Source organism: Carettochelys insculpta, chromosome 3, assembly GCF_033958435.1.
Source record: "Carettochelys insculpta isolate YL-2023 chromosome 3, ASM3395843v1, whole genome shotgun sequence".
NCBI lineage: Eukaryota > Metazoa > Chordata > Testudines > Carettochelyidae > Carettochelys > Carettochelys insculpta.
This window is the reverse complement of record NC_134139.1, coordinates 80,880,748-80,952,836: the sequence shown is the minus strand read 5'-3', so window position 1 is coordinate 80,952,836 and position 72,089 is coordinate 80,880,748. Positions and strand designations below refer to the sequence as shown.

Here is a 72,089-nt window from a genome sequence, read left to right as displayed (position 1 = left end):
AATACTACAACTTTTGGCAGTTAGACAGGCACTATGAAGAGATTTGCTCAAGGAGAAATGGAAAAGATCACAATGGCTGTGGCCACACTGGGCAGTAATTTTGAAAGTGTTTTCGGAAGGAGGGGTGATTTCGAAACGAGCAGCAGAGTGACCACATGCAAAATGCTTGTTTTGAAATGAACTTCAATATAAAAAGGCGGCCATTTCGAAGGCATTGTTCCACTCCTGGCTTGGGAACAACGCTGCATCTCGACGTCTATTTTGAAAGGAAACTTGTGTAGCCCCTCCCCTGGTCGCCATTTTGAAATCACAAGTCCTCCATGGTGCTGGACCCTCCCGGGAGCACAGAGACACCCTGGCCAGCACCAAGGACTCTATGGCTGTTAGCTCCAGCTGCCTTAAAGCTGCAGGGACAAAGAAACCCCTCACAGCAAGATGGGAGTGTGCTGGCAGCCATAGGAATACATACTCACAGCTGCAAACTCTCCAGCACCCCTCAAGTGGCAGGAATCCAGCCAGCCAGAGCCATGGCCAGCAGCCAGGAGCCCCAGGGAACCCAAGGCACCAGGATGCGGTGCTCCCAGGACCCCTGGCAGCCGGGGGTGGGGGAGGGGAACCCTGTGGCTGAAGGCCAAGGTCTAGGATGTCCTGGTCATCTGTGGGGATGAGGACGCCCTGCTGAGAATGGAGGGGCAGAAGCAGACCGCTGCTGCTTTCGGCTGGCTGGCCAACAACCTGGCTGCACATCCCCCACCCCCCAAAGCCTCCACCCAGGTTCACTCTAAAGTAAAGGAGATGCACCAGAGGCATGCAAGGGCAAAGGACTTGGCCAGGAGGTCGGGGGTAGCTCCTGCCAGCTGCCCCTACTTCGCAGAGCTGGACCAGCTGCTTGGCTTCAGGGAGGCAGGACCCCCAGAATGGGCCCTGGACGCAGCTGAGCTGGAAGGGAAGGGTGAGGAGCCACATCCAGGACCCTCCGCAACATTGCCGATCCCACACCGGGAGCCTCAGGGCGACGATGGGAACAGCAACAGAGAGCACGGGAGCGAGGGCAGGCTCTACATCGTCATGCCCTCAGAGGACACGAGCCAGGCCACCTCCACCTCTGAGCCTTCTGAGGCACCCTCAGGTAGGACCAGGCCTGTGGGGGGAGGTGGTCCCCACTGCTGCTGCCACAGGCCTGGGCACACGGCCAGCAGCCGTGGGCCCCTGGAACAGCCATGGTCACAGTCAGGAAGGGGCCCATGTGTGGGGATCCCTGCACGTGGCCATGGGCAGCCACGCAGGGCACATGGCAGCCGTGGCGGAGGCGAACCAACCCTGCAAACAGCCCAGCGTGGATGGACCCCTCAGTGGCTGGGATGCCCTGGGCCCTGCCACCATGGGCAGGGAGGGACAGCGATGGGGACGTGGCAACTGGCCCACAGTACCTGGTTGTGTGACCTGAGCAGACTCATTTGCTTGGGGGCGTGGATGCTGACATGGCCTGGCTCCAGTAGCTGGGGTTCCCCAACTGTTTCGGCACTTTGGACAGCACCACTCTGCCATCAGGGCCCCACCACACAGCCATAGACAGTGCATCAACCGCAAGGGCTACCATTCCGTCATCCTCCAGGCCCTTGTGGACACAAGTGGATGTTTTGCTGACATTTGCATGGGCTGGGTGGGCAGGGCCCACAATGCCCAAATCCTGTGGAACTTGTGACTCGGGTGCAGATGGCCAAGGGCACCTAAGTCCCCCTACCAGTTGATGGTGTCGACGACCTGCATGGGGTGGAGGGCACAAGTGCCTGTGACCATGCGGCAGGATGAATGGGGGCCCCCTCCCCAGAAGCCCTCCTTGGCCACCTTCCTCAGGACCCCTCCCCAGGCCCCGTCATGGGTCCATGACCCTGGCTGACTTATTTCTAGAAGGATGACCCCATTGGTGCCCTTCCCCACCTTGAATTTGTGGCCAACTGTGCAGTTGCTGTCTGGGGTGGCCAGCTTCCACACGGCGATGGACACCCTTTTCTCCAGGGGGGAGCGCAGGCCACATGTGGGTGTCCTGGTGGTGTGGTGCTGATGTCAGCCACTGGCACAGCTCCAAGAAGGTGGCTCGGGACATCCAAAAATTTTGGAGCCGCCACTCATCGTCCCACTCCTCCAGAATGATGTGGTCCCACCATTCCCCACTTGTGGGGTACCACCAGAGGCAATGGAAGGCCTGGGGAAGGGAGTGCTCCAGACGTACCATGGGGAGGGCCTGCAGGATGCCGGCCATGTGGCGGGCAGCGCAGAGCCTCAGGGGAACTGCTGCCAGGAAAACCATCAGGCTGGCCATGATGTGCAGGATGTCCTCATCCTGGAGGTGCTGCAGGTCCATGGAGTGCTACAGTGCTGGGGCTGATTCAAGGCTCTGCTGGTGCTGAGCTGGAGGATGCATGCTGCAAGCAGCCTGAGCCCTCAGCATTTGTACGTAGTGGAGGGTGTTTGGGAGGAGCCCCTTAATGGGGCAGCTGGCCCGTGCTCCAGGAAGGGCTTGTTGGCCATTTGACACTTCCCTCACCACTTCCTGCCCCGTTCTTTCAAAAGGAGCCTCTGTGCTGTGTAGCTGCCCCCTTTTGAAAGGACAGCGGGGTGGGGTGGTCTTGGTTGTAGCTGCTTCGTATTGAAATGACTCTCCTTGAAATTATGGATTGGGATTACGCCTGTCGATGTCCCTTGCTAGCGTGGCCACAGCCTGTGTGTGTAGGGCATGCAGACAGCTATGGAACACCTGTAATATTTACATTGTAATGGTGGTAGCAGATGAAAGTTTGGCTTGAGATCTTACTACTACTTTCTGGGCTAGAGTTCCCAACCCTCCAAGGTAATCCCAGAGTTTCTTTTATTAATTAAAAAATGTGTCTTAATTAAGCTTTAATTAAGAGTATGCCTTAATTATGTTTTAATTAGTCTTTAATTAACGGTTATATCTCAATTTAATCGTTAATTACAGATTACGTCAAATGATGAAACGTCCAGGAATAAATCCAACCAAAATTGGCAACCCTAACTTTCCCTCGATAGCTCTGAACTCAGATTCAACCATTTCTGTACAGCTGTTACCTTCCCCCCTCACTCCCCGCCATCTCTTCAAATAGGTCAAGCTGTAACCTTAGAGCTTGACACCCCAATGTCAACACAGGCACATTTCTCTGATGATGATTGTTAGTGATCATTTGTACAGATCAGCTGTTTTAGGTCATGCCTATAATACCTATACCTCTAACAATTTGTGAGTACAAAATTATGGGTCCATTTTACAGCTGGTGCCAAATTACTCTGCAAAAAGGGAGGCTGGCACTGAAAAAGTGACTCTATGTACCCATCCTGGGTCCTACTAGCCCTCCTGAGTCTCTCTCACACACACACACAAACTCCGGAGTTAACCAGCTGGAGCACACACTGTCAAGGTCGGGGTCGGCAACCAGAATAGCAAGAAGAAGCATTTTTTCCAATTTGGTAAGAAACTCAACAATTCAAGAGCAGCAATGCATATGAATATGAAACAGTCCTTAATAAATAACATCAACTCATACTTTTTGTAACCCTTATTTTAAGAACAGCCCACTCACAATGATTTGTGATGTGATACATGTGCACAACTTTTTACATATTCTATTTCCTCATACTTTACATATGTGTGTTTGTACCACTGTCTTCCTGACTTCCACTCCTGAAACTTCTCTCTCTCTGGAGGACATTAAGGGAAGTTATCCAGCATTCTGAGATAACATATCATTTGCTATTGAGGTATGAGTTGTTCATTTTGGGGTTTTTAGGTGTTCACTATTTATCTAAAATAATGGGAAGGGGTTTGTTGTTTTTTTTTTAATTTTGCCTCTAATGGGGAGCTATTAGCACCCAGAGCAGTGGCTCGCAGTTTACAAAGGCAGTATCTCTGCTCTGGGTGCTAATAGCTCCCACTTAGACTCTGACAAAGGCTCACAGCCCCCTGTCTGATCTGACTTGTTTCTTCCTGTTTTGATAAGTGCTGTTGATACCGGGCCATTTCCACCTTGCTGAATAGACCTTGTCAGCTCTGGCCCTCCCTCTTACTGGGACCCCACTCTTTAAATACCCCTCTGAAACCACCACCCCCCCAACTCATGCATCTGATGAAGCGGGTCTTTGCCCACGAAAGCTGATGCTCCAAAATATCTGTTAGTCTATAAGGTGCCACAAGACTTCTTATTCTCGAAGCTACAGACTAACACGGCTACCTCTCTGATACTACAACATTTGAGCTGTGTCTACACGTGCACGCTACTTCGAAGTAGCGGCACTAACTTCGAAATAGCGCCCGTCGCGGCTACACGCGTCGGGCACTATTTCGAAGTTAACTTCGACGTTAGGCAGCGAGACGTCGAAGTCGCTAACCTCATGAGGGGATCGGAATAGCGCCCTACTTCGACGTTCAACGTCGAAGTAGGGACCGTGTAGACGATCCGCGTCCCGCAACGTCGAAATTGTGGGGTCCTCCATGGCAGCCATCAGCTGGGGGGTTGAGAGACGCTGCCTCTCCAGCCTGTGCGGGGCTCTATGGTCACCGTGTGCAGCAGCCCTTAGCCCAGGGCTTCTGGCTGCTGCTGCTGCAGCGGGGGATTCATGCTGCATGCACAGGGTCTGCAACTCATTGTCGGCTCTGTGTATCTTGTGCTGTTTAGTGCAAGTGTGTCTGGGAGGGGCCCTTTAAGGGAGCGGCTGGCTGTTGAGTCCGCCCTGTGACCCTGTCTGCAGCTGTTCCTGGCACCCTTATTTCGATGTGTGCTACTGTGGCATGTAGACGTTCCCTCGCTGCGCCTATTTCGATGTGGCGCTGCGCAACGTCGATGTTGAACATCGACGTTGCCAGCCCTGGAGGACGTGTAGACGTTATTCATCGAAATAGCCTATTTCGATGTCGCCACATCGAAATAGGCTACTTCGATGTAGGCTTCACGTGTAGACGTAGCCATACTTGCACAAACAAATGCTGGGTGTTTATAGTAACAGAGAGTAAGCCATGCTAGTCTATACACTATCTTATTTTTATGGATTTTGCAATTGCTAAAACTCAGAGAGACTCCATCCGAGCATTGGCAGAACCATCTGGCTTTCAGGAGTCTGCACATTCTGTTTCCATAGATTTACTGAAGCATACATTTTTTCCTCAAGTCGCAAGATGAGCCGATTTATACTGGAAGATTAAAAAGTTTGAGGAAATTTTGATGCATTCAGGAAACCATGATAGGATAACTAGCATACCTTTAATACATCATGTAACCTAATTCATATATTTGGTGGAAAACAAGTAGTTCCATAAAGCATTAAGGAAATTTGTAGGACATCGAGTCATAGTTGCAAACTTAATGGAAAGACACAAGCTTACCAAGAAACTTAGAGGTGACTGGGGGATTTCCAGTCCTAAGATAGGCAACATTCTGTGCCAGCAGCCTGACCTCCTCACAGCTGTGAACTGGAATGTATCTTATAGAAGGACTCTTTCCCGGAGGGATGGAAGAGGTCAGGAGCCAGATTGCTGCCAAACACATGGTGGGATGGTGGGGCAGGGAAAGAGTAAGTAGGTCCGCTGCCTTTTCCCCACAGGATGCAGCAATAAGGCATCTGTCCTCCACAATCTCCAGAAGGTTGGAAATGTCTGGGAATATGTCTTCAGCAAAATTTCTCATTTCCCGCCCAACTTTTACAAGTAGAGTGTTCTTGTGGTGAGGTGACAAAGGTGGAAGGAATGCACTTGGTGGGAATAAGGGTGTGTAGGAAATGAACTGGCGTGTTGAGATAAGGGAGGGAGCTGGTTGTTATACAAGTGGAAAGCGGAGCAAAAAATGTACTGTCTTTGTTTGTCTTGCCTTGTCTTTAGCTTTAAGCTCTTCTGGGCAGTGGCTATTATTGTACCTACCACAATGGGGCCTTGGCCCTGACTGAGGCATTGAGGATGTCAACATTGGTATATTGCTATCAGACTACAAATGTCAATTTTTAATAAAAATGTCATAACTTTAGGGACACTTCCTTCACCTCCAGGAAGAAAGCAGGGACATCAAATTGTCAGGCTCTGACCCAGGCAGCAAGGAGGAATGGAGATATTCACCATCTTGCTATACAAGATGCTTTACAATTTTAAAGATTGTATTAAAACAAGCACTCCTTCCCCTTTTTTTTCCCCACCAAGCTAAAGAAAGCTGTGTTTCCAACTCACCGCACACTGGACCAGAAAGGAGAAATATAAAGTGCACAAGTTGATGTGCCTCAAAATGGCAGTGTTTTGTGCCTTTTTTTTTTTTTTTTTTTTTTAAATATAGAGACCCGTGAAACTAAGCTGTATATTTCTGGAAAGTTTGGACTTATTTGGAGTCCTATTTTTAGAATGGATCTACCTAAAAATATTAAAAGGTGACAAGGGGTACGTTCTGTCTACTTGCTACATATCTGTTGCTCATACTCAAGCCTTTAAATACATAGAATTAAATCGCAGAGCAATACTTGCTAATATTGGGTAAAAGGTTAGTTGTGCCACAAATTAGCACTTGTTATGGCTGAAAGGCATAATGGAATTTCTCAGATATTGACATACAGGTGGCTAAAGTGTAAACATGCCTCCTTTTCATCTCATAACATTATTGCTAAGCAGCCATTGGTGCATTCCCCAATCGCATTTTATAGAATTGTTTTCACTTTCCATGGTAGTTTGTCTTCAACTGTAATTAAGGGTTGGGTTTGAACAGGCGCCCTGGAGTCGAACATTCCATTGTTAAACACATTCAGATATACTCATGCTCATCTTGTTAGTGCCAACATTTTAGCTGGGATACTTGTTATTGATAGGGAAGCCAAATCAGAGATGTGGTTTGTAAAAGTTGGGAAGGACTGAGTTTTGTAAACTTGCCAGAAGTATATTTTACAGAAGAGATTCAGAGGCATGGTGGCCAGGATTGAAGACATGGTCCCACATGCAGAAGACTCCATGGAAAAAGGCACTGATACAGGAGAGGGAAAAGGTCCTGAAGGTGTCAGAGAATCAGATTGTTTGGGCAAAATGATGTGGGCTACCAAGGGAGCACAGATAAGCAAAAGAGAAGGAGGTGATACAACATTATACAGGACCAAGAGGTGAAGACAAAGGTCTTCAATCAGATGTGGTAATTGTAAGGAGACTAATAAAGGGATTCTGAGTGAGACGGTCAATTCAATTTTAATATAATAGAGTAAAAATGAAATAACAGTCTCATCATTTTATAAACAGTAGTTGTTCACCAGAGATCTCTCTGTGGGGCATGATGAACCTCACCTTGTACCTCTGAGCCCCTTTTTAACTTAATCAAGCTCTGTACTACTGATGAAATATGGTCAAAGTGATATTTTTAGGGGGAAAAATGGGATTTGTATTCACTAAATGAATCTGAGGCATCGGGTTCTAGAAGTACTATTAAATGACTTGTTTTAATGTGGCAACCCTCAGAAATGTATTTCTCATGGACTGAAATGACATGGGGTAGGGATGGCTTCAGGAAGCTAATGCCCAAAAATACATAGTCCATGCTACAGAGAGAAATGTTGCAGGATCTGAGAAATCCCATCACTTCACATAATTTTTTTTCAGGATTCACACTCCCTAACATTAGTGAGAATCAAAGCTTCTTATTTATGAGTTTTCAACTTGTAGGCAATATTTGAAATGTTTAATAGTCCTTGGGCCTAACCACGAGGTGATGAGCATGGCTGGCAAGGCACTAAGTGCTCTCAACTCCCACCGTAATCAACAGGCATGGAGAGAGCTTCACACCTTGTAGCCTTGTGGTTCTACATTGGCCACCTCCCTATTTTGTGCTTAAATTTCAAGTCAAGCACAACTGGTGTCATGAAGCAAATGGTAATAATACATCCACTGAGTCGGAGATCCAGCTATGTTAGAGATAACACTGTGGATTCCGCAGCTGGGTATCTGATAAATCTATTCCTGATTATGAGTGAAAAATCAGTGTGTTTGATCTGTGATTATGGAGCCCTTTGCCCTCTTCCACTGACCTCCTATTCTTTTCAAATCTTGTTCAATTTCATCTTCCACTGGCGGTATATAGACTATGTCGATGCTGACGCCGTCAGTAAAAGGACTTTACTGAGCAGGCGAGGCGTCACTGAAGTACAGTGATTCCGAAGAGAAACTTTCTGGAGCAAAGCATAGAACTAGCACTGTCTGCCAACCTCAGAGGGAAAAATTCTGCTCTTAAACTCACCCGAGTGGCAGCGGCAGCCTGTCCATCTTTTCATCAAATCAATCACACACCAAGAAACGGTTCCAGCAAAATGACCCAAAGTAAACATTAGGATTTTAAGAGGGATAAATGACACAAGAAGCCAAAGGAATCCTTGAAGAAACAGATCAGCTGTACAGACCACCTACTGTACCGATTAAACAGCTGCGTTATGTGCAAGCTGAAGTGATGATGTCACAAGGAGTAGGAGAGCCCAGTAGGAAGAAAGAGTTGCCATATTCTTAAATCTGACTTCAAAAAGAAATGAAGAGGGTTTTCAGAAATTTTGGCCTATTTAGCACAAAAATAATGCTTCGACAAACTTACTCAGACTAGGATTTTTTTTGACGCTTTTCTTGATGCAGAGCCATGTAGATCTCTGGAGATCTGCAGAGTCTCTCTTTTTTAAGATTCTGTGTTAATTTCTAAAGAAAAACGTAAGCAGCAGCAGCCAAAATACAAGACAATGAATGAGACAATTAATGAATGCAATTGTTAGTACTGACAGCTGGAGTGAGGACTAGTCTTGCAATTGCTAGGCAAGCCTCTGCTTTCCCTTTGACCACGGCTGCCCCTGGGTCCAAGCAAAGGAAAGTGCAGTAAGGAAGAGGAAGTAAAGGTGAAGCCACAAAGAGAAAGGCTGGGGGCATTACTGTCCTCCATCCTCTCCTCACATTACTATAGAGCTATCCCAGAGTCTGGCCTAGACCATACTACCCACAGATAGCACCAACTCATTCTAGGCACCCCAGCATTCTCAGATACCCACCAGTATCTCCTCGCCTGCTATTCCAAGAAGCCAGGCACAGACACCCATCTACTTACCCCAGATATCCCCTTACCCATATATCGCAGCAACCCTGGGACTGTTCCCCACCCCAACATTATTCCCTGCGGAGACCGGTGGCCTGGCAAGCTCAATAGCACAGGCTCTTCTTACAGGTTCCTCTGACTCCACAGTTCTGTGCTTCATTTTCTGCATCCTGGGGTCCAAGAGGTTGATAGAGTTCACTCTATTCCATCTGATGTGCAAGGTAAAGTTTGAAGAGTATATCTATGAGAAAGGAAGAGCTCGATCTCCCAGACTAGACACCAGAGATTCAACTGGACAGGGAGACTCTCAGCCTACGGAGCTCCAAATGTGGGATGCAGCGTGTGACAAAAACCCACAGTAGAGAAGCAAAATAAATAATGTTAATAATAATTAGAATTGGTAATACAGGAAACTTAGAATGCGGTGGGAATCATTTTTGTGGTATAAATGCCCCTTCTGTAGCTTCACTTTGGTGAGTCTTTATGTCTAATGTCACTCATTTTCAGCACTAGAAGATTTTCTCATTTTGTGTGGAACGTAGATAATTTTGCACTAAGTTAAATGATGTCCTCTAAAATAAGGGACATCTGAGTGCTGCAGGAGGAACTCAGCGTAGTCCCACTGGAGTTAGTTTAACTGCACATATATCCCAGGTGAGGTGTGACCCTGTAATGGTATTATCCAGCAATGGATTGCAAAAGATATCTCACATAACTGCTATCCACCCTGAGACATTCATTTATGAATCACCATGTAATGATATTTTTATAAGCAACTTTTTAAAAATGCACATTAAAGCAGTAGTTCCACTTCCCGAATTACTTAGTAGACATGACCCACAGGTTTCCCAAGCAACCTTTCTTTGATAAACAATGCTAGAATATTGCAAATAAAAGGGGGACAGAAGTGTATATGGATAAAATCTTTTCCATGCCCATCTGGAAGTATCAACATGAATCCTAAATATTGAATATTAATGGTAAAACTTGGATCAAAAATGGAAAAAGGTGGAATTTCCTGTTTATAAGAAAACCATATGTGCAATGGAACTTTCATGTATTTTGAAGCTATGAAAAGAAAATATAATATTTCTCCAAAGGACTTTATATTTCTGAAAATAAAACATTACTACAGTGACTCTTAAAAGTTTGTGTTTTACAAATCAGATAAATCCAAAAACACTAATAAAATGAGTAAAAATGTCCAGTTTATAATTATCCAAAGAAGATGTTTTGCATATAGTTAGGTACAAAGAAAATGGGGGAGAATTTAGACTATGAAAAATAGACCAGGGTTTATCAGTGGTATCTGCAGAAATTCAGTTTAACTGTCTGTCAAATGTCTGCATTGCACACTGGAAAATTGACAAGCTGTATGCAAGAGGAATAAGTATGCACAACTTGGAGCTGAGTATCGTGAATCGTAAGGAAACTGTAATCTCTGCATTACAAATAATTTATGAGATAGGATTACCACATCTATAATACTAATTGTCATGAACTTTCCATCTAGATCTCACAAGATTTTCCACACATTAATAATCATAAAAAATAACACCTCACTCTTAAATAGTGCTTTTGATCCAAACACCTTAAAGCACCTTATAAAAGAAGTCAGTATCATTATAATCATTTTAAAGGTGGAGAAAGCAATCTATGGAGACACAATTCATTCATTCATACTGTGAGATGTTCATATATTATTAGCTCCACTTAAGACATAAGGAAAAACAAGGGCATGGATGATGAAATTCATGATTGATGTAAGCTGGTGCAACTCCATTGGCCCTGCCTGCCATTAAATGCAAAGCTAGTGTTTTCTATTTACCATCAAGATGCAAATTCTAAATCCACATTCAGATGGCATAACTGGGCTAGACAGTAAGCAGATGACTGGCATGAGGACAGAAGGAAGAATCCTGCCCATAGGCCACAGAATAGCACGGAGTCAATCAGCAGAGGCTACTATAGCTCAACTTTTGAAGTAGCTCTCTGTGGTCTCCCCACACTGTTACCTCTTCATGGCAACAAGCTCTGACCTATCCTTATGATGACAGATGGCTCTGCCTAATTCCAGCAGCTAGCTGCACTGGGATCCCTAGTGAAACCAGTCTCTACACCATGTAAGAGAAGCCACCATACCTGACTTTTCACCACACCTCCTTCTCTTCTACTGCCAGGGGACCCAAGAGGCCCATGAAGGAAAGGACAGGATTTTTGTCTGAAAGAAAACAGGTTCAATTTAGCACTTTCACTCACAAGCTACACGACTATAATAAAAACACGACAATGCTTTAGATCCTCCATCCAATTTAGAATAATTCCAGCTGTTAACTTAGAGAATTTATTACCAGAAAAGGAAATCAAGCAAAAATGTACAGAAAGTGATTTTATATGGAATATTATGAAGTCAATGGCACAGACAGAGTGGGGAGATTATTAACAGAAACATTGATAAATTAACCTGTGGAGGTGGATGAATATTATTGGCCAGATCATTTGACATATTTGCGAATCTGTGTCAAGTTAGTCTGCAAGTAGTTTCTTCCACTGTTCACTTATCTTTAACTGTAATATAGCAAATGTAATGTACTGCCCCCACTTTAGCAAAATATGGTAAAAATGAGAGTATTTTCCTAAGTGATAATGACACACAATTTAGTATGTATGCAGGCAGATTTTTAAAAAAATAATCTTTAATTTGAGGTTGCTTCTAATTCAGAGTGACAGGATTAGACACTGATTTTGAATGTCTGGGCCATACAAATAGTATTGGGTACAGTCTTGCTCTTTTTGAAGTTAATGGAAGCTTTGGCATTAACTTAAATCACTGCACTGTTAGGAGATGGGGTCAGTGCGATTCCTGACCGGGAAGCACTCTGAAGACAAATATTTGAATAATTATCAGCCCTCAGTTCAGGAAAACGTTTCATTTGTTTTCTTTGAATATTTTGAAAAAGACATTTGGTCAAAATATCCATGCAAAGAACTGATGGAACTGCTAACTTCTGCCTCCCACTTCTTTATGTCAGTATGATTTAAAGAGCAGAAACTGACTCACAAAGGAGGGCTGGGAATATATCTGTTAGAAATTAGTCAGTGAGTACGTAACCTAAATTAATATAAACAATTTCCAAGATGCCCGGTTACAGCCCTTCTGAAGATTTTGAGAGTGATTTGTAGAGTGTGACTGTACAATATCCAGTTCTGACCTGGATGGGTTCAGCAAAGATGAAGAAAACTCAGGGATACGTTACAGATCTTTAACAGAGACTAACTTGCTTCCATAGAGGAGATTTTTTTTTCATAGATTGTACAGTGACAAATAAAAGTACATAGATAATGAGTGGTAATAGGTTGTCTGCAAAGTGTTCTGTAGATTAAGCTATAAATGTTTCTAACTACTCAGTTCGTCTTGTTGACCACAGCTGGGAATATGATTAGGAATATTGTTTGGGGTTTAGAGAAATTTACTGGCTTGATAATTGCTTTCAAACAGTGTTTAAATTGTTTCAAAATGACTTTTTTTTAAAAAAAAATTAAAGTTAAATTATGCTTAAAATAATTAAACATAAGGTCAAAATTAAAATGAAACATTTGAAAATTGTCCAAATGAAAACTTTCTTTCTTTCTTTAGATGTGTCTAACCTGCAGGCTTCTGTCGGGAGACCAGAGGTCTCTCAGCAGAAGTCTACCACATCAAGACCATTCTACCCAGAGCCGTCTTCCTTGATCCACAAGAAAGAAGAAGTGAAGTCTCAGCAGAGGGGTTTTCCCCAACATCTGGCCCTGTGCGGACAGGCCAAATGTCAGAAAAGCCTCTCCTGGCAGAACTGTTGGCAAGAGATATGCAAATACAGTGCGCAATTTGCTAATCTTTTGCTGACAGTTCTCAGCAACTTAGACACAGCTAAATTTCTTTCTTTCTTTCTGTCTTTGCCTCTCCCCTGCCCAGGTCTTTTTATTCGTGCAGTTTTTGAGGTTTCAACTTTTTGTTCTGATTTCAGACAGGATTTTTTTTAATTGTCTTTTTTGGGGTGGGGTGGAAGGTGGAACCACTTTCTGCCCAGTGATACTTGTGATTTCAACACAGTGATTTGGCAAATATGAGTCGTTCTCCCTGGTACACTATCACACATGCACACACATACCATTTAATACAATAGCAGAGGCTGTCTGGATAGGCACAGAGAAGCATCCCTGACAAGCAAGGCAGACACAGAGAAAAGACAGACAGCTGTGGTGGGCATGAACCTCTCTTTTTTCTTCACTGAAAAAGAATAGGCATTAAAGAAGCCACATGACACCTGCAAATTGCCTGCATACTGCTCCACCATACACCATGTGCCAGCATGTCTGGTTTGAGTTTATAATTAGTTGCGGTGCTATGGCTGTCATCTGAGTCCATTAAAATCTGTGGAGCTGCTTTGGATTTCATGGCACTTATTGAGACAGAATCTGGCCCATAAGTTCTGGAGGGTTTCTGGGTTTATACTCTTTCCGTATGGATGCATTGCTGCATATAATTTTTCCCTAACTATGAACGATATAAATACAAAAATTATGAGACTGGAGGAGGAAAAAATGACAACTAAGCAAAATGGCATTCATTTAACTATCTTTTTTTTTGGAAGAGGGGGCAGGGGGACTTTACAAAAATGTATTTCTGTCTCCATCTGCCTTAAGTTTCACAGCCTTTATTTATTTAATTCCATCTGCCAACCCTACCCAATTTCAAGGGAAAAGCTGTACAGATGTTTAGTTTTACACCTCATTTAAGCTAGCCTGTGTTGTCACCCACATTGGGAGTTTGGCTGTGTAGTGCTAGTCTTGGGGATGGGGAAGAGTGGCTAGGAACTGCCAGGGTTTTGGAGAGCGATTGTGCAGAAGGGTACACAGACATTACCCCGTCTTCCTAGGACAATGCAGCCTGCTTTGCATTGTGCATGCCAGGCACTCTGCAGGCCAGTGTAATGCAAACAAGACAAGAGTGGACTATGGTCCTACCTTCCATCTCCGCCCGCCAACCTGCCTTCTGAGCTATACAACCTTTAGCTTCCCAGGCTTCCGTGAGAGTAGAGACTGCCATTGTTGCAGGTCATTGAGCAGGCTGCTTAGCAACAGGGAAGATTCCATTTCTATTGGCCTGATGCATCCTTACAGAGATAATATCACCCTGATTGGTGGGACTCAAGCATTCCAGCCTTTGATGTCTCTTATTTAATTGCCAGGAGTGGTGGTGGATATTTCTCTAAAACAAAAAAATCCCATTCATCACAGGTTTACATTGACAATACTTTCCATTGGTGTGTGAAATTTTTGGAGACGTTTGATAGTTTTTCCCCCCATAGGGTAAAATGGCAAAATGTTATAACAATAATTCATGGCTGGAAAGGAAAAGAAGATGTCACAAACAGCAGCCAGGGGAAGAATGGTCATATTAGGACAGCTGTCTGGCTCTGCCAAATTTAAAGGGCCAGCTAAAGAAAGGCTTGCGGTGGGGAGGAGCAAAGTTTGTGTGAGATGAAAACTTTGCACTAAGGAGGTGTAGCAGAGATCATTCAAACTCAAAGAAAAATGTTCCTGAGAAGTGGTTGTTTCTGCCTGTTAAATATCACCACTCTAATACGGGGAAATTGGAGCATTCGTCTCTTCCTGCCGTCCCTTTCCCATTATTATTTATCATTTACTACTTATCTCGCTCATTTTCTTGGGTAGCTACCCTTGAAATGTTTCTGGCTTCACAGAATCACAAAATACCAGAACTAGAGCAGTCATCAAGTCCAGTCCCCTGCCCTCATGGCAGGACCAAGTACCATTTAGATCACCCATGATAGATGGTTATTTAACCTGCTCTCCAATGACGGATAACATGTGCACCTACTGGGTCTCAATTTCTGGATAAGAAGCTGGTGTACGAGAGTGATGCAAATTTATGATGCTCTGGGGAATACTTTGGGGAAGATACTTTACAGGAAGAGCATACACCATTTGAAAGCAGATGGCTGGTGTGACAAATTTGGGAATATTTCGGAATTTTTAAACTAGGTGGTAAGGGACATTTAGGTCAGACAGTGATCTCTATCAGAAATGTCAGTAACGCAAGAGAAACTATGTAACTGGTGGTAATGGAAAGCATTGCAGGAAGCAGAGATGGAAGTCATTGAAATACAATCCAAAACAATAGCAATGTGGATCAGGTTGTTATATTAAGAATGTGTACCCAGGAATAAAGTCTAACAATGTCTGTTGTGCTAATATGAAACCTGAGCTTGTTTTCCCAACAATGGAAAATGACATAGCTAGAACAGATATTTCAAGGGTGAAGTAAGGCAATCCAGTTCCTTCTGCATACTGTGACATGTGACTCTCCCTCCCATGGTCCCACCCCAGCACCATGACCCTACTCCCACATGCAATACGCATTGGAACGAAACATCTGTATTACTCATACACCTTACAGGATTCTAAATTAACTGTATGAACTCAGGGAAAAGCATAATTACGCATGGCTGAGCAAAGGTGTCTGCTCAATGTGCAGCTGCAATCTGGAAAGGAAATAAGTTACAATGGTTACAGGACAGAATGGAAAATAATACAGCAAATATTATAATACAGTTATGTAAATCAATAATATCTTCTCTAGAATATTAGGTACTCCAACCCCCCCTCAACAGACTATTGGAGGCAAAAAAGGGCTCAGATGGGTAATAAAATAACTAGGGGGCATAGAAATTTTTCTGTAAGATGAAAGTTAAAAATAAGGAAGGCTGTGATTAAATCTTACAGTAGACTGAGTGGGATAGCAAAGGTAGATTGGAAGCTTCTGTTCGCTATGTCGCGCGTACAAAAACAAATGGGCACTCAATTAAATTAAAAGGTGGCGAATACAAAAGTGATCTGAAATCATTTTTCCATATAATGTATAATTAGACTGTCGAACTCATGAACACCAAATGTCATTGACGTGAGAAATTTGGCACAATTCAAGGGTCTGGACACTTATCTGAATAATAAGAATGTCTATCCCTGTTATCGTTAATGCCAATAAACTGTGAAAGGGATATTAAAACTCATGTTTCAAGGGGTTTAAGCAATCAAAAATTTGGAGGCACCAACGTTGGGGACAAATGAAACATTTTTTCAGTCCAGAAGATTTAGAAAGAAGAAATTAGTTTTGCTGGGGAATCAATATAGACCTGCTATGAAAGAGGTATATAGTATTTACCTCTCTCTCGTAAGGCAAGAAAAAAAGGCAATGCAATGACAGGAGACGCCAATACCTTTATAACTGATACGAAATATATATATCTTATGTCATTCATGATCCAACTGTGGGACCCACGGTTAGAGTTTACTGAAGCCAAGAAGTGGCATTCAAAAAATTAGGATCAGGAATAGTCAAACTATCTGCAATCATCGTAGCTTGATAAGGATGCAGTACTGATGCTTCTGGACATAAACCAACCACTAGCTATTAATGCATGGGGCTAGTGAGCACATCTCCCCATAGGCAGGACTGCATTAACTTTTCTTGGGGCCCGGGGTTCTGTGTGCAGAAAGAGGCAGGCGAATGGGTGCTGAAGCGGGAGGTGAGAGTTCCAACTGGGGCTGTAGGCTCCAAGGTTAGGCTAGGCTCAAGGCATTTGAAGTGCAGGAGAGGGCTCTAGGCTGGGGCCAAGGGATCTGGAGTGTGGGAGCAGCTCAGGGCCGGAGGCTGGGGTGGGATGCAGGTCTGGGCAGGAGTTAGGGTACAGGAAAGGGCTGAGGGCCTGGTGAGAGGTCTGAGAGGGAGTTAAGATGCAGGACAGAGCTGAGGGCTGGGGCAGGGGGTGGGGAAGCAGGTGACTCTGTGCTGCCCTGCACTCGCCTGCTGGCAGTGCCCCTCCCACAGCTCCCATTGGCCACAACTCCAGGTCAATGGGAGCTGCAGGGGTGGAGCCTGCAGGCAAGGGCAGTGCAATGACAGAGTGTCCTGCCACTTGTGAAAATGTGGCTCCAGCCCCAGTCAGGGGAACAGTAACACACAGAGCCACCTCTTTCCACCCCTACCAGGAAGGGCTTCCCCAGAACTCAAGGGCTTTAGCGGCTGCAGGCCAGGGTCCCAGGCTAAGAAGCCCTCTTAGCCCAGGGCCTTGAGCTGCATTTCTGAGAGCCCCTTTATTAATCCTGCTCAGCCCATAGGCATGTTACTGCATAATTTTTAATTATATGGGTTTTACACTTTCCCCTGAAGCATTTGGTTTTGGTCACCGTTAAGAGACCAAACACTGGATCAATCAGCACTTTGGTTTGAGTGGGCCTGTGTTCTTTTTGTTTCAATGTCTCCCTTCCTGCTCTACAGGGGTGGTCCCCGCCATGATGTGAACAAATCTCTGCCAAGCTCTGACATCATTATTTATTTTTCGAATGGTTTTATAAAGCAGAGATTCCCAAGTGAGCTTGGGATCTTTCACTGAATTTTGCTGTGCAAACAGAATAATGAACCTAACCCAGAGCCCATTGAACTCAAAGGCAAAACTCCCACTGACTTACTCTTCAACTCTTAGTCACAGAGTGAAACTAGCAAGGAGTTGATACCCAGGGCTGCTGGAACAATTTTTATTGTAGGGATGCTAAGACCCATTGAGCCAAAATGGAAACCCTGTATTTGATGCAGCTGCCTGAAGCCAGGAGGTACAGCAGCACTCCTAGGACCACTAGCTCCAGCCACTGGGATAGAGAGAGATGTTCACATTACTGATGCTTCTTTTCAGGCTTTGTAAAGCAAGAGTTCACAGGTATGATGGCAGCTTTCATCATTCTCATCCATGAAAACCCTTCCGATATTTTAACATGGTGGTGGACAAACCTTTAAAGGTTCAGCTGCTCAGTTCAGCTAAACACTCTAAACTCGGAGACCTAGCTGAAGTGGATCTTAAACTGCTAACCCAATCCCAAATTGGACCGGAAACCTTCTCACAACTTGGTGTCAGTTTAATTTGTTTTGGTTGGTTCAGAAATAACACCACATGGCTCTTTTCATCCACAGATCACAAAGCACTTTGCAATGGAGGGCACTTTTTTTTTCATTCCTGCTTTATAAACACGGAAACTGAGGCTCAATGTCCTTAAGAGATGTGTGACATTAGACAAATCAAATCAGAGTCAGAAGCAAAAGTCAGGTCTATTGATGGCCCACTGCTGTCTACACTTGAGATGTAATGTGATTTTTAGTCTCTTTCCATGCTGGTCCTACGCGCTCCTGCTTGAAAAAAGAAGTACAGAGGCTTCAAAATTAATTGCTGTCATCTAGACATAGCCTGCCACTGCTTACTGGGCTCTTAGAAGACATTTAGGGGCAAATTACACCTAAATCACAGCACAGAACACTGAGAGCCAGGACTGGTGGCTGGAAACAAACTTTATAGGACCATGGGAAACTTGGCCACACCCGCGATAAGTGGTCATCTGACTAACTAAAATCATGCTGGATTATGGATTTTGCTGGATGAGAGATTTCTGGATTAGAGAGGTTCAACCTGGACTGACTTTTCAGACATTTTCATCCCTGTTTTCTTCAGAGATGCTGTGTGTGTCATGCTCTTTTTCAACCTTTTCTTTCTTGGAAGAGATGTATCACAGTATATCAAAACAGCCTTTGCTACCTTTGCCTTTGCAGCACAATTGGCAGGCAAAGCTAGTGGTGGATACCTCTCAGCAAACCTGGAATTGGAATCAGTTCAGATATGCTTTTGAAAGGTTTTTGGGTCTTATCAAAAAACACTTTATGGCTTCCTTGTGCCATTTTTCTGATACTTGCAATGCTGTCCAGAGGTGTCACCTGAGCAACATTCTGTTTCCCTCCTGGAACACCGAGTGAGAAAGGGGGGAGGGATAGCTCAGTGGTTAGAGCGTTGGCCTTGTAAACCTGAGCTTGTGAGCTCAGCTCAATCCTTGAAGGGGACTTTCAAGAGTCTTGAACCGGCTAGATTAAAAAAAAAATCTGTCAGGGATGGTGATAGGTCCTGTTGTGAGTGCAGGGGACTTGACTCTACGACCTCTCAAGGTCCCTTCCAGCTCTATGAGATATGTGTAGCTCCATAATTCACATGAAAATTAAAGTTGGGGGGTGGACCTATTCAGAAATATGAAGAAATGTTTGGTTCAACAAATCATGTCTCTAAGCGTGCAAAGTATTGTCATGGGCTATGTCTACGCTACAGAGATCTGACGACAGAAGTTACCATTGGAAAAGATCTTCGGACAAAACTTGCGGTTGACAGAGTGTGTCCACACACAAAAGCGGATCAAAAAAGCAAGCTGCTCTGTTGACAGAGAGCAGCTGGACTACCCAGCCCTTTCTTGACAGGACAACTGGTCCAAAGCTCAGCAGATATGGCTGCCCAGTGACCTTGAAGCCCTGTCTGTTGACAGAAGCCCCTCCCAGAGCATCTATACAGCTTTTTTTTGCCAACAGAAACTGTTGCCAAAGGCATTATTTCACATTGCAGAAAGGCAGAACGCTGTCAGCAGAAGGGCTCAGTTTTGTCAGACTGTATACAATATGGATTTTGTGTGTAGGTGTGCTGCAAGTTTTGTTGATAAAAACCCTGTTTTGTTGACAAAACTCTTAAGTGTAGACATAGCCATGATGGGTGTTCTTTTCTCTAAACTAGTCCACCCACCCATCTCCAGATGATTGCAACTCATCTTCTGGCAAAGCCTTGTCATAAATAAAACAACTTTAGGGCACCAGGGCTATGTCTACACTAGAAGAATCTGTCTACAGAAGTTACTGTCAGAAGAGATGTTCTGACAAAACTTCTGTCGACAGATTGCATCTACACATAAAAGCAGGTAGATCTTTTGATCTGCTCTGTCAACAAAAGGGCGCCCCAGAGTGTCTATATGGCTTTTTTGTCCACAGTTTCTGTCGACAAAAAATATTGTGTGTGTAGAGGCGCTGCAAGTTTTGTTGACAAAACTCTAGTGTAGACGTAGCCCAGGGCTTGTCTACACTTGCCCCCAACTTTGAAGATGGCATGTTAATCAGGGTGATGGGAGATTACTAAAGAAGTGCTGCAGTGAATACGCAGCACTTCATTCAGCTAATTCTCCCCTGTAGCAACTTCGAAGTGTCAAACTTCAAAGTGCCAGCATACGTGATGTCGTGGGCACTTCAAAGTGCCCGTGCTACTTCAAAGTGCCTATACTCCTCACAATTGTGGGCAGTAAAGGCACTTAAAAGTACTTGCGGCTACACGCATGCCGGCACTTCGAAATTGCCACAGAGGAGAACTAGCCAAATGAAGTGCTGCATATTCACCACAGCACTTCATGGCAATCTCCCATCGCCCTGATTAACATGCCCCCTTCAAAGCTGGGTGCAAGTGTAGACCCAGCTTAAGTGAATTAAGGGGAATTACTGCTCTTTTAAATAAGATCAGGAAGCCTGCTGTTTACTTCCTTAAAATGTACTAAATTATTTGTAACTAACCAACCGATCAGTTTGGCATGAAGCGATTTACAACCAAGCAATAGGTTTGTTCAGGTACCAGAAAGTTTCAGGGCATAGTAATTATTTCTCTCTCTTTTTAAGAAACATTTTAATTATAAGAAAGGTAAAGCGATTCTTATAAAACCTTTTTACAGTTTATTTCCTATCATTAATTGTTAAAATATAAAAATGATGGTCTGCCAAAATGAAGCAGGATGTGAAATGGTGAATTTTATGTGTGTAAACAAATAAATAATTATTTACAATCTTTGGCAAAACAAAATGAAATTTCACTCATCTCATTCTCTCCCTCTCTCTCTCATTCATACACATGTGCATACATACCCTTGCAAAGAAGAAAAAAAAAGTAAATCATAAATAATTTACATAGCATAGAAAAATTATGGTACAATTTAAATATTAACATCTTCATCCCCACACTGATGACTTGCCTTCACAAAACAAAACCCTACACACATCCACCACAATCATTATGTTTAATGATGTCTCCCACTGGGTGTGTCTACACAGCAAAGTTATTTGGAAATAGCAGCTATTCTTTCAAAATAACTGTGCAAGTGTCTACACAATGCAACTGTTCAAAATAATTTTGAAATACTGGATGTCTTATTTCAAAATCTGTAAACCTCATTGTACAAGGAATAGCACTTATTTTCAAACAGGTATTTTGAAATAGGGGCTATGTAGACAAGGCAGAGCCTATTTTGAAATAAGCTATAGTGCGTTCAATTGCTCTGTTTCAAAATAGGCTCTGTTATGTGTAGATGCTTTATTTTGAAATAACTAAGCACTATTGCAAAATGCTTTTTTTTTTTTGTGTAGCAATGCTATTTCAGAATAAACTATTCTGGGATATCTCTTCCGGGATAGCTTATTCAGGAATAACTCTGCTGTGTAAGCATAGATTGGAACTTGGGGATACAATCTGAAACACCAAAAATATGAATTGCAACAAACTCAAAAAACTGTTTGTTAATATGAAGAGACTATACTGTGCAATAAGCCCCAACCTGTAAATTCTTTCTAACAAATATAGTCATAAAATCTATTTAAAAAGAAAAAAAAAAGAGCTGAGTCAACATTTGGCTCCCCATGGCCTATGATAAGGCAAGAGATATTGTATTATTCCCTTAGTAAACCTCATCTGTGATTAAAATTACACCAGCAAGAGTTTTTGTGAACAAAGCTCATACATCTTAAACAAAACCAAAAAAGTGTTAAATACTTGCATACTATTGCATAACTGAATAACTGTTGTATGTGGTTAGAATAAACATTGGTATCCCTTCAGCATTATTTTTTAAAAAGTTCTATATACAGCAGACATAGGTAACAATACAAAATCAGGATAACAGTATATATAAATTAAGGTTCCATTTATAAATTCCTCATTATTATTTATTTAATCAAGTGCTACTTTAGAACATGCTGGATTGTTATTTCATAAAGCTGCAGGTTTAAACAAGCGTGTACATTGCTTAAATGATTGCTTCAGATTGTGATATGCTTTTTTAACAGATTGCTCCAGCATGATTCGTTAATAATGTATGATGTGCTTTAAAATAAATTATCAAGATAAAAAATAAAAATATTTATAACTGGAACCTTAATTTCCAAATTGCCGAATTTGTTAATGGTAGCATTGCCACCTTTTCATCATCCTAGATCAGGATTCAGGAAGTCAAAGTGCTTTTTGCAGCAGAGATGGGAAAGTGGTTCTGGTCCAACTTGCTCCAGATGGTCAGTGTTTATGTTTAATAAGAGGGTCTGTAAAATAAGATATACTCTGGCCAACTGGAAACCATTTTATACAGCCACAGTGACAGCCTTCTGTGCTTGACTGAATTGTTATGCTTTGTTATGTTGAAGATTATGTTCTGGCTCAATTGTATTTGTCCTGACTTAAGTCCATACAAATAATGTGCATTGTTATTTCTAATTATACATTATTTGAAACTGAAAATCTGAGGTTTCAGCAACCTATGGTCTTAAAGGAATTTTTGAAGAGTTATTAAAAGCTTTCTTAGCAGCTGAAAGATCTTTTTGTGTCAAGCCATCTTCATATTACATGGCCTTCACTTTATTCTCCAGTGGTTTCTTCATTATTCGGCTAGATATTGTTAGCATGATGCTTTTGTTATTTTACTGAAATCAGGCTCAGAGCTTTCGTGTTACTGAAGTCCAGCCCTGATCAGAGCAAGGGAAGTGTCAACCCTACACATAAAAAAAAAGTGGTTTTAACACTTTTTTATCTCACTTAGTTTAAGACAATGGATGATACTCATCCCCTTTTTTCCATATATATATATGTATGTATATAAATACATTAAGTAATTACACTTCATATGTAAACGTTATTCATTTGTAAAAAAAAACAAACAAACATACATGTCTTGCTAAGTTTTCACTCTACGAAAATGCTCTATTGTATCAATCTGCTTTTGCTTCAATGGTGGGTTGCACGTGCACATTTAGGTCCCATTCGTCCTCATTTTCAGAAGGCACTTGGGCGTAGGATCAGCTGAGGCACTTTTGGCAGCAGGGAGGTACAAAGTCACTCAAACAGAAGGCCGAAGGAGGAAGTACACAGAAAGAGAAAATGGGGGTACCAGGATGTACTGATGTGTCTAGGTTGCACAGCATCTACAATACTCTGCTGGTGATGCAGCAACTATAGCTCAGAAATCTAAAATAAATGAGAAATTGTTATTAATTGGTGCAGAGGCCTATTTGGTTTGGAAGACAGTAAAAACGGAACTAGAACTCAAATGTGCTGTAGTAAAGAGAGCAGCCTAAGTAACACAGATATTACTTTTTCTTTTCTTGTTCTTACAAGGTGAAAACATAATTCTAATACAAACATCATGGACAGTTTCATTACAGTTTTAAAAATTTTGGAGACCGCATTAATCACTGTTTTGGGAGGTTTTTAGGAATGGGTGAGACAGACATCTGTGAGGAATGGTATCATTATTACTTAGTCCTGCCTTGAGTCCAGGGAAGTGGACACGGTGACTTACCCCCTCTAGGCCAACACTTCTATAAAATGATCATTGAAAATATCCACTGGTTTCTCAATGCCTACTCAAAGAAGGGATATCTGAAAGTCTGCAGGGGCATGTGTAAGTCACTGCTGAATATACGTTACCAGCCCTGCTCTGCTCAGTAGATGATATGAGATGTTACATCTCCCAGCCCGGTAACACATGGCCTGCAGCAGTTCACACTTTTAGCACTAGAGATTCCCTGCTTCAGTCCCAGTGCGTCAGGCATGAAGATGGCTTATTACCATGCCACTTCCAGAAGAAGTGGCATGTGCAGCCACAGCCAGTATGTATATCTCTAACGTGTTAGTATGTGTTGCATGTGTGATGGTAACACACGCAATGCATACTAACAGCAACGAAGGGTCCTGTGGCACCTTATAGACTAACAGAAAAGTTTTGAGCATGAGCTCATGCTGTTGCTGTTACAGATCCAGACTAACACGGCTACCCCTCCGATACTTAACACATACGAGATATACATACTGGCTGTGTCTGCATGTGCCACTTCTTCTGGAAGTAGCATGGTAACGAGTCGTCCAGAAGATGCTGATGAGGCACGGATGTAAATTTCCCACACCTCATTAGCACGTGTGCACACGGTTCAGAGTCCGGAAGAAGCTCGCAGCCCACGGGGATCTTCCATAAGGAAACCCTCCTTCTGGCAGCCCCTTCTTCTTCAAAAGTTTGAGGAAGAAGGGGCTGCCGGAATGAGGGCTTCATTCCAGAAGTTCCCCACAGGCTGTGCGTCTGCACGTGCATTTTGGAGTCCGAAACAGCTTCTTCTGGACTCTGAACCACATGCCAATAGGCCAATGAGGTGTGGGAAATTTATATCTGCACCTCATTAGCATCTTCCGGACAGCTCATTACCACGCCGCTTCCAGAAGAAGCGGCACATGTTGACAAAGCCACGGTTTCAAACATGTACCTCACTCAGAGAATTTCAGCTTCCTTTTCCACACAGATTATGTTAAACGTGTGTTTTTCTTGATTCAGATTTACATTACGACTAGTGGGATCCAAGCTATTTTAATGAATCAATGTCTAAATTATTCTGTGATCTCTTAAGGCTTTGCAATATGCCATCTGGCTGTTACTTATCAGGACCATTGCTGCATGTCAGTGTTTCCCAAATTTACTTGGTCATGGAACCCTTTCAAACTCAAAAGAATTCTGCGGAACGCCATTCCCAGGCTTTACCCGCTCTCCTTGGCCCCCAAACCTGCTCCCCATCTCCAGGCTTCACCCACCTCAGCCCCCAAATGAGCCTCCCATCCCCAAGCATTACCTCCCACCCTGCAAACCCACCCACCATCCCCAGTCTTAACCCCTCTCAGCCCCACACCTCCCCACTCCCATCCCCTGGATTAACTCACTTCAGCCCCAAACCAGCCTCCTGGGACTAACCCACACATGGAACTGGCTGGGAACCCTATGCCAGGCAGCTACATGCACCCAGCAGAAGGAAAGCTGACACGGAGGTGTTCCGCTGGTGGGGGTGAGACAAACCACACCCAACAGAGGGGTGTGGCCACTTGGGTAGCGGGGCAGGTGAGGGGCTTTCTGCAACTCCCTGCCCAACCACTGCGGAAACGGCCAGATCCCTCCCGCTTTGCTGCCATCCATTAAACCAATGAAATTGAGTTCTACTATTTCAGCAGTGGCAGTGCAGGGAGCTGCAGAGGAGTCAACTATTGTAATGGAATTTTCTCATGGAACCCTGATTTTCACTTGTGGAACCCCAGGGTTCTGCAGAACACCATTTGGGAAACACTGCTGTATGCGACAGTCATGCTCTGATTTAAAAACCAGAGTTAAGCACATGCTGAAGTCTACTTGTTTCAGGAAAGCATGTTGATAAACTCAGAACAAACTCCTTGTTTCATTCACAGTTAAGAATTTGTTTGGTTATTTCATGATCGACAGGTTTAAGATGCTAGTCAACAACTGAAGATACTTTCTATTTCCACTTTTTTGCCTGAGCGCACATACTCTATATGCACCGGCCTCTTTCAAATAATTCTGTTTATCAGCGACATAGAAGTAATTGGGGCAGCATTAAAACTTTCAGAATTGCCCAATTCACTGAAAAACTAACCTCTACATTCATATTTGAGGTCAGAGAAGTAGACCATTTCTTGAGAGAAGACAAAAAGACCTAATCGTCCACCAGCATAGGTTTGATCATAGATTGGTCCAGAGTCCACCATGACTTGTTTTCCTTCATATACTAAAACTCTGTGAAGAGAGGCATATTTTATATTAGTATAGTGAATCAAAAGAACATTCTGAGGTCGAGACATGGAATAACAGCTGTCAGGTGACAATATGATATTGAATTCCAACACCAGGTTCCAAGTAGTACAACTTCATTACATGGGTCATCCCTCTGCTACACCTTATCCCCAACCCAAGTCTGGCTGATAGTCTTAGGCCAGTTATTGGAAGCCCTGGTGTTGTTCCATGTGTAATTTTAGGAACATCTGCAAAGAATTTCCAAATTCCTTGTGTTAGTTGAGCTAAGGAGTGTCATATACTTAATGTTGATTAACCATACATTCCTCTTTATACTCAGAAATTAACTTGAGACATATACACATAATTTAATTGATTCACAGTAAGTCTGTTGCCTCCTCACAAATAAATATACTTTATGTTCTTACGTTCTTAATGACCATTCAAAGACCTAGTCAACGTTTTCTTTTTGGTACTACGATTCCCAGAAGGATGAAGAAGCTTCATGCACAAGGACCAAAGGACCTCACACATCAGATTAGGGAATTGGGCTAGGGTGGCCAAAATTTCTATTTGCACAACACTGAACACTCTTGCCCCACCCTCTGCTCCATCCCCTCCTCAAAGGCCCCATCCACGTCCCACGCTTTCTCCGAGTCCCCGCCTTTGCTCACTCCATCTTCCCCATCCCCACCAGACTCACTCTACCCACCCTCGCTAGTGTTCATTTTCACTGGGTTGGCTCAGGGGCTGGGATGCAGGAAGGGTGAAGGCACTAGCTGGAGGTGTCGGCTCTGGCGTGGAAAGGAGAAGTTCAGACCAAGGGGTTGCAGGCTGAAGCAGAGGGTTGGGATGTGACAGGGGGTTAGTGCTCCAGCTGGGGGTGTGGGCTCTAGAGAGGTGCAAGAGATGAAGGGTTTGGGATGCAGGAGGAGGCTGGGGATGAGGGTTTGGAGTTGGGGGGGGTGCTAGGGGTAGAGCATGGGGTTTTTGTCTGTGGGGGGCAAGGTTTCTGGCCAGAAGAGCAGCAGACTTTGGCTGGGGCTGGGGATGAAGGGTTTGGGGTACAGCACGGTGCCCCAGAGTAGGTCTGAGCATTTTGGAGGGCAGGAGTGCAGGAGAGCTCCTGCTGGGGGTATAGACTCCAGGGTGGGAAAGGAGGACATGGTGCATGGGGTGATCAGGGCTGGGGTGGGAGCTTGGGGCCCAGGAAAAAAAAGTCAGGAGTACAGGTTCCAGATGGCGCTTGCTTCAAGCAGCTCCTGGGAAGCAGCTGGCATCCCCTATGCAGCTTCAACATGGAGTGTGGCCACATGGTTATGTGTATGGTCCTTTCTGAAAGCAGCACCCCTGCAGCTATGGTTCCTTGCCAAAGGGAGCAGAGGAGCAGCACTTGGGGTAGAGACAATTGTGCAGCCCCATACACATAGGAGCTTGGGGAGAGGATGCTGGCTGTTTCCTGGGAGCTGAGTGGTGTGGAGGCTAGCAGGGAACATCTCAACCCCTCTATGTGGCACCACGAACCGGGCAGTCAATAGCCCTGTCAGAAGCATTGACCAGAGCTGCCAGGCTCCCTTTTTGACCAGATGTTCCAGTCCAAAAATGGACAGCTGTCACTCTCCAATGGGCCTATTAGGTGATAGTGGCCAATACCAATGGCTCCAGAAGAAATTGCAAGGAACAGTGTAGTGAGTGCACCACTGTGGAACAACCTGCCCTGATCAATTAACGTCTGACTTGTTCTCTGAAGCAGCATGGTTTATAACACATAACTAAACAGTCTTTTGCTCTTTCTGATGTCATGGATGACCCATGTGTGTCCCAAATCCTTTCTGCTCCCCACGTCATGTAACACAACATAAAGTATCATAATCCTGTTGAGTCCTGGGCTATTCAAGTCTAAAGAGGTAAGAATGAAATTACTGACCCAGTAAAATGTAATATACAGTTACAGTACGTCCTGTAGGTTAAAAATGATCTGCACCATCAGTTTTTGTGTGCATAAGGCATAAGCTAACCAGACAGGGTAAGGAAAAAGTGTCCTTCATAATGTAATACAGGGCAGTGCACTTTTTTTGTGCTTTACAGAGGAATACCTGCTGTAAGCCATAGTCAGAGACAAGATGCTGGATGAGATATGAAAAAGAATGTTAAGTTGTAATCTTACTTTTAGTATTGTTTTGGGATTTTTTGCTACTTTACACAATAGTTAATTGGTAAGAACTCATGAATTTTATTTTAATATTTAGTGTATGTAAATACTGAACAGTCCCAATGAAAGTGATGCGTTTGCGGGCAAGATGAATAGAGAGATATTATTTAAAATTCAACAAAATGATCAAAAAAATAAACATACTGCTATGAATTTATCATCAGCGCTCGAATTAAGAACTAAACCAATGAAAACCACTATATCATTAGAAGCAAAAGCCGTATTACCCAGGAAACTTGTAGGCATTGAAATATCTCTTACTTTATTAATCCTGTTTTAGGCCTGTGAATCAACTGCCACCTGTAGGCAGTATAATCTTTCCAGCCAACATTCTTGGGGTCATGCCACAAGGTACGAACCTATGGTAGGAATACAAATACCTCATTACAAACAGTTTGTACTGAAGCCACTGGATATCTGATTTCAGCCTATTTTCTTTGCGTCATCAAACTCAAAACCATTTAAAAAATTATGGTACTGAACTACAGTCCTGCACACTCTGGTCACCTATATTAAGTAACATGAAAATTTTCATCTTCAGTTACACATCAGTTACTTTCAAACAAGTACATTAATACATAGAGTCATAGAGGTTTAGACCAGAAGGCACCATTATATTTTGTAGTTTGGTCTCCTGTAGATCATGTGTCATAAAATTTCACACAATTATCTCATATTGAGCCCAATAACTTGTGCTTGGCTAAAGAATACCTTTCCAGAAAGGCATCCAGTCTTGAGGTGAATATATTTAGAGATGGAAAAGCCACTCCTTCCCTTGATAGTTTGTTTCCCCCTCACTGTCAAAAAATTATACCAGATTTCTAATTTGAATGTCTCTGGCTTCAATGGCTAGTCATTGATCCTTATTCAGCCTTTCGCGAATGATATCATTATCATTGAAGAAGATGAGGAGAAGCTAGAAAGAACGGTGCAGGTGTTAAATGAGGAAAGGAAGCAATACAGACTGAACATTGATAAAACAAAAACAATGGTATTTGGAGATAAGGAAATAGGAAGAAAGATCAGTGTAGATGGGATTAAACTAGACAATGTAGAGGAGTTCACATATCCAGAAAGCAACATAACATATGATCTAGACTGTAAGAAGGAAATAGCAACTAGAATAGCAAAAGCAAGAGCAAATTTGAAGGCAATAGATAAGATCTGGAAAAGCAAAGCAATTAGCTTAGGAACAAAGCTGAGCATCTTGAAAATGCGTGTATTCAGCAGCATGTTGTATGGACGTGATACATGGGTGATCATGAAAGATTCGAAGATAAGAATATTGGCGTTCAAGAGGAGTTGATACAGAAACATCCTGAGAATAGAATGAATGCAGAAGGTCACCAATGACGAATTATATAGGAAGATACAGCCAAAAGAGAACCTACTGCAGAAGGTGACGCAACGGAAGTTACAGCCTTTTAGGCATATTTGCAGAATGAATGACAAATGAAAAAGCAAGACCCTGGTATTCAGCATAATGGATGGCTAGAATAGGAGAGGCAGACCCCACAGAGAATGGGTAGATGATATAGTAGATTGGTGTGGAACTAGTCTACAGAAACTAAGCCGCTCTGCACTGGACAGGGAAAGATGGAAGGAAATAGCAAGAGAGGCACCAGACACCAACGGGTGCTGAGCCCATGGTTGCTGTTGATGATGATGATGGCCTCTCTGCTAAATTAAGAAGTCCCTTAGTGCATAGTATGTCTCACCTCACCCCCACCATCCCAAATGGTATTAGACACTGTAGTCAAGTCATCTTTTAGGCTGTGTCTACCCGAGACAGTTTTGTTGACAGAAGCAGCCTTCTGTTGACATAACTGAGGGAGAGTCTACATACATAAAACATTCTGTCGAGAGACTCTCAAGAGAACTCTGCATTTGTCTTGACAGTGTCATCCCTCAAAAATTTGAGGAATAACACTTCTGTTGACAGAATTGTTTTGACAGAAGTGCAGTGGAGACACTTCTGGTTGACAGAGAGGGCTTCTCGTTCACCAGGCAGCCCTGTTTGCAGAGCTTCTGGTCAGCAGTTCTGTTGAGAGAGGGCAGGATAGTCTGGCTGCTGTCTGTCAACAGAGCAGATTGCTCTGTCAATCTGCTTTTGTGCGTAGATGCACTCTGTTGACAGAGTTGATGTCTCTGTCCAGAGATGCTTCTAGCATAGCCATAGCCTTCTGGTATGACTACACAGCAACCTTATTCTGAAATAAACTATTCCAGAAGAGCTATTCTGGATTAGCTTATTTCAAACTAATTTGGCTACACACAAAGGCCATTTCTACACAGGCCACTTTCTTTGAAAGTGGCACGGTAATACACGGCCCAAACTATGCTAATGAGGCCTGGATGCAAATTCCCTGTGCCTCATTAGCATACGGTCACATAATTTGGAGTCCGGAAGACCGTTCTCCCAGCCTCCAAAACGCCATGTAGAAGCGTGGCCCCATATGCTAATGAGGGGCAGGGAATTTGCATCCGCACCTCATTAGCATATTTCAGGCCGTGTATTACCATGCCACTTCGAAGAAAGTGACCTGTGTAGAAACAGCCTCAAATGCATATTGAAACACCCCTCAGCTCTTTTGAAATACAGAATCTGTACAGATACAGCCTATTTTGAAACAGAGCCGTTAGACACACTATGGCTTATTTTGAAAGAGGCTCCATTCCCCGTCTTAACAGCACCTATTTCAAAATTTTGAAAATAGGCACTGTTCCTCATACAATGAATTTTACCTATTTTGAAATAAACCAAGCAGTATTTCAAAATTATTTCAAAACAGTGGTAGTGTTGTGCAGACACTAGGATAGTTATTTTGAAATAACTTTGCTTTGTAGACCTACCCTAAATCTGCTGTCAGATAAATTAAACAGCTTGAGCTCTGAAAGTCTCTCCTGGGTATGGCATTTTATTTTGCACTCAAAGCATTTTTGGTTCCTTTTGTTATCCCCTCTAATGTTTTACTATCATTTTTTTTAAGATGGACACTTGAACTAGATGCAGCATTCCAGTACTGGTCTCACCCATGCTGCATACAAATACAACCTCTCTCCTCCTTCTAACTATTCCCTGGATGACACATCTGACAATCACCCGAGATCTCTTAGTCATGGCATCCTACTAAGAGCTAATATTCAGTTGCTTGCCCATTATGAGTCCTATATCCTTTTCAAAATCAGTGTTTTCCAGGATATGATTGTCTTGCTGTAGGTATGGCCTGCTTTTCTTGTCTGAATGGGTCCAGTTGATCAAGTGATCCACACCATGCTCCGTGCACACGTGCACACACACACACACACACACCACTTGAGGAAAATGAAACAAGGATGAAAAAGTGCAAGGAAAGTAAACATTTGGGAATATAGTTTGTCTTGGAACTTTGTGTATGTTCTCACACACACACACACACACACACAAACTTCAGCTTACAGAGTTGATCTGCTGCACTTACCTATGTGAATAGCTACATTGAAAGAAATGGGACTAGTCGCTGAAGTAAGTGCTACTGCAGGACTGGCCCAGTATTTATTGCATATTCTTTCAAATCTTTGTCACAATAAAACTCTCTAGAAAGGCCCAGACCCTGGATGAATGGCATGCACTTGAATCCCATGCCTGTGTGGTGCCCCACTGACTTCAATGGGCTTCTTTAGGTTACAAGCTCCACCATGTGAAGTTAGTGAAAGATCAGGACCTACGTGGTAATTCAAACTTTCTGAACATAGAACTTCCAGAAATAGAAGCACAAGCATATATGATGTCCCAAAGGTGGATGTCTAAACCCCTCTCTGAAGAGAGTAGTAGCCACAAATGATTTCTAGAAGCAGAATAACACCACCTCTATTTCCAATGGAAGATGATGTTCCCTGTACTCCTCCTTCAATTTTTCAGGTTCTTTTTAAACTACTTTGCACATTCTGTTTTCTAAATGTCTGTTTTAAATTACTTTGAAACACAATACACATAAATAACAACAAAAACATCCAAAAAGACTGGCAATTTTATCCAAAAATTAAAACAACATTGAAAAGTTATTTAATATTTTTCCTATTTTAATATCCCCTACTGAGCCTCACTGCCCTTTTTTAATTGGTAACCAGTTTCCAGGTCAGCCCCTTTTTACAATATTGGTTAACCCCTCGATGGTTTGAAGACTTGCTTCTCTTACCTGTCCAGGCGTGTTTCCAGTGTGCCAGAGAGCATTTCTCAAGTGCTCACCGGTGCCAGTTGTGGAGTTCACTACTTTGAGTGAGACCCCTGAATAACCATAAGCCCTGGTTGGTTTGTCCTCCCAGTAGGTCTGGGTGACTTGCTTCCACATCAGAACATAAAATCGACTGCTGGATTGATAGCCAAACACAAACCCAGCATAATCATCATCACGGTCTGTGTTAACGTAAAATGTGCCACTGAAGTCAACAGAGCTGAATTCATCAAAACCTGGTAGAAGATGAAATGTGCAAGATAATCAGTTTCTCCACGTGGGGCAAATCTTCAGAATGCTTAAAAGCAGTGTATTCTATCATTTATATTCCTTTCTAGTGGTTTTCTAGAGGTTGTTTTTCTTGGGGGCGGGGGGAGGAAGGTAGGCGGAGAGGGCAGTTGAGAGAATTAAGTCATATATATATGGTACAGGTTGAATCTCTCTCATCTGGCATCCCCAGGATCTGACTGGTGCTGACCAAAAGAATTTGCTTGATCACAGGAGGTCAGTATTGTCTGGCAGCATTACCAACACTTCCACTGCTTACTGGGCTCTTAGAAGACATATTGGGGTAAATTACAGCTAAATAAACAGCACAGAACACTGACAGCCAGGACAGGTGACTGGAAACAAACTTGATGGGACCATGGGAAATTTGGCCACACCCACAACAAGTGTACATCCAGCAAATTAAAATCATGCTGGATTACAGATGTTGCTGGACAAGAGCGTACTGGATTAGAGAGGTTCAGCCTGAACTTGTACAGCTATTCTCTCTCATTCCTTAAACTAGGATGAGGGTAAGATGATATCATACTCTCTTTTTTCTTTTGTTTCTGTGCAGTCTTTGCATTTCTCTGTCTCATTGTCCTTTGTAATACCTCTGTTAAAGAAAAAACATGAGTTGATAGACCTTTTAAAGATTTATAGTGTTTTACATTAGGATCCAGTGGTAGAAAGAAGGAGGCACTTGGCAGGAAGAACAACTAACACGATTTATGTTTGCAGGGCTGCCTCACTCTCGATTCATTCAACTCAGAGAAACAACTATGTTCTCTCTTACCTCTCAGAATTAACTCTGTAACATGTAGGCAGGGGGTTACTGTCAGTGAGGTTTCATATAGCAGCTGGCATTCCAAAATGAAACAGGGCAATAGGCTTTTATTTTTCTTGTTTTGATGATTATTCTTATACAACTTCAATACAGAGTATTTTTTCTTCATCAGCAGAGCAGAGTTGTACCAACAGTAACAGGAAAAAAATATCTGATATTATGCACTCATGTGCACTCACAGACACTCAGGATACCGAGTAAATGGAGTAAATGAACAAATCCATGCTATGCGGGGCTTCTCTATGACACAAGATCCAAACAAGAAACCTCAACAACACCACCACTTGATGAACTGCACAAAGCATACTCGAAGTGTGGTCAAACAGCTTGAACACTCATGTCACAAAAAACTCAGAGTCCTAACTCCATCTTTGATGGAGACTCCATGTATTTTAAGTCCCCTTTCTCAGCTTCCCTATCTGCAAAATGGGGATAACTGTAGTTACCTACCTCATTGGGTACTGAAGAGAGAGTGATGTAGCTAAAGTTCTGTGAAGAGAAACAGCACTAAATCTGTACTAAGGCTGAGGGCTGTTTATTACTGTAAATATGATTTAGTCAGCATTGTTCCAGAGAATGCTGGTAATTCTTCGTTCTTTTGATACTCACCTACTGCTATGCCAGGATCAGAGTTGGCAGTCTGCACCAGTTCTTTGCCCTGGTGACGAATAACCCAGTTGGGATCAATTTGAGCTGTTCCCTTTGGATCCAGATGGACCATCTGGAATTTTCTAAAGTCAGTTTCACTGATGTCAATATTTTCAGGGCACACATCATAAATATCTGGGACTTTGTCATTGTCAAAATCATCTTTGCAGATATCACCTCTGCCATCACCTAGAAACGGAACACATACACAGACAAAAATGTTAGCATTATGTATGTATCTCCTTTTTTATTCATAAAAGTAAACACATGTTCACAGGCAAAAAATAAATGAAACTTCATAAAGCAAATGCAATCTTTCTCATTTCCACATTAATTGCCACAGACAGTTGTATAAGCCTGTCTCTTGGAAAAGTCTATAGGGAATATCGCTGGTAAAAAGGATATCAGCCATATTTGATCCCAGAGATAGTTGAATAATCTCTTCAAATCCAGGAACAAAATCAGTTTTGATGTAACTCAATCATAATCAATGGAATTACAACGTGGACAGATTTGGTGTCTAATTTGAATAGGAGTTTGGAGTTTGGCTGTGTTAGTCTGTATCTTCATGGCCGTGTCTACACTAGCCGCAAACTTCGAAATGGCCATGTAAATGGCCATTTAAAAGTTTACTAATGAAGTGCTGAAATACATATTCAGCACCTCATTAGCATGCGGGCAGCCGCGGCACTTCGAAATTGACATGGCTCGCCGCCGCGCGGCTCGTCCCGATGGGGCTCCTTTTCTAAAGGACCCCGCCTACTTCAAAGTCCCCTTATTCCCATCTGCTCACAGGAATAAGGGGACTTTGAAGTAGGCTGGGTCCTTTCGAAAAGGAGCCCCATCGGGACGAGCCGCGCGGCGGCGAGCCGCGTCAATTTCGAAGTCCCCTTATTCCTGTGAGCAGATGGGAATAAGGGGACTTTGAAGTAGGCGGGGTCCTTTCGAAAAGGAGCCCCGTCGGGACGAGCCACGCGGCGGCGAGCCGTGTCAATTTCGAAGAGCTGCGGCCGCCCGCATGCTAATGAGGCGCTGAATATGTATTTCAGTGCTTCATTAGTAAACTTCTAAATGGCCATTTAAATGGCCATTTCGAAGTTTGGGGCTAGTGTAGACATAGCCCATGAAACAAAACAGCAGTCCTGTAGCACTTTAAAGACTAACAAAATAATTTATTAGGTGATGAACTTTTGTGGGGCAAACATTTCTTCAGATCTGGAATTCTACCCTTCGGTCATATACCTGTCATGCCAGTTCATTTTCAGCACAAATTTCAGATCTGAAGAAGTGGGTCTGCCCCACAAAAGTTCATCCCCTAATACATTATTTTGTTAGGTCTTTAAAGTGCTACATAACTGCTTTTTTGTGTTCTATAAATGTAAGTCTGAGTAGCTTGGCTACAGAAAGTAAGTGACCGATCGCTCAGTCCTTTTACTGCCCTACACATTTAAAAAAAACCAACAACATTAAACACAATCAGCCTTAAGCCAGCAAGTTTGTTTGGTTTGGATTGGCATTAGAGTGGAGGGAGGCTGCTGGGGAAGGCCTGTTATCAGCTCCATTCAAGGTCTGAAGCTGCAAAAGCCAAACAGTTTCATCATCTGTTCCAGTTGTTACCCAAGAGAGCCTTTCTCTATTGTAAATTGTGTGTTGTAAGAATGTAGGAATTATTAGACTGGAAGAAACCAGCAGTCCATGTTCATTATTACACTGGAAGAGATCACCAGTCCATCCTGCTACCAACAATGCTATAACAGGTGCTTCAAAGGCAGATGTAAAAGGTGTTTATTGCATTTGATCATCAATGTGCTCTTGAAGAACAGGCTTTCCAGTAGAAAGAAGGAGAATGAACCTTAGGAAATAACCAAAGAAAAAGAGTTTCCGCAGTTCAGTTTGGTGGGAAAATTGTTCCACATTCCATGGTCTGACAGTCAGCCAAGTAGAACTCCAAATTCTGGCCAGCTGTGCACTCCTGCACTTGTTTATCTGAACACTTAAGATAAAAACTATGCATTTCCAGCTTTATTCCTTTTGCCAATATCAAAGAAGCAATTCTTGAATCCATACAAGGGTTTTAATTATTCATTGCATATGTTGCTGAAGTTCCCAGTGGTCCTGACTGCTGAAAGAGCTGATTTTGTTTCAAATGATATTAAAAGCAGTTGTCCATTCCAAAACTCTCTCCAGGTTTGCAACCTAAAATTATGTAGCTCACATACTTGAGAGCCATGAACATCTTTCGATTTCAGTTATAATCTGGCTTTTGCCAAAACTGAACAAGATTTATTCTGCTGTTGATGACGATGAAGAGCAACTCAACCTATACTACTGATTCTATGGGACAGTCTTTGTGGATGTGCATGCACATATACACTGGCCAACATCTCCCTAGCACAGATGAATTATGCTTGATATAAGACGAGGAAGAGCAAAAGTAGGCTTGAACAGAACTATGTTGCATACTTCCTCAGGTCACCCTTGGACTACAGTTGCCCTGATGGAATTTAGTCCCACCTAAGAGCTCTGGGACCAATGTGACAAAGTGGGTCTTACCCACGAGAGCTCATTATCTAATACATAAAATTGGTAGCCTTTAAAGTGCTACAGGACTGCTTGTCCTCAGGGAAAAAAATATTGGTCCACCCATGAATCAATTCTTCCTGTTCTTAAAACTTAATCAAACCCACACTACTCGGTTCTTACCATCAGAGTCCTTCTGGTCAGGGTTGAACATGAGCCGACAATTGTCCCTGTCATCAGGAACACCATCATTGTCATCATCGGAATCACAGGCGTCCCCTTTGCCATCCTTATCATGGTCAGCCTGGTTAGAATTGGAGACGTAGGGGCAGTTATCTTGGTTGTTCTGGTGACCATCTTCATCTATGTCCTCATTGTTGTCACATTGGTCACCAACCAGGTCGTTATCTACATCAGTCTACAGAAAGAAGGAAAAAAAACAAAAATTGGATTTTTTTTGTTATGAAACACAACATGGGGATGACATATTTGTTTATTCTCTACATTTCTCTTTCAGTACCTTACTGAAGAGTTGCTGTATTGTTGTGACAAACTTCTATGAAGTAGAAATATATTAAAATATGATTTTTTCACTCTAATGTGAAGAACATCAATGAAGATCTTATTGAAACTCAGATGAACATTTTCCCACCTGGCCAGTAGTTCACAGTAATTGTTTTGAACCTGTTAGCCCTATATCACATGTCTGATACACAACCTTTATTACACTGTTCTAACATAGTCAAATCTATCCCACAGGCAATAAGCCCGATGTAAAGGAGCTCACTGTACATCGTAGGATAGAGCTACACTGCAATTAAAAACCCACTGCTGGCCCATGCCAGCCGACTCAGGCTTGAGCTAACTGTGGTGTTTAACTGTGGTGTAGACATTTGGGTTCAGGCTGGAATCTGGGCTCTATACCCCTCAAAAGGCATTGGCCAATAGAGAGTTTTTAATTGCACTGTAGAGATACCCACAGAATGTTCACTGCCCTCATCATAAATCCCATGCCTGGAGTGTGGCCAAGGTAGGAGGTTTGCCTGGAGTGTGCATTCTGGCAAATTGGGTTTTTTTGGACACATGGGTGCCTTGGAGCCACGGAAAGCCAAGTGAAGTTCAAAGCAGCCCTAAGGGTGCTCTTACTTGAAGTGGGAGACAAATTATTCTCCAGATGGCCCAGGAATGCAGGAAGTTTAAAGGTGGGGTTAAATACATCTTTGCCCCAATCCCCTCAGGCTATACACAGTGCGACCCTTAGCCAGACCTAAAAATTAGTGTTGTTGCTTTTTCACATATAGAGAAGTTTAATGCCTACATTGAAGGGTGTTTGTTTTTTATTTGTTTTTTTTTAATTTAAATGTTAAATGTCCAAAAAAAGCATGGACATTTCAGATCTAACTTTTCAATCTTAAAGCCAGCTTTGAAACACTATAGTATTAATTAGATACAGTGCGGGACAAAAATCTGAGGTAATATAATTTAATAAAACATAATGGAATGTGGTAAAATTTTCCCCTTGAACACAATTAACATTGCAAGCACAATAGATGCATATATGATATCATGCATTTCAGTGGGCCCAAGAGACCCTCATGAAAATGTGTTACCCCGTATTATTAAAGTCTGTGCAAGATGTATAGTGCTAATATGAACTTTCTTCTTCAGACAAGTTTCTTAAAGGTATGAGTGGATGCTGTTGATCTCAATGAAGTTCAGTTATGATAAGCTCTGAAGTGAAGCTAAGCACAGTAAATTTGCATAATTATGAATTCCAGAGCATTCACCTGAACCAAGAAAATATTCATTGTTAGATTGTTGAAAACTTGCAAAAGCATGTTTTAATAACTTTTGTTTTCAGTTCATACCCGAACCTGCAATTTATGACAAATATCACAAAAGAGATATTTATATATTGTGTTGCCAAGCAGGGCAGTTTTCATGTAAATTGGGTGAACTACAGGCAGCAGAGAATTGTCACTATCATTGCCATACTGGGCCTTTATGTTTTATGCGGAAATGAACAATGGGCCAAATATGGTCTTTGCTTTCCCAGCATTGTTAAGTCTCTTTTGTGAAGGAAGGAGCATGATTCTCCTACCACAGGTCTGAGTAATTGTCACTGAAAACAATAGCAGTCTTTCACACCCTGTGGTAGGAGAAATGGGCCCCTCCATTTCAGAAGTGAATTTGGACGGATATTGGACTTTTCAAATCATGTCATTCAAATTATTTTGTGCCCCATGATAGTAGAAGAATGTCCTGGCCTTTTACCCAGCCACTCTGTACTATATTTCCTACGCCCCCCAGAGAGCATGCAGCTTGCTAAAGATTATAAGGAAAGCTAGGCGGTCTAATGGATAGGGTGCTGGCCTGAGAACCAGACAACCTGGACTTCATTGCTGGTCCTGTTGAGGAGCTGGTGTGTTTCCCTGGACAAGCCTATTAGCCTTTCTGTCACTACGTCCCCTTCTTCCTTGCCTGCTTAGTCAATACATTCTCTGCAGCAGGGAATGTCCTTTACTACGTGTCTGTACAGTGCAGAGCTCAGTGAGGACAGGGAACTCAACAGAGGTCTGTAATGCAATTCATAATGATAATTTTGTTCAGCTTCTTAAACATTTCTTTCACACATTCTCTCCTATTCTGAGGTCAGCATTAAATACAAGCAGGTAGAAGGTTGCCTTCAGATTGCCCACGTCAAGAGCAAAGACTCCCACCCATCACTCCTCACACAACAGGGCTTAGCGTTTACCTGGTCAGGATTGTGCACCAATGGGCAATTATCACAATGATCACCCACTCCATCCCCATCAGTATCTCTCTGGTCAGTGTTGTAAACGTACGGACAGTTATCACGTTCATTAAAAATGTCTGAGGATAAAAATAGAATGTGACTGTCAGAAGTGGGTTTTATTAATGGTACTTGTTATTTGCTGTTCCATGAAAGCTGCTTCAGTTTTATTGTACTATGACATCACAATAAGAAATGAAAGGGCCAGTGAGGACTGCAGAACCTCAGAGTTACTGGAGTGACAACTGACCCATCAACCACACACCTCACTTGGAACCAGACACCTGCAGTCAAGCAGCAGGAGAGGTAATGATTTTTTTAAAAAAAGTAGATGCAGTATATTACCGTGTTAAACGTAGACTACTATAATCAAGGGGAAAGTTTTAAAAAGATATGACAAGGTAAGGAAACTGTTTCTGTGTTTGTTTAATTTAAATTAAGATGATTAGAAGAAGTGTTTTTCTTCTGCACAGTAAAGTTTCAAAGCTATAGCAGGTCAACGTTCAGTTGTAAACTTTTGAAAGAAAAACTACCATGCTTTGCTCATACCAACAAACTCCATTCTAGAGGTGTTCATAATGCTGAGGTTCTACTGTAATTTCATACTATGGGCAGGCCCACTGGCAGGATGGAGGGGGTGGGAGGGAAGGGCACAAGGCAAAAGGCAGTTGCATGTGGACCTGGCATTTCAAAGGGGCCCAGAGCTCTGACCACCATCGCTGTCTCTTTGGCACTGGCAGCAACCTGAGCTCCGGATCCCTCCAAACTGGTGTAGTGTTGCCACTTTGCTGCTCTGTGTGGCTGGGAGGGAGGAGGGAGCACTGAGGGCTGACTGCCCTAGGTCCTCCCCATCTGCATCTGTTCTGGGGCATGGAGCCAGAGACCCCTCCCACCTGGTCCCAGGGCTCTCAGTGGGTGTGGGCCCTGCTGACTGGGGCCAAATCCTGCTTTCCTTCCTAATGCAAAAACACCCAGGTATATTTCAGTGGAAGTTTTGCTTCCATGAAGACTGCATGGGATTTAAGAATTCAGCCTTTTATATTTGTGAGCCTAAAGAAAATGTGTATTGCTAAAAAGTAGAAAAGAGGTTTTTCACTTAAAATTACTTGGGCTGTATTGCTTAGAGCTGGAACCACCTACCCAGAAGTTTTGAGTAATGCTCTGTAGTAAATACTATATCGCAATGGAATTCCTGAGGAATTCTACATAGCAATGTATCGCATGAGTGTATGTTTTAGTGCTAAATGCGTTCATCTTATCATAACATATATATCATTAATTTTACAATGTTGCCAAATATTTAACTGATACCCTTCTTTCTCATTTTGCAGCAGAGTCCTCTCCTTCCAAAATTATATCATGTGACAAAAAAAAAAGTTAAGACAAGGTTCTCACAAGTGTCAGGATATAGCACTAGGATTATGGTTTCTAGAGTTTGCTTAGTTGTTCATGCCTCTCTGGTCTTGGTTTTGGCCAGAAGTGGAAGAAAAAACATTGAAAATTTTTAGAAAGTTTGTTCTTGAAGCATTTCTATCATGGTTGAAATGCCAAAGTGTTAGAAATAATAGAATAAGAGTTGGGTCTTGAAACTTTTCAGTGCTTATCTGAATTGACCCTCTGAACGTTTTGAAGTTCTCCCATCACATTATAGCCGCGCCTACACGTGCATGCCACTTCGAAGTAGTGGAGCCAACTTCGAAATAGCGCCCGTCATGGCTACACATCTTGGGCACTATTTCGAAGTTGAAATCGACGTTAGGCAGCGAGACGTCGAAGTCGCTAACCCCATGAGGGGATGGGAATAGCACCCTACTTCAAAGTTGAACGTTGAAGTAGGGCACGTGTAGACGATCCGCGTCCCGCAACATCGAAATAGCGGGGTCCGCCATGGTGGCCATCAGCTGAGGGGTTGAGAGACGCTCTCTCTCCAGCCCCTGCGGGGCTCTATGGTCACCGTGTGCAGCAGCCCTTAGCCCAGGGCTTCTGGCTGCTGCTGCGGCAGCTGGGGATCCATGCTGCAGGCACAGGGTCTGCAACCAGTTGTTGGCTCTGTGGATCTTGTGTTGTTTAGTGCAACTGTGTCTGGGGGGGGCCCTTTAAGGGAGCGGCTTGCTGTTGAGTCCTCCCTGTGACCCTGTCTGCAGCTGTGCCTGGAACCCTTATTTTGATGTGTGCTACTTTGGCGTGTAGACGTTCCCTCGCAGTGCCTATTTCGATGTGGTGCTGCCCAACGTCGAAGTTGAACGTCGACGTTGCCAGCCCTGGAGGACGTGTAGACGTTATTCATCGAAATAGACTATTTTGATGTCACTACATCAAAATAAGCTATTTCGATGTAGCGTGCACGTGTAGACGTAGCCTATATGGTTTCTAGAGTTTTACAAAAAAAATTCAAAATAGGGGGTCTCAGCCAAATATACAGGGCTATGTTTTCCACTCACTGCTCATGCAGAGATCCGATGAGCTCTAATAAAAACCTGACATTGTGAGTGATGGGAAAACTTCAAAATGCTTGGGGAGATTCTCTGGCCTGGAATGTGCAGGAGGTCAGACTCTGATATGAACATGATGATCCCTTCTGTCTCAAAAGTCCATGCCTATGTCTACGCTAGAGAGTTTTGCCAACAAAACCACGGTTTTGTTGATAAAAAACACACGGAGCGTTCACACACAAAATGCATTTTGTCGACCGTATGCACTTTCATTGACAGCCTTCTGCCTCTCCCCCACAAAGCAGAATGCCTTTCTCAACAGAATCTGTCAGCAAACAGGCCATGGGGATGCTCTGGATGGCCCTCTGTCAACAGACAGGGCTTTAGGGTCACCAGGCAGCCCCATCTGCTGTGCTTCTGGTTGGCTGTTCTGACGAGAGGGCCAGGCAATCTAGACACTCTGTCGACAGAGTAGATCACTTTTATCTGCTGTTGTGTGTGATCGCACACTGTCAACAGAAGTTATGTTGGAAGAGCTCTTCCAACTGTGACTTTTGTCGACAGATCACTGCAGTGCAGATATAGCCTATGAGTCTATAATCAGTGTCCTGGGTTCAATGCAGAGAATGGGGATTGGTGGACCTTGATCTTCCCTTACATATCTTCCAATATGAACACAATCAGCCCCCTCATGGATCACAAGGCAAAGTCTTAGGTCTGAAGCGTAACTAATTGTGGACCAGTGGCTGTCTAGTTTAGCAAAGAAGAACATACCATCACCATCAATATCCACAGCACATGAGTCACCCTCTCCATTATTATCAGTGTCAATCTGAGCAGGGTTGTGCACATACGGGCAGTTATCACAGCGGTCACCAACTTCGTCCTTGTCATAATCAAACTGACGGGGGTTGAACAGAAGAGGGCAATTGTCCTAGTGGGCAAAAGCAAAGGGTTTAAGAATATACATCACAGCGTGGGCTGAGGCATTAGTGCATTTGTCAAGATGTATTTCCCCATCTCCTGGCCCTCCTATTCCTCCTGGGCAGAAATGAAAGTGAAAATGAAGCTAAGACACATTAAATTGATGTACAAATGTGCCTTTCACTAGTGAGATTAGCCCTTCCCCTTGTGCAGTTATTTACACCTCTGTGAAGCAAAGGTGGAAAATGCTCAAGGCAAACTGACACCCACTTTGTACAAATATGAATGTGCAAGGTACAGGAAGATCAGGCCCAAAGCAGGTGTGTGGAGAGGGGACTAAGTCTCAAAGAATCTTAAGAGAAATTCCTGGTGAATATTTTGGACTATTTTGTTATTGCGTGAGCCTTTTCCAGTAAGACAAATAACTGTCTTAATGCCATAGCCAGACTTCATTATTTCAGGGATTCTAAGAAGTGATGTAAAGGAAAGGCAAAATATGCTCTATCAGATACTACCATATGGTAACAAAGCATAAATGTGCCTGAAAGAGAGAAGAATAATCAGTTCAATGTCACTTCACTGAACAATTTAACTGATGGCAACAATTTCTGCAACTGCACACACAAAGAAATTATATTGTTCAAATGCTTGGTTGACTTCTGATTTTTTTTTAAGTTTCCAGTTACAGACATTATGAATCAAATCCAGGATGTGAAGGCACACAGCACATATTCCCTTTTGGTTATTATTTTCTCCTCAGTGGCAGACAGAGCAATCAAATGTCATTTTTATTTAAACCAGATAACTAGCTCCCGTTCCAGTCAATATACCAAAACCCTAAGATGATCCCCCAGAGCACCTAGCACTGCACAGAATAGGGTGGGGATTGAAAGGATGCATAGGTCACCATCACACCCCATAATCCCACTCTACTCTGCGGCAATTGATACCCCTCAGGGGTAACTGAGAGAAGAAAGGGCAGTTAAAAGCTGCTCTAATGCAATTAAGGATCTGGTCCATGCAGTCCTTAATTATTTCTTGTAAGCAAGTGAGACGGGATGTATCCAAGATGGGGAAGAGTTAACATTCCACAGCGGGTTAAGAAGCCCCATGTCCCTAATGGGCATGCCTGAAGTGTAACACCAGTATAAGTGGTAGCAGCCCAGCTCAGTCTGGGCTTGCTGTTGGAGGGGAAGGACACAGTCTGCAGGCTCCAGCCCAGCAGCTGCCAGAGCCCACAGACTGCAGGAGTCGGAGACACCAAGACTTAAGCAGACATCCAGGTATTCAGCATGCCACTTGCAGATCAGCACTTCCAGGATCAGAATAACCCAAGGAAACCAGAGGCCCTCCTGGAGCCACTATGCTAGGACTGCAGGAGTCACAGCAGGATGTAGCTCAGGGAGGAACTAGCTGTTGTCCCCTCAGCAGTGAGCATCTTTCAAGTGGATCCCCACTGAGCCTAGTCCTCACTACCAGGGCCCTGTGGAATCTTAGGACTCCTATAGACCCAGACTCCTAGGCGGCATCACCCTACAGTAAAGAACCAATCAGTGGACTTAAAAACTTAGGTCTAGAAACAAGGGTGTCTTGAGAGACAGGGCACATTCATCCTGCACTGAATGCCCCCCTCCCCGACCCCCAGCACACACACTCACTCACTGGGCGTTGCATTAAAATAATAACAGACATTTAAAAAAAAGTATTAATAAAAACCTCATACTTTGTCATCCTCGACCCCATCATTGTCATCATCTTCATCACAGGCATCCCCTTTGCCATCCTTATCAAAGTCTTCCTGTCCAGAATTAGGCAGATGGGGGCAATTATCCTGTACAGAAAAATCAGTACATAATTTTTATGTTATGTCACAGGGTCTTAACATGGGCTTGAAGACTCTAGGACCCACCAAAGGCTATAGAACACATAGCTGAGAAAATTGGTCACAACTACGTTTGAAAGATTTTTGTGTTTGTTGCCAAAAATATTAGTTCATCCAGTTTTCAAGCTGTAAAATAAATTGAATGAAGTTGCAAATCATTCCACTCCCCTACCTTCCTTCTGTTAGGAGGAATGCTTGGAGTGTATTTTATCTGAGAGCATCTGATAAGGAAACACACACACACACACACACACACACACACACACACACACACACACACACACACACACACACACACACACACACACACACACACACACACACACACACACACACACACACACACACACACACAGAGAGAGAGAGAAACAGGAAGAATCAAATCAACTCTTTACGGCCATCTGAGAAGGAATTTTGGGGATTACAATATAATGTGGTTGACTGTGGCTGCCTTTAGCCTGAAGAATAAAGATGAAAGCTAAAAGGATGATCTTCAGCCATAGTCTGTCATACAGAAAGCTCATGCAAAAAAGACAGACTCTGGGTAGTTGTTTTGGAACGTGTCCCCTTTTTGTACAGTTAGACTCCCAAGAATTTTGAAAATAAAAGACAAACGTACTCTTTCCATTTTGCATTAAACTGAGCAAAAACAGATTATTCCAAGTGAAGTTTTCTGGATTAGGCAAGAAAAGACATACAGATTTTTCAAAAATTGCAGTTCAAGCAAGCAATTACTCAAATTAACACATGCAGGCAAATTCTGCTCTCACTATTGTCAAAGAATTTTACTTAATTCACTGCAGTTACATCAATATACCTGAATGACATCACACTGGTGCAAAAGGGCAGAATCTGGTGACTGAAGGACCTAGTATCTCTTGCAATAACTACATGGGCTTTTTAAATTGAAAAGTGAAACAATGATCTAACATTTAATTTCTATTTTCTTTTAAATTACTACAGTTTGGGAAGACAGATTCTCAGATTCCAAGGCCAGAACAAACCACTTTCAGGATCTTGTCAGGCCTCCTGTATAACACTAACCATAACATTTCTCCGAATTAATTCCTACAGTAGATATTTTAGAAAAACATCTAATTTTCAGTGATAGAGAATCCACCAGGATTCTTGGTAAATTGTTCCAATGGCAAATTACTCATGCTATTACAAAAATTATGTCTTACACTGGATCATCATTCTGCTGTAGGACAAAGAATGAGTAAAATGTAGAAAGCCACTCAAACTATTGACTGTTTCCTACATCACAACATTTTCTGAGGTTCAAAATTGTTCCCATTACTGTTTTTCACTTATTTTCATTTTTTTCCCTTCCGCTTGAAACCAGAACTGGACATGACAAAACACTACAGAAATATTGTTCTTACAGCATGTATATTTTTACCCAGAGTCAGCAAAGGATAAGCCAAAATCTCAGGGAAAGGTCTATTCTCACGAGATTTCTAGTCCAAGTTTTCAAGATCAAGAGAGTCTATTTATCTAGATAAGTTGAGGAAAAAGCATTACAGTTTTTGGATGATTATCAAAAGGAACCTCCAAATTTTAAGACATCTTTTTAATATACACTTATGATCCCTGAATGCCTGACCCAACGATAGCCTCCAAAGTGTCATATTTATGGTAATGTTTCATTTTTCAGTACAGGAATTCTGGAGGAAACATGCCTATACACAAAAACTTAGTGAGAACTAAAAGTAAATTTATAATTCAAATTATTTTGTTTGAAACAAGTTATTTCTCAATCACAGATGGAGGCGAAAGGATCTTTTTAAAGAAAATTACTAAACAAGATAGTTTCCAGTGAGTGCCTCTACTTGCAAATATTTTCTATTTTTAAAGGACCTTTTTAATCAAACATTGTCTCTATAAAATTAATATACGTGTTATGGAAAGAAAAGACTGAACCTTTGGAAGCAGCCTCCTATAAATGTGTTCAACATGATATGCTCTTAATGAAAGCGGATATTTTATGTTGCATCTTGAGTCAACATGTTGCAGGTCCTGATGACAAGCAGCAAAAAGAATCTATTAACTGCAAATGATGAGTTGGCCCGACCTACACTGAGCTGACAGCAGGCAGCATGAGAAAGTTCAGCATCTGAAACCAGTGTGCAGCAAGGGTCTAATACTCCCTTTTGGTTAATAAGGCACTCACCCAAAATCATTCCTGGTGTAATGCCATTGACTTTAATGTGGTTATACTTGGATAAGTTTTTTCCCTGATTAATGCTCTTAACTCAAATGCTGTTAGTCTCTGTGTAAAGTTACTCACATGTTTGCCTATTGTGCTAGTTGAGGACTTGTCAAGGATCTTTTGGTTTTGTGGCCATTGTCAGGGTGCTAGCCGAGGATATCATTGCTCAAGACAATTCTCAAGAAAATTAAGGACCTGTGATTATTAATATGGCAGAGGGCAGAAATGGAAGGTCACACTTTGGACTGGAACAGAGAAATTAACAAAAAGCAGTGCCACCCACAGGCCTTTGCAGCCAATGCTGTTGCATACAGACTAACTCAGCAAAGTGCTTAAACATTTGCCTAACATAAGCATGTCAACGGTGTAGTGATTTCAGTGGGACTGCTCAAGTGCTTACAGTTGAGTTCAAGCTTAAGCACCTTTCTGCACAGAGACCCAGTTCACCTATGGTGTCAGGCACAACTATCCTGAGCACCAGCTACCCTTTCTCCACTATCTCAGCAGCCCTGCTCCATCTACCCCTCTATCAGCATGACCACTGCACTGCAATCCTACTGTCCTCCTTTGTTGTTGAGTGGTGGGTGCAGCAAGTCACAAGTGGGGATGGTTACAGAGATCGGCACACTTCTGGCATAATACCCCACAGACCCTGTCTTCTGTGTTTGAACATGATTAATATTTGGCTACCAGTACATAAGCTCCAGCTGAATCTTGGTGACTGCATCATTTTGGTCTTCTTAGACAGCTCTTTAGAGAACAGTTTTTCCTGCAAGTAATGCTTGAGTGGTTCTCAAATAACAGCCCCCAGAACTGGTTCAAGTGGTTCCCAAGAAGACCTCCCAGAAGAGAAAAAGAATATTGCTACCAAGTGGAGGGGGCTGACAGCTTGGGAGAAAAAATAATTCAGGACAGAGCCATCTTTTTCCTATTAAACATTTTGCAGGATAGGATAATTGAGAGCTAGTGAGATACAGGATTCCATTAAGATGTAAGTGAACATACCTTGTATGCTCTCTCATAGAAAGAGGGGATATCTTACCAGGGAAGGCTACATAGAAACCATCACCACTTTTATACTGAAAAGAAGTATCCTTATCTATGTAAAAAAAATTGTTTGGGACATCAGGACTTTTTTACCCCGTCTTGCTTACCTTCATGCAATGGTACGTAGCATTGGCACCACAGACCAGGTTGCCGTTGGGCCAACCATCCAGGTCAGAATCTTCACCACAGATGCGTCCATCCCCAGCATAGCCTGTTCTACATTCGCACTTGTACATAGGGTCACTGAAATGGCCCAAGTAGATGCACTCTGCAGATTTGTGGCAGCTGTGTGTCATATCTTGGCACGGATTTTCAGGTTCACACACCTACAAGAATAGATCATATGCATTCAGACTTAATCAGTAGGAGCTTCTAGGCCCTCAGCACTTTTGAAAACCAACACAGTTATTTAGATGCCTGAATTTAGACACTTTAAAAAAAATTTGGTCAAAAGACTGTAGAAACAATAGTTTATTTTACTGAGCAGAATAAGCCACACATTTTTTGTCAGTTGACAATCAGAGATAACTGGCAATAAAAAAACAGCATAACCACAGACAAAAATGGACATTACTCAATAAATAGATTAAACAATTAGTTCAAGGTTTTTGTAATTATATCTGCATTCCCTGGGCAGCCATTAATTCTCACTATGGACAGGAAAAACTGCACACACCCACTTCCTTTGAAGTGTTGATCTTAGGAAGAATAGGTCTAAGTGTACCTGCTGGCATTTTGTTATTGTTTTCTTAAATCGGAGAAGCAACCAAATGGATTTTAGCTTCCTGTCAGCAAGTTTACTGTCACTTCCCTCTTATTTCTTTTGTTTTTCGTGTTAAGTTTGGAGTGGATTAATTTTAACAGGTGTTGTACATTTACACTTCTCACTGGGTTTGTCTACATTACCTCCCTGCTTCGAAGGGAGGATGGTAATTAGGGGGTTGGGAGTTTATTCATGAAGTGCTGTGGTGTATATGCAGCACTTTGTTAAGCCCAGGGTACTTCCAAGTCCCTTTACGCCTCAAAATTTTGAGGCGTAAAAGCACGTTGAAGTTGGCGCAGCACTTTGAAATACCAGCGGGTGAGCCACGACTAGGTGCGAGCCAGCACTTTGAAGTTTAAAACTTCGAAGTTGTCACGTGGGGGGAATTTGCTTAATGAAATGCTGCATATACATCACAGCGCTTCATTTGTAAACTCCCAACACCCTAATTACCATCCTCCCTTCGAAGTAGAGAGGTAATGTCGACACAGCCATATTGCGTTATCTACAGCATGGCTCAATAAGAGGAGACCGATGAAGTCTCATGGCAGCTTTTTTAAGGAAGTTGCCTTAATTTTCCATAAGAAAACGTTCTTCTGTGTCATTTCCTCTCCTTTCCCCCACCCCTCCACACTCACATACATCTTGATCAACTTGTGTTTAGAAAACAAGATCTTTAAACATGTTTGAGGACATCCAGCAGTTACTGTGGTATCTTTTTTCAAGATAATCATCCTAACTCTTCACTGCATTGCATCTTAAGTAGTGTTTCACACCAATGGAAAGAGATTGCAAAGTCTGGACATACAAGATCACCAATCTGGCCTTGTATCATTTTATACTTATTTTGAACAACATGACGAGCTGTGGATAATCAGATCCAGTGCATCGTTATATTAATAGAAAAGTTGAATCCACATTTAGGAACATCCATATTTTAAAGGTATTTTAGGCACCTATTGAACAAACAGACGCCAACTGTGATTTTCAAAACACCTTGGCACCTCATGCCCATTGATTTAAGTAAGAATTAGTCACCTAGGAGCTTGTGAAAATCCCACGAGGTGTCTGCCCGCAACCACTGCTGTTTAAGTACATTTTAAAATCTGGCTCTTTGCTGTTTGTTTATCATCCAAGTTTATGAAATATTTTTTCCACACTTCTTTTTATTTCGAATGCTTAGATAAATTTCTGTTTCCATCATAGTCCTAGCCATTGACCTCTCTTCAACATCGCTTACCTGCTTTTCTGTGTTGGCAGTCTCCAGACCCACCCCGAAAGGCTGACTTCCCTTGTAGCGTGGAGGGCAGGGCAGGCAATGGAACCCTGGATTCGTGTTCACACAGCGATGGACCTGATTCACCTTAAAGCAAACATCTGGAACAGCTATACACTGCAGAGAGGCAAGATGAAAGAAGCAAGTGAGCCTGTTGTACAAATAGCCTCAGGGAAATATTGCAGGTTGATTGACAAGTGAAGCAACGCATACCTCATCAAGATCTTCACACATTATTCCACTGCCCAGGTAGCCGGTCGGACATGGGCCACATGACCAAGACCCATCAGGGTAACTGTTGCATTCTGCTCCAGGAAAGCAAGGGTTTGACAAACACCCATCTGTCGTAACACAAGCAAAATGTAAACAAGTGCAACAGTGCAGAAAGTAAAGAATCATAAACCTTATTAAAGAAAAACCTTTCTCCGTTCATTGAAATGTGTCTAGCTACAAATGATGGAATGCAGACAATGAAAAATATTTGCATTTTCAACTATAGATGAAAGCATTTCCTTTTTGGTTCATGGACTGCTACAAACAATTGACTGTCTTAATGGCATACTGAGACCCTGATTCAGGAAAGCATTTTATTCAGGATAACGCTTAACATTTAGTGCATGCGTAAAGTTTGCTGATATAAATTAGATGTAAGCATTTATGTAAATCCTTTTCTGAAATGGGGAGTGAATTAGTATATTTCATACATGTAGACTCCCTAGTATCAATAGTAACAGAGAGGTAGCCATGTTAGTAATTTTGTTAGTCTTTAAAGTGCTACGTTTCTGCTGTTTTTCCCTCATATCAGTTATTGCTGCTATCCACGTGACAGGAAATAATTAACTAGCAATAACAAAGACTGCAAACTGCATAGCTCACTGCTGGTCACTCACTGCATACACACCAATTGGACAATCATTCTTGTTGCATATGTCATGTTGCTTGACATCTCCCACACAATTCTTTCCACCATACTGTGGCTCTGGGCTGTTACAGAGACGAGATCTCTCACGCATCCCTCCTCCACATGTGACGGTGCAAGCAGACCATGGAGACCAGGGACCCCACCTACCATTAACTGGAACACGCAGGACAAAGGGAAAAATTAGCATGAGCATCATGCATTAAAGAACATTTGGTACTACAAAGGTAGCTCTCTTGCCACATATAGATTGTAACTGTACCCAGAGGAAGAAATGAAACTGGACAACTGAAAATTGAGGTTACAATAATTTCCAGAAAAATGCATGAATTTTTCAGCTATTTTAGTCACTACTGACAGCTTAGGACAGCACATAATGCTTTTTCCTGTGGTATATTTCCCATTCAAGTGTTCAGAAGCAGTTTGTGTTGACTGATGCATCTGGAATTTCAAAGTTCACTGATGGGATTGTTATCAAAACAACTCCTATTATTTTACTTTTCAAAAGTGCTGGAAATAGGGCACCGGAGAACACCGAGTATATGACCTGCGTGCCAGTTCTGAGCTCTGTGACTTTTTCCACGACAGAGGTATCCAGAGAAGTCACTTTGTTTGTATCCGATTCTGAACCAGACGTTTCTAATCACACGTCACTGCTGAAAGCCCCTTAGTTTGTACTTGTTGCTGAAAGCCTTTTGTTTATATTTTGCGATGAAGATCTAGCTCAGCTCAATTATCGGCAGTTGGGGATTTCCTTCCATATGATGCCAGTGACCTCATTTTTTTTCTCATTCAGATTCCTTTTTTAGGAAACCGCTTCTATCAAAACTTGAAGGAAACTCTACACCTCCCAGGTGTCCTCTACACCTCCTGCAGATTTTCCTCTCATTCAGTATTCCAAGTGGCACCGTCTAGCTAACTCAGTCTTCTCAGGGCCTTATTTTGGTTTCACGCACATTCTACGACAGTGCAACTCTACTGATTTCAGTATAGTTACTCCAGAATTACATTATTAATGTAACTATTCTAAGAGAACCGTGACTTAACTTCCCAGAATAGGGATTGTGTTTTCCCATATTCTTTACACAACACCAAGCACCCTGGTGGTTCTCTGTAAATAAATAATGCCTCTTTTTTTTTTTTTTAAATAAAAAGAGGAGCCAGTACTCAGCTCACTTCCCCTCAGCCAGTCCCATGGCTGGGGTTGCTGAGGTGCTGGTATTCAGTACCAGCAAGTACCAGCACAAAAAAAGCACTGCTGATGCTGGCACTTACAGTAATTTGCCTTCCCAGGCAGAGATGAGTAAATCTATTTAGACTGTTTTTGAATCCACTCAGATATACTGTGTATTAAAAGTTCAACTTTCTCTTTAGCATACTTGGGTTCATATTCTATGATAGACTGGAGAAACTGAATGGAGAAAAGGAGAGAGAAAAATACTGTAAAAAAACAGGATGAAACTGAGCAGGGAAAAGTTAGATTGAAAAACAAATATAACTTGACTCTGAGAAAAGAAAGCAATGGGGACAGGGAAAGATTTAAATATATATATCAGTTATATGTGTATATTACATATATGGCAAATAATTATACCAGCCTCACTTTTGGGAGATTCTTCTGTTCCTAATACATAGCATGGGATTCCCTTTAGATAGCAAATATGTTTCTCTGTTATTGCATGTTTGAATTATCCTTGGAAATATGCCTTTAAGTTAAAGGAGGAAAGGTTTCCAAATTCTCAGTTTTAACCCCAAATAACAATTTAAGAAGCTTGTAAAGCCTCAGATAACACAATTGTTGGCTAGTTTCCTTAAAACACCCCGCTAAGCTAAATCAGCAGGATAAGAAGTGAACTAAGGCACCAAGAGGCATACTAAAGTACCTGGAAATGCCAGGTTCATCTCCTGGTGGTGCCTGGCTGGTTGGCTTTTGGAGCAGAGTGGCACAGCAGAAGCATGCTGGGCCCATAATCCAGTGGTCAATGGATCAAAACCATCATCTGCTAGCCCTGTGTGATTCTTGTCGGGCGTGATGTAGATGTGCTAGGTCCTGCTGTGAATGCAGGGGACTGGCTTTGAGGTCTCTTCCACTTTTATGATTCCACAGTAAACCCTCAAGTTACGCTGGGGTTGCGTTCCTGCAACCCCCGCGTAACTCAAAATTTTCATGAATGTTGGAGGGGAGATGGGAGACAGGCTGCAGCCTGCTTTTTGTCTCCCTGGGCCAGCCAACCAGTGGTGAGGAGTTGGGAACCAGGAGGCAGCCTGGTTCCCATCTCCCTGCCTGCAGGACCCAGGAAACTGACTAGCCATGACTTGGTCAGTTTCCCAGGTCCTGCAAGCAGTGGAGAGCTGGAAACCGCGCTGCTGTTTGATAGCCTCGTGGCTGGGAGAAGGCAGGGAGAAGGGCAGCTAGGCAAGCTGACAGCTGCAGAGCAGCTTCAAGTGGTGTTTAACTCTCATTAAAGCGAGTTACGCACAACTTGAAGACATGTATTTCGAGGATTTACTGTACTGACTTGCAAAAGGTTACACATTGAGGCAAGGGCATACGTAGAACCCCAGATATTGGATATTCAACCCACAAGACCACAGGGCTTCTGAGTATTCTTTTATAAATCCAATTCCACAGTCCCCAAAATCAAAGCAAAGGCAGAGAGCCAAGTGACCACATATAATATGCTTACACAAGTCCATTTCCAAGGCTCCAGGTTAGATCCTGAGTCACTGATTATTATAATTTAGAGTCTCCCACCTTGGAGTACAGTTGTATTTGTCTTTCACTTCAGGGCTCAGCCCATGCACTTACTTGGACATGGGACTCCCTCACATTCTTTCGTTTCACGGCCACTTCCTTTACACATTTTCCCACCCATCTGTGGGATGGGGGAATTGCAGAGACGGATGCGAGTGATGTTGCCTACTCCACAGGTCACAGAACAGGAAGACCAAGGAGACCAGTGACTCCAACCACCATCTTGGCGTACTAACAGAGAAGGAAAAACACCCAAGAATACACACTATAAAGAAGTCCTTGTCCCATCTGAGGCCATAATAGAAATTCACTTGTGAACCTAGCTCTGCAACAAAGCTTTCCCCATTTGACAACAGCTGTCCCACGCTTTATTACTATCTGGTACAAAACCCAGCCTTTGGGTTCAGATGTCAGAGACTAGCTTACTTACAAACAATCACCAACACAGGACTAAAGGAGATGTTCAAGTACCTCCATTAAGAGGACATGGGATTTAAAAACAGATGTGTTGTAAGACATTAGAAAATATTTGTCTGAAACAGTGGTTCAGGAGTCATCGAACGTGATCATGACCAACATTCCTTTAGCCGGTCTTGTAGGTACAATAAATTTACAATCTCTTAGTATTTTACAAGAATTTTCAATAATCCCTTAGTGCAGGTGTTTCTTCCCCATGTCCTAAACACTTCTGTGATTAAGGACTGTGCTAAGAATCATGGGTCAATGACACACACAAGAAATTAGCTGCCCCTGCACAGAAGCCAGTATCACATACCTGTGTTGACTCAAGGCAAGAGACCCTACTAGCTAGAATCTTTCCTTTTACAGATGAAAAGCTAGACAGCACACAGGCATATTAGATTGACAAAAAAGGGTGAGGAGTATTAGATGGGGGCATAAAGGAATGAAAATATGTCTTGATAATAACAAGTATACTAACACACAAAATTAGCGTTAAAATATATACAGTTCTGACGATGGCTGTGTCTACACTACAAAAGTAACTTCGAAGTTGCTTCGAACTTCAATGTAAGCAACTTCGAAGTAGAGCGTCTACACACACCCTACTTCAAAGTTAAACTTCCAAGTAGGCCACTACTCCATTCCCAGGAATGGAGTAAGGACTTCAAAGTTGGGCTCCCTTCTTCAAAGTAACGGAAAGTGTGTGTGTAGACTCTCTGCTGGCTACTTTGATGTAGTGGCTAACTTCAAAGTTAACGTCAAAGTTAGTTCCTCGTGTAGATGCACCCTACCAGTGGATGGGAAATCCAGGCAAGGATTCTTCTTGTTTTATAATAAGAAAGGGAGAAGCAGAGGTAATGTTAATAAGGAGACAGAGAGACAATCTACTCACTTCGATTGTCACATTTGCCCAGGCTACACGTTCTTGTCTGGATGGATGGGCCTATGCAAGTGTTGCTGGTGACATCACATGACCTTCCTCGCTGCTGTGTTCCAGAGCCACAGGTCACTGAGCACTCTGTCCACTCAGACCATGGAGACCAACCATCTTCACTGTCTTTGGCTGCAGATCAGAAGCCACAAAACCTGCTTAATGCTCTCCGTCCCTTTTATCATATGGGTTTTGTTCTCACATGTCTTTTTTGTTATAACTTATTCTTTGCTGTTTAGATCTCTGGTTGTGATTTCTCTTTTAATCTCTCTCAGGAAAGTTAGAGAACTTCATTAAAAAAAAAACCACAGTTAGAGATTGGCCCTGTTCAGATCCCTGAATCTGAATACCTTCACATTTTGTTAACTTAGATCTGAGAACTGACCTCTTAAATGGGCGGACCTAATCTCTGGTTCCGGGCATTCACAAACTTTGGGAACCAAATCAAAATGGACCCATCCCACATTCCCACATTCTAAACCACATTCTATAGGGGAACGGCAGGCACAGTAATCTACTCTGATTGCAGCCTAATTTAACCAGATAGTAAGAAAAGGAAAGAAGAGCAGAGGAAACACAATGAGAAATTGGACTGTGTAGGTAGGGAAAATGCAGTTAAATCTCATTATCCTGACACTTTAAAAATGTTGATTCTTTGGCAGAGTGTTTTTTCAACCCTTTCCCAACCCTTCGTAAAGTAAGTTTTTAAAAATTGCCAGATGGGTGGATTTTCCTTGTGTTAAGTACTTACGATGAAAGCAGACAGGGCAGCATTCACCTTCAATAAATGATGGATTGGCACAAAACACTGCTGGGCAGGTGATTTGATGGCACACAGTTTTAGAATTCTACATACAAAAAGCATAACATATTGGTGTGTAAATATGTAAAAAAACTTAAATATTGAGTCTCTTCTGGTATGGCTATGATCTGAAGAAATGGTCAGTCCCACGAAAGCTCATCACCTAATAAATTATTTTGTTAGTCTTTAAAGTGCTACAGGACTGCTTTTTTGTTTTGATAGTATATAGACTAGCACGGCTTCCTCTCTGTTACTATAGTGGCATGTATTTGTGTTCAAATACAGGCAAATCTAGGTAGTCAGTGAAAGTTCTACCCATATACTGAAGAGATTTTGCTCATCATCATTGTAAAAGACAAAAATATTTTGTTTAATGAGGTTGTAAAAGGAAATATTTTAATACCAAGCAAGTTACCAATCTAAGTCTACAGAGAACTGAGTTCTCTAAATCTAAGTCTGTTAGAAACCGAGGGGCAAATCCAAACCTCCTGAAGACAGTGGGGAGCCGGTTTATGGATTTCAGTGAGCTTTGGATCAAGCCCTGAATAAATGTTAAATGCTGAAACAGGACTGAGCAGCCCACCTGGATTCAGTCCACTGCCCATTCTGAAAGAAGGGGAGTACTTTTATAGTCTTACCTCACAGGTACATTTGGTGCAGCTATCTACAACCCAGTTTTCATTATCTGCAAAGGCACGGCCATCCTGCCAGCAGAGCGACTGGTTCTTCAGAGTTTTGTTAGGCCCAATCAATTCCCACATAATCTGGTTCTCCTCAGACTGAAAGAGTAAACAAATTAAATAAATAAATAAATAAATAAATGGTGTGTGCTTGCACCAGTCACCAAAGTGTCTCGAATCAAAAACCAGAGAAACTATAGCTCAATCACCTGACTTTCGTATGTGATTCAAAACTTACATTTTTATGCATTCATATACATTAGCCAAGAAGAAAAAACACAATTCAATTACCGTACTACAGAGTGCAATTCTGTCACCTAATATTATAATCATGATTACATAGTGCTCAATAAAATCTAATTGATCTAATCTAATCTAAAGGTCCCGCCCCACTGCACCCAATTTACATAGTTCCTCATCTTCAGAGGGGAAAATAATTCTACTTCTGTGACATGCAGAAAATTATTAAAACTTTGTTAAGAAAGTATAAATACGATTCACATCTAGAAAGGAGGCAGATTTTAAGCAACTACACGTTTTTACAATGAAAGATAAAAAGATAAAATTCACTTGCATTTTTTGCCTCTTACATATAATATGTGGATATGATAAACAAACATATAAATTATATATGTAATATGTATTGATATGAATATACAGATATATGGATATATAGTACACATATGATTTATATTTTTGGGTGCTTGCATTTTTGATGATCAGATCTGAAATAGCTTTCAAAGGCCGGGTCTCCAGAAAATGTTGCTCTAAACCTGTGAACTGAAAATCACGCCCAAGTGTCATAGTCAGGCCCCAAAATCAATTATAGCCACCTCTGAAAACATAGGACTCCCTGAGCCTTAACTTCTCCATCTTTATAGACATTTAACCAAAGGGACAGGGGAAGACAACATTCTATAATTGACTTTCTGTTGCTTTTGCTTCTTAAGTCCAGGAATACCTACCACTTTTTGAAGGTTATCAACTAAATTGTTAACTACAATGCGCAACCCTGTGAGCTCAGTGAACATTGTTCCCAGCTCTTCACAAGAGCGGTCACAAAACTCCAGTGTCTTCTCCGTCTTTTCGCCAACATACTCCGTCGTGACTGCAGGGCTAAGGTGAAGGATTTCTGTACTCTCATTGATGGTGTTCACTTCAGCTGGCAGGGAGAGAGGGGAAAACAACAGTTGTGTATATAACAGTCTTCAGCTGATTCCAGCTTATGGCTGGAATTATAGACTGGCACCTGTAGGTAGGACTTATATACAGCTTTTTTGGAATAGCTTCATGTTAGATTATACCCAGCAATAGCAGAGATGGGTTGAATGTCAGCTGCTTCCAATTACAGATGTTCCCTTTCATAATGAAGAGCCCAGCTCCAGTTTACATAGTCACCATTTAAAGTCACTCTTGGCAATGTAAAACACTCATTTATGAAGAAAAAAAACAATAAAAACATACATCATAAACCTAGATGCATTTAGTCCTCTCAAGGCCGTGAAAAGTTTTGCGTTTTTCATGAGGCAACAAGCACCGCCCTTTCGAGCTGGGTCAGAGAGACAGACCTCTTCTATTTGCAGGACTGATAGTCATGAAATGTGCTAATAATGCCACGATTACACAGCACGACTAAGAGACTGGTGTGCTCCCCCTATTTCTGGGATGGCCATTGGGCCCCTGCACATCTCACAGTAGCCTCTAGCTTAAACCATCTGGCAACAGCTTCTTCGGGTATGTCTTCACTACACCTAAACACTGGCATCTGGCTGGTGCCGGTTGACTTGGGCTCACAGGGATTAGACTAAGGGAATGTTTAATTGCAACATAGACTGCTAGGACCAGGGGAGATCCTGGGCTCTGGGACACATTCACCCACTTTCACCAGGTCTAAGAGCCTGGGCTCCAACCAAAGCCAGAATGTCTATGCTACAATTAAACAGCCCCTCACCCATGATTTGGAAACCCAAGTCAATTGACATAGCTTAGCTGTAATTGTTTAATTGCAGAGTAGACAGACCCTGATAGCACTTCTGTACCAAGACCAGAAAGCTCTGTGGTCCATCCAACCCCCTCTCCCAACTGGTACCACCTTGTACAGTGAGAGAGGAAGTAGAGCCAGCAGTACCAGCCAGAAATTCATCCCAGCTCCTATGCCAATGAAGTACAGGACGGATAAACTTGGATAGTTGGCAAGTATCAGAGATGTAGCCCTGTTAGTCTGTATCTTCAAAAACAGCAGGAAGTCCTATGTCACCTTATAGACTAACAGATATTTATTAGCCTTATAGGCTAACATCCGACTATCCAACTAGCCTTATAGGCTAACAAATATCTGTTAGTCTATAAGGTGCCACAGGACTTCTCATTGTTTTTGGATAGTCGGATGGTTTCTCTGCGTAGATAACTTTTCCAACCTATTTGTGGCACTGAACCACTACTTATCTACTGGAGAGCTACAGTGTGGTCGGTGTTTCTCCCACACTGACCTACCAATGGTTTTCAGTAATCATCTGGAAGGACATCACTTATGGCTGAAAAAACAATTTAATCTCTGAAGTTTATGGAATCTCTGGTGAGACTGAAAACAAAGGTGTAAACTGTGGTGTTGGATTTTCCTCTGGAAGTAAATTCAGATCAACAACGCTTCCCTAAACACAACCAGAGAGCTGTCAGAGCGCAGCAGCTCTCAGTCACAGTCAGCACACAGCTGTGTAACCCACCACAAAACCCTTGAACCATGCAGCTCCCCCTGGGGGCAGTGCTGATTAAATGAGCTGTCTTTAACCTGTGAAAGATACCCTCCAACAAACTCTTTTCCATGCCCTGTCCTCTATGTCACAGGCCAGCTAAGGGAGTCCGGACACCAGAACTATCACTGGTGGAATAAGTGGAAGACCAGAGAGTGTTCGCTATCATCCATTAGTTAATGTTGCAGCTCAGGTAGTATCTCAGTGGGTTTTGCTGTTTCACCTTATAGCTGGTTGCATAGGTGAAACTTTGAATAAATTCCTTATTAGAAAAACAAGTCTCTCAAGCACACAAATACACAAGCTGTTCCAAAAACTGCTGCTACCTACAGAGTCTCTAGAGAAAAATAATTAAGGCCAAACACTACTCCTCCTAAAATTAGGAATTCTGTCAGTTTCTTCAACAGACAGGGACGCAGCTACTTAGGGCATAGGTTCAAGTTATTCCCTCCTTTACTCATGGGAGGCGGGGAAGGGTGGGCTTGATTCTGTGGTACACACACTGACAAAACCCTAGGTGACTTAAATGGGAATTTTGCTTGCAGGGGGACTGCAGGGTTTCACCAAAAATCAGTTTTCCCTGTTGGTTTTCAGTGGTGATATTTAGCTGTTGCCTTTGTTTCTGTAACAATTTTCACCAGAGTTTAATAACCAAGCCTCAGATTACCTAGCCCTCACGCTAAGGAGTACACGTACACTAGTTAAGAAATCCCAGGACACTTCGGCTGTCACTGGTGGCATAAGGAGAAGAACCAAGAGTTTTCACTGCCATTTGCTACTTAATGCTGAAGCTCACCCGGAGTCTTACTTCTTTTGGCAGTTTCTCCTTATTTGTACTTGGTTTCATAGGTGAAGCTCTGAATAAGCTTCTTGTTAGCAAACAAAGCCTCTCAGTCACGCAAATATACAAAACTGTTTGCAATGATAGCTGCTACCAAGACTGAAGAGAAAAGTATTAAGCTAGGTCTATCCTAGGCTAAAAAGTCGATCTGAGATATGCAACTCCAGCTAGAAAACTGCTTAGTGCTGTTCATATAGGTAACATATATTCTAGAGTGTACAAAGCCTTCCACTAGACTGGAGACATCTATAAATGGCACTGGGACCTGAGCCTGGCTGCAGCAGCAGAAGAGACTGAGGGGCAGAAAGGTTGCAAAGGCTACTTCGACTCTCCCTTCTTTAGAAGTGAACTGCTTTTAAACATCTAAGAGTCTGACATAGCTACTGCATTCACGGGGGCAAGAGTAATTAGGTCAATGGAAGAGTTCTTTCCCATAGACTGAGGCTAGGTCTACACTAGACATTAAGATCGATTGTAGATATGCAATTCCAGCTATGGCAATTGCATAGCTAGAATCAACTTTCCCACAATTAACTTATCTGGACTTCCTCACAGAAAGAGGTCAATGAGAGAAACTGTCCTGTCAACATTCCTTACTCCTTGCGATATTGAGGAGTACAGGGGTCAATGCCAACCCCAGATAGTTCAATTTCACACGTCCCTGCTACATGCACAAAATCGAATCCCAGAAGATCAACCCTGACCAGGTTGCTCTTCCACATGAGGAAGACATACTCTCAGAGCATCTGCACTAGCAGTGCTACAATGGTGCAGCTACAGCTATGCAGCTGAGCCCCTGTAAGCTCTGCAGAGCAGCCACAACTGCAGTTGCAACAGCTAGTGATAGTCCTTATAGGGCACGGAAACTCTAGAGTGAACTACAGGCCAGGCTAAGGCCAGGCTATTTATTGATTCCAGGCACTTCAGATGTTTCCCAAGAAGGCATTTGTTCTTCAAACTGCACTTGCATTATATGCATCATGTAGGGATAATTGAATAAAGGCCAAAGAAGAGTTTGGAGGTCACAACATAAAAGTTGTTCCAATGCATAGCAAATAGCTGTAAATCACCATGACAGAAAACAGCAGCAATAATTCTTCCAAATCTTTTGAGGCCAGAGGACTTTCTTTCTGCCAAAAGATTTTTTTAAATTGAAAAAGCTTTTTTTTTTTTTTTTTTTTAAAGCAAACAAGAATGATACTACCTGAGAACTAAAATTTTTCTCTGTACCATTGAGATCTTTATCTGGTGTTTACTCACTCTTCATAGAGGTAACCGTCCCTTTGCCTTCAAAGGGAGCTTTGTATGAATAAAACCTACAGGACACAGCCCAATATTGATCTCAGCCGTATGGGAAGCTTTACTCCCCTGGCTTCCAGTAACAATTCATTCATCATATTTAGTGTTAATATAGCACGTCAACCTAGAGGGTGAATCAGAGTCTAAAATAGCTCAGAGAAGCCAGTCTGGCCATTCAGCCCTTTCTTAAACCTTCCAAAGGAGAAATGAACACGGTGATTGCTATATCGCCTATGATGACAAATGCATCAGCACTGTTCCTCATCTCAGCTCAATAGTTGCATGAGGTGGGTGGAATTAAAGAATAACAGAGTAAGAGGAGGCTGATTTAATTGTTAGTTCCCCCATGATTTGTGAATACCCTGTTACAAAGTCTATATTGAATTGTTTCCAGTTATCCAGGTCACAGAAATTTGTATCCAAGTAACTAGGATAAGAAACTAGATGTATGGTAAGATGGGCCAGAGCCATCTGTGGTATAAGTCCCTCCAGTTGCCTTTTGATTCCTTGAAATGAATGTGATTTTCTTACAGATAGAAGCATTAGTCATCTTTTACTCTCCACGTGATATTTTTCGTTAACACTTATTTCATACTGTCAAGCCAATGTCAATTTTTTACTTGATCTGAGCAGGTTAAGAATAGTAGTAAATCTCTAATCTCAACAGAGAGGTCAGTCCTAACTATGTTGGCAGCATTTCATCTACACTCCCTCTTGGCAACCAGCAAAAGAAGATCCCTGGGGATTAATTCTAGGGAAGGAATTCCATATGGCTGGATTCCTGCTCATTTCTTAAGGACTAGATGACTCGCTTTGCCAGGCAAAGGTGCTAAAATTGAAAACTTTGATATAAAGCTAAAACTGGTCTTTTCCCAAATACAAAACTTACTTCTTGGACCTGGCTGTGGGTGGGAGTTTATTTTATATATTTATCTAGCTTTTTTAAACATGCCTTTCCAAATCTCTGTGCACACATATCAATCAATCTTTTAAATACACACAATGACCATTTTATAGTGAGGCTCCCCCCGCATCAGCCCAATAGCTCCCTCCCAGAGCACCTGAACAGTCAACCTGCCTTCTCAAAGAGGATTTAAAAATGCATAGGCCTTGCACTGTGCCCTGAAAGTCAACAAACTCAGGCATCTGTCAGAAAAGTAATAGGAGAAATCCCAAAGTCGAGGGCATTTCACTGACAATGCCTAGCCCCTAAGGCCCTCAAATTTAAATCTGGAGGCACTCCCACCCAACTAACATGTAAGGAGCGAGGAAGGACGGCCTTGTGTTTCACACATCGTCCTAAAGTCTGGGGTGGGATCTGGATTAAAATCCCAGCTCTGTCACAGACTTTCTTGGCAAATCATTTAATCGATTTGGGCCTCAGTTCCCTTCCTGTAAAAAGAGGAGAAAGGGTAGAAGAAAGGGAATGTGATTGTATCATGTAGATAGACTATAAGTTCTTTGTGGCATGGATTCTCTCTTCCCATGTGCTCAGATAGCCTCCAGCAGAATAGAATCTTGATGGGGGTTGGGTCCTGTAGTTGCCACTATAATACAAATAAAAACAATAAAAATAGAGATCTCCGACTATTAAAGGTTTCATAGAGCAAAGCTGCCTCTTTGAACTGCTTCCAGGAAATAAAATGGAAGGCACTGCCTTACATTCCCAGCAAGAAATTCCTCTTAGTAAGTGGACAGCTGATGTTCCCTAGAGTTCACTACATATAGCCTCAAAGCCAATCTGGAGGTAGCACAGGCATGGATAATGGGGGCAATTCAAGGTGCGAGTTCTATAGAATAACTTGCAAGCTAATCAAATGCAACTGGAACAAAAGTTTCATGGCCACTGATGAAATCTGAACATGCAGAAGCAGCTACAGGACCAAGAAGATCCATACTTCAGCCTCTCTTGGTCAATGGTCAGCCAACAGACAGACTAGCACCTAGGGCTTGATGATGATGTGTGCTGTTAATTTATAGTAATTGGTCTAGGTATCAAAGCACACCACGGCTTAACTAGTTGGGATTTTTACCTGCAAGTACAGAGGTTATCTAAATAGAGAACAGCTTCTGTGGCAGAACACAGCCTGCAGGCTGCAAGAGCCTAACAGGAGATATGTACACAGGGAACTGGGTCAATGCCTTTCCACTCCCTAACTAAGCTCACAGCTGAGGCCTATTAAGGACCAGCTTGCAGCACTAGGCTAATCAGGAATCTGCTTCAAACGGTAAGCCAAGAGACTCCCTATAAAAGGCAGGCAGCAGGGAGAAGAGTTGGGAGGTGCACAAGGAGGAAAAGGCTGAAGGTTGCAGTGCAGTGCGACCAGATACCTGAGGGAAGTGGTAGGTGAAGTGGCCCAGGGAGAGTTTGATATGATAGGGCAGTGGTGAAAACCTCACTAACTCTCTCTCTCTCCCAGGGACCCTGGGCCGGAGTTCAGGGTAGCAGGTGGGGCTGGACTCTCCTCACCTCTCTCCTGCCCTGGGCAGCCCAAACTCTGTAACAGGGGTCTGCTCCACCTTCACTGAGGACTTGCCTGTGATGAGAATGGCTCGGTAAGCGGAAACCCTTGCCTTTGGAAGACTCCAGGCAGCTAAGGGGCCACCTTGAGTCTCTGAGCCACACACTAAACAGCCGAGTAGCACAGAAATGCCGAGGGGCTTGATAGGGACCCTGTCACGCTTTATATGAAACCTACATTAGATTTGTGCTGAAATACCAAGGAAAAAGTATCATCTGCAAGCTTGCAAGCGCTATCTGGGATTCATGAAAATCCATCATGGTGTTCCAAGATTAATTTTCATAAATCCCAGATAGTGTTTTGCAAAATGTCACATGTCACAAAGGTTGAGATGCTATGTTCATCATAGTACATACATTAAGTAACAAGAACTGCTAAAATCTACTCCACGGATGAACAGCAACAGTCCATGGAAGGAGCAGGGCCATTCTGTAATCTTGCCTCCTCAAAGTTCCCATGGAAATATGAGTCTAGTAGCTTGCACCTTCTGCCTCTTTCCAGAATCCAAATGAAGAACAACCATTTCTGCCTGTTTCCAGGAAGACATCCCTCAACCCTCCCATTTCCCAAGCCTTCCAGTTCTCTCAGCTATACTTTAAATAGTTTTCAAATAAAACATTAAATTATCCATAAGCAAGCTTTGACCAAGTACATCTAGTGTCCAGCATCACCAAGTGCACTCAAAGCCCTAGCCTTGCTCCTCCACTAGACTTACATGGAAGGGTGAAGTCCAGCCAAAGGGAATAGCTTATTTTGAAATAACGCTTCTGTGTAGACATAGGGTAGGTCTACACAGTAAAGTTATTTTGAAATAACAGCATAAAGAGCCAAATTTTTAAATCTGAGAGGCAGGGATAAAAAGATCAGATTGTCTGTCAGAAGGAAGATTGTGATTATATCTATTCCAAACCTTCATACCAAAGCTTACACCAATTTGCTCTGGGTATGGCTAGACTTAGGGGAAGACTGACCTGCTGGCGGTTGATCTTCTGGTATTTGATTTAGTGCACTTAGTGAGGATGCCCTAAATCAAACTGTCATGGCGCTGCTGTGGACCCCAGTACTCCTGGCAGATGAGGAGTAAGGGAAGTTGATGGGAGAGTTTCTCCCATTGACCTCCCACTGCGTGGACAGTGGCAAAAACTGATTCTAGGTACATCAAGTCCAGCTACGCAATTCTTATAGCTGGATTTGGGAGTCTAAAATTGATTTTACCTCCTAGTGTAGACCCGGCATTTGTGTGCCACTCCCAAGCAATGGCCATAAGTAACTGGTCAGCAACTCCAAACTTTTCAGAGCCATGTTCTACCTCTGCCCTACCCACAATTCACACCGTCTTCAATGAGAGCTATGTTATGGGCTGAGGTTAATGCATCAACCTTAGGCTTCTTCATTTTCAGACTCAATTGAATAATGATAGTGTGAAAAAATATACATACTTGTCTGGCTCTTCTGACATCCTTTGCTATGCAGAACATCCTCTATAGATGTATCAAATATTAAATGCATATTTTGAATTAGACCCTGTAATTAAAGAAAACAACCTTCAGATCAATTCGGGATCAAATTTATATCATATTATTTATTATCCTCCACCTTAACCTCCTCACTATATTGACTGGATATAATCACAGGTAAATACTCAAAAGTAACCTATGATACATTCCATTAGAAATACATACTGAAAGTTAACTTTGATAACTTGGTTACGTTATTACTTTTATACTAATGAAGTTCAAAACACGTGTGTTTTTTTCCCCTGAATGAGTCATGATAAAGTAACATTTGACTAGTTTAATTTCATGCTACTGTCCTGTTGTGAATTTGAATATCTATTTCCATGCAGTTTGGCTAGCAATTCAATTCTCAGATTGAAGACTGGGTAGCAAGTGGGTTGTGGGCACTGGCTTTTCAGATCCAGAGTTCATGGTTCCGCTCATTGGATAGTTCACCCTAGCCCCCAAAAGACCTTTGTACAAACATTCAGAGCAGGACAACAGCTGAATTTTCCCTTTTGACAGAATAATCGACTATTTCAGAATGTTTTCCATTCTGAAATGGAACTATATATATATATCCTTATCCAAAAGTCTTCTCCCCTCCCCTCCCCTCCCCTTACACACAAATTTTGGATCAATCAAAATGTTTCAGTCCCATTGTGACTTTTAAAATTGTATTTTATATATTAAAAAAAAAAAATAAAGGAGATTGAAACAAAGTCACTTGAATCTAGAAAAATCAAAACATCCTGCTCAGACAAGTTTCCGGTGGAATGTTTCATTCTCGGGTATGTCTACACAGCAGTCTTATTTCAAAATAAGCTATTCTGGAAGAGCTATTCCAGAATAATACTGCCACACCAAAAAATGCATTTTGAAATACCATTTAGCTACTTCAAAATACAGCATCTACACACACAGAATCTATTTAGAAATAGAGCCATTGGACGCATTATGGCTCATTTCGAAATGGGCTCTATTCCCAGTCTTAACACCACCTATTCTGAAATAAGTGCTGTTCCTTGTGCAATGAGGTTTACGAACTTCAAACTAAACCAAACACTATTTCAAAATATTTTGCAGTAGTGGATGTATTGTGTAGATGCTAAGATAGTTGTTTTGAAATAATGGCTGTTATTTTGAAATAAATTTGCTGTGTAGACCTACCCCTTGTCTTAATGTTTTCTTTACTTTTCTTTTGAAATGAAATATCATCAAAACTGACATATTTCTGTGAAACATTCCACTTTTGCTGACCCCGTATTTTCTGACAGAAAATGTTCTGCTGGAAAACTTTGACCAGCTCTAAAATTCTCCATAAAATATGACACTCTTGATACTCTCTGCTATGGGAAGCTTCACAAACAGGAAAAAGGGTTACTAGTGCTGACAAATTGCGTGGGGAAATCTGTACGCAGATGGAGTGCATTTTGCATGGCTGTAGACTTAGCTGTATCAATCACTCACTTTCATGGATACTAAGATTTATACAATTGATTCCAAGCAAACAACTAAAAAAATATATTGAACCAAATCCTTTTCTGTCATCCAGGCTTCTCCACTGACTTTGAAGTGCACATTAAAGTAGAATTGTACCTATTGTCTTCTAAAATGAACTGTAGCTGAATTATTTACCTCACCACAGTCCGTAATTCTTTCATATTACCTACCCTGAAATGGTTCTCTCGAATGGACCCCTTTGTCACATACATTCTACTGTTCTCTGCTTTTAGATGTTCAAAGAAAGGTTCCTCCAGGATGAAGCTGTCAATAAGGTCACAACCAACATAGAGGCTATAGTTCTCTCCTGTTACTTGTATTGTGATGTTCTTCCAATGGGAGTCTGCTAGGTCCACATCTTCCAGGGAAATTACATTCTGGGAACCATCTGCCCAATATATAAGGTCCAGAGTATTGGCTCGGCCATTGGAAATAATCTCAAATTGTCTCTGAGAGATGCCAGGGCCCTCTAAAGCAATGATAGTACCTCTGGATTGCCTGTCTTGCCTTAGGATGGCTGAAAGAATAAAGCCCTCATTTTGGTGGATGAGTTTGAGAATCTGTTTGAATTTCTCTGGATTAAATGGAGGAATGTGGTCAAATCGGATGAAACGATATGCTGCAACGGTGAGATCTGGACCCCGAAAAATTTTTGCTCCAATTGTCTTTCGGCTTATGTTACTGATTTGAAATAAGTCAAACGTCGTCTCATCTTCCGTGTTACCATCTGCAAAAATCAATAGCATTTAGCTATATGAATACAAAAATGGACACAAGGGAAAATAAGTGTGCCTAGTACACCCAATAATTCTAACTATTTGATAGATGCTAGCATGTTTGCTACCTGTTTGGCACATTAATCACATTACTTCCATCTGCTTGGAAAAGAGGAGGATATGGTATATTCAGCATAGCATAATAAACAGTATTCTGATCTATTTTGCAACTTCTATTTGGTCAAAAAAAATTCTTCGTGAAAGTGAACAATATTCTACACACATAAGCATGCTTATTTTTACAAGGACAGGGTTTCAAAGTTAACTGCTTTGACTCAGAGTGAAGAAGAGTCGAATTATGAACACCATGTTACAAGAGGTTAGCTCTTAGGAAGAGGGTGGAGTTAGCCAGCTATGAATTGGGCTCAGGAGACTACGTGGAGTTAATATCTGGCATTGTGCCATTTTAACACAGACAATCTCATCTATAGATGTTTTCTTCTTTCTAAATTTCTGACAAAGCATCTTCTACCCACCCAGTCCCTTTAAGTCTCATATTACATGCACACTATAGAAGGAACTGGTTTAGCAATTATATAGGCAATGTAGGTCAAGGTTCTGTACAGAAAAACTATTTTTATATATTTCTTTTATCAGTAATGGGTAAATGTTATCACACAAAGGCACCAGGAGTAATAAGATGTATTTTAAATTTTTTGCCTTACTTTATTTTAAGCAAGCAATTTTCTTTAGATTTGACTATTACTGTGTTTTCTCCAGTGGGTTTAGATATATCATTTTTAAAGTCAACCTTTAGCTTTGCAAATTACTGTAATTTCTGCTGGCTTTCAAATCTCTTAAGCTTCATCTGGTTAAGAAATTTCAAAACTTACCCTGAGCATTTGATGAATCCCACAAAGTTAGCAAGACAATTAGCCACAACAGCCTGCTCCTCTGTAGCATAACTCCTACAAATAAACCAAAAAAAATCAGTTAGGTAAATGCTCCTGGTCAACTGTAATGACCTTGGATGTCTCGCGGGCTTGTACTGAAAACAATACTGTGACCAAAAGCAATTCAGTTTATAGCTAACATTGCATATTCACTGACTTTCTCTTCCTGTTTGTTGATTGGTTCATTTTAAGATGAAACAGCATATTTTTGATTAAGAGCGTCCCTGCTTATCCAATATATATGGTCATGCTCTTAGGTTTATGACATCACTACTGCATCCTCTGGACTTGATTTTTGACATCAAATGCAGAGCATGATGATTTTAATAGTAGTTGTAAAAATAATCTCCTGTACACATGCACATGCCCCAAAAAATAAAAAGGGCGCACACACACACACAAACAAAATCTATGCTATGTCAGCAGAATTTTCTTCAAAGTTTTTCCATGATACATGAGACATCTTCAAAGTTTTAACCGACAGGACATAGAGTATACCAGTTGTTCCCTCTTAACCCCACTGTGAATGGCAATATATAGCTGAATTCTTTGCAAGACAAAGGATCTTCATGAGTACTATTCAACTTGTTAAGATGCCACTCGAAAAAAGTCACGCACATAACATTTATCTCAATGCTGACTTCTAGGTAGCTAGCATTCCCTTTGGGTATCGCTGTATGGTGATATAGCTGAGTAAGCAGTACATCTGCATTTTCCTCTAAACTCATGTCTGTTAAACAGAGCAAACTCAGTTTGCCAGCTGTGCAGTACAGGCACACGTATTTCAAGATACCAGTAGGTTACCATGATACTCTACAAAATGTGTAACCTAAATTACAAAAATCTTCAGGAACTTTAACTTTTACACAAACGTCAAACTTTTGAGATAAATCCATAATTGTTTGTTGCACCTGACAATACTACAAAACCATTTATCGGCAAATTTGGGGCAGGGGGTAAGGGGAAGGTTGGCTAAAAGTCTTAGTTCAAGTATGTTTTGACAGATGCAACAGGAGCCATTTACAAGTATTTTCTTTTCCATGTAATGTACATATGTGGGTAGATTGGATTCAATGAATATCCAAGGAGCAGTAGTATAAGAAATATGCTTACACCCCTTTTTTAAATGTTGCTTCTGAAATGAGAAGTCAATAGGAAATATATAATCTTGCAAAAAACCAAACCTACACTCTACCTACACAAATCATGAATACTTGTTAGAGTATTCAGGGACCATATTCTTAGCTACAATGAGAGTCCTCCAGAGAGATGAAGAACAGCAGCTCAATTGCTAAACTAATCTGACAGATCCACCACTCCCGGCTCACGATAGCGTTTTTCTGCTAATCAGTGCATTGCCAGTATGAAATCTTAAAAAAAAAAAACCTTCCCCCCTTACCCGGCATAAAAGTACCTGCTGCTGCTGCTCTTTTCGTGTTAATGCTCCAAACCAAGTCCAAAGGAAAAGCGAGCAGGAATGATCTGCAACAGCGACGTGCAAACTCCAAGCTGCCGCGGGGGTGCAGGGTCGGCCGCGCTCCGGCGGAGGTCGCTGCCAGTGGCTTGCGAGGGGGGCTGCTCCCTGCTTTTATAGACGCTCCTGCGCCTGCCGGCTGTCAATCAGCCCCGCGAGGAAGCGCTTTGGAAGTCATTCCCAGCCCGCGGCGAATTCCCGCCTGGGAGCTGCCAATTTGCTCTGCTCCACCTGGAAGGCGAGCCCAGCTCCAGCCGCACGCGGCCGGCCCTCCCCGGGTGCGCTTTACCCGGGAGGAGGCGGGCGAAGCAAAGGGACGTCCCTGACTGTCCCTACGCGGCTTGGGGCAGGGCAGGAAGCTTCCGGCGTCCCCCTCAACCTACCTCCCAGGACCAGGGCTCTGGCGCTGAGGCCAGTGGCCTCAGAGCATCCGGGGCAGAACGCTGAGGACAGCTGAGCGCTCCCTGGTTCCCCCCCGCCCCCCCAAGCCTGGCTGTGCAGTGCTTCCCCCCGCCTCTCCACCGGGCAATGGCCCTGTTCTCCCCCAGCCAACCAATTACCCTCCTCTGTCCCCTTGTTACCAGTCGGCTGATTTGTGAAACAAACGCCTTGGGGGGGGGGGGTAGGGGGTGAGCTGAGAGAACTACCCCCCCCCCTTAAAACGCTCTCCCAGCGGCTCTAGGGAGAGGGCTGTTGGAAAAGAGAAAGCAAGAGCCCAGTGCAGCCTAGAAACCTGTTGCTAGCGCCTGTGTGGCTGTAGTGTAGGGGTTATCATGCTGGCCTCAGGCGTGAAAGGTCACTAATAGGGTTGGTCCCGCTTTGAGCAGAGTGCTGGGCTGGATCACCTCCTGAAGTCTCTTCCAGCCCTGGGAGCTAAGAAATTCAGGCAACCCCTCCCAAGCAGCTCTCCCCTCTTTGCAAAAGTGGGTGGTTGTGATGGGATCCTCCTTTGCCCGCAGCCAGGCATTTTATTCTGACACCACCTCCGGGCCCCATACATGTGGGAGCCTTGTTTTCCCCAGAGCAGAGCAGACAAGCACTACGCCTGCCTGCTGGGGTGGGTGGGTGTTTCTCAGGAAAACACTTCACTGAATAAAAGGACTTTTAGCTAGCCTATGGCTCTGCAGTGTACAGTAGGGCCTCAACATTCATGAGGGTTCTGTGTTCAGGACCCTCACGAATGTTGATTTTCACAAATACCTGCCGGGGGGGGGCTCCAAGCCCTGAGAAAGCGGCAGACACCAGCGCTCCCTGCCCCAGGGAAGCGGTGGCCTCTGGCGTTCCTGCCCCAAGGCCCCAGGGGAAATGGTAGCTGCTGGCACTCCCCACCAGAGCCCTGGGAAGTGGCGGCTTTTCTGAATAATTGAATTTGTGAACATTAAGTTCATGAATGTGGGGACCTTACAGTATATGCAATGCAAGGCTAAACCCACTTCAGAAGTCCAGTTGTGTGAGTGCTTTCTGGGGTACATTAACAGTCCTGGAGCACCTTAAAGACTAACAATTTTATTTATTAGATAACGAGCCTTCATGGGTAAGACCCACTTCAGATTTAATATTAGCCATGAAAGCTTGTTACCTAATAAATAAAACTGTTAGTCTTTAAGGTGCTCCAGGACTGCTTGTTGGGTTTTTTTGTTTGTTTTTTGTGACGCTACAGACTAACACAGCTACCCATCTGGCATAAATAAGTGCATGCTTGTTAACAGAATAGTTGTGCTGCTATTGATAAGTCATATATTGTATGTCTCCCAGTAGATCTTGGACCCCCGTCCTCCAGGCAGACACTTAAAAAAAAAAAACAGAAAGGGAAAGTCGTGGCTGACGTGAATTTCTTTTCCTTCTTCTAGCTACATTGTCTCCCTGGCAGCAGTGCTAGCGGAATAAACCTGGCCCTCATTAGCTGGGTCGGTGCATGGCTGGCAGCTGGCCAGCAGCCGCTGCAGCTCTCCAGCCTCAGTGTCAGGCTGTGGATGAGGATCGAGGAAAGCGGGGGAAGGGAAAAGATGGCTGTTTCACTCCTGGAAACCCTGGCACATTCCGGGAAGTTGCCGAGCAATGTGACACCAGCGAG

At 42.5% G+C, this 72,089-nt stretch overlaps 1 protein-coding gene across 2 annotated transcripts; it reads right to left on the bottom strand.

Moving 5' to 3' along the window:
- Nucleotides 1–20,712: 20,712 nt before the first annotated feature.
- Nucleotides 20,713–70,077, bottom strand: THBS2 (thrombospondin 2). Of its 2 annotated transcripts, XM_074988668.1 has the most exons (22): nucleotides 69,956–70,077; nucleotides 68,482–68,556; nucleotides 67,043–67,599; nucleotides 65,313–65,397; nucleotides 57,427–57,623; nucleotides 56,420–56,560; nucleotides 55,731–55,827; nucleotides 54,941–55,111; nucleotides 53,641–53,817; nucleotides 50,814–50,987; nucleotides 50,126–50,253; nucleotides 49,877–50,029; nucleotides 47,981–48,199; nucleotides 44,456–44,563; nucleotides 42,583–42,742; nucleotides 39,338–39,456; nucleotides 36,766–37,000; nucleotides 34,024–34,251; nucleotides 32,265–32,536; nucleotides 28,348–28,445; nucleotides 25,738–25,877; nucleotides 20,713–23,278 (listed from the first exon to the last, which is right to left on the bottom strand). In XM_074988668.1, the coding sequence occupies exons 2-22, from the start codon at nucleotides 68,549–68,551 to the stop codon at nucleotides 23,271–23,273; spliced, it is 3,537 nt and encodes a 1,178-aa protein (XP_074844769.1). In that variant the 5' UTR covers nucleotides 68,552–68,556; nucleotides 69,956–70,077; the 3' UTR covers nucleotides 20,713–23,270. The 2 variants fall into 2 exon arrangements, with proteins under 2 accessions (XP_074844769.1, XP_074844770.1); XM_074988669.1 differs by lacking the exons at nucleotides 20,713–23,278; nucleotides 25,738–25,877; nucleotides 28,348–28,445 and adding an exon at nucleotides 28,867–29,002.
- Between the last annotated feature and the right edge of the window lie 2,012 nt (nucleotides 70,078–72,089).

What these genes read in the sequence shown, in the direction of transcription:
- THBS2 (XM_074988668.1), bottom strand. Translation starts at nt 68,551, where the DNA reads ATGCTACAGAGGAGCAGGCTGTTGTGGCTAATTGTCTTGCTAACTTTG. An exon ending in TTCGAGAGAACCATTTCAGG is followed by an intron (nt 65,398 to 67,042) that starts GTAGGTAATATG and finishes CTTTAATTACAG; the next exon opens with GGTCTAATTCAAAATATGCA. An exon ending in TGTGGATATTGATGGTGATG is followed by an intron (nt 39,457 to 42,582) that starts GTATGTTCTTCT and finishes TTTTATCCTCAG; the next exon opens with ACATTTTTAATGAACGTGAT.